Raw genomic sequence first — 72,089 nt, 5'->3', positions numbered from 1 at the left:
GTTGACGCAAGCAATTCTAGAATACAGTAATAATAGCTATCAACGAACAAACGCGTACCATCCGCAGACCAGTGGACTTAGGGAGAGCCTGAACAAAGCGATCGCGGACATGTTCGCCATGTACGTCGATGCTGAACGCAAGACATGGGACGCCATCTTACCGTACGTGATTTGCGCAATTAACAGGACCATCCAGGAGATAACTAGAGCAACCTCGTTCATGCTTGTGTACGGCAGGGAGCTCACGATGAAGCTCGACGCGATGCTGCCGCAATTGAGGAAAGACAAACCCGACGTCACCGCCTACCTGCAGTGCGCAGAGGAAGCCCGACTATTCGTCCGGCTGCGGATAAAACAGCGACAACACACGGACGCCTGGCCGTACAATTTGCGCCGACACGACGCAGAGTATAGGCCGAGAGACCAAGTGTTTGTTTGGAGGCCGCTACGCCGCCATGGCCGGAGTGAAAAGCTCTTGCGGCGGTACTTCGGCCCATACAAAGTCCTTCGGCGCATCAGACCGCTTAATTATGAAGTCATCCCCGTCGCCACGACCACATCTCAGCGGCGCAGTATGCGCCAAAAGATATTTCATGTTGTGCGCCTAAAGCCTTATTAAGCGCGCTAAATGCACTAGCTATTTTATTTCTCATATTTAATTTCCTTTTTTATTTGTGTTGTAAGCATTGAGACTATGCCTTTCTGAGGAGGGAGCAATGCTGCGAATCATTCGTATCTCTTCTTTTTAGACAGCAGCTGGCACGCAACCTTATCGCCGTGAGTCTAGCGCGCGTATCGATTATCTGTTTTTATGTTCATGCCTGTTGTCCTGAGATTATTATGTATCATTTTGTAGTTCAAGATGGATGGAGATGTTTCTCGAAGGTTCCGGCCACTGCCATGTATTTCTGTAATGTTGGAGGTTGTGTTAGTCATTGTTTGCGGCTTTATATCGACGTTTCTTTGTAGCCGTTAAATAGAGCGTTGACGGGTGCGACAGGCATTCTTTGGTCGACGACCGCTGAGCACGATTGCTGCTATCGCCGCCGCCGAATCGCTTATATTGCGTGCGCAAGTCAGCATAATAAAGGGTTTCTTCAGTGCACTCACCCACTCTTCATTTTGGTCATCGACCCTGTCACCACCGTGTGACAATATTGTAGCTGGTTAATGTTCGAGTAAATACATACCAAACTGAAAACATCGCGAAGACTTCTTGCTACTGAGTGAGCGCTCAGTGCAATTGGCTTATAGCGTATTGCTAGCAATGGGTTGATTTTTTGCCTGTTCCAGAGAAAAGCTGTTACAAACTAATAATACAAGCCCTGTTGTCACCTGCGTCTTGGCATACTGAATAGTAAATATTGCGAAGATAGTTAGAAACAGAGCAATCTTTCCTTATTTGGCGTGCTGTTAGTAGTGAAAATGCGAAATCACAATAATTTGGCCGAAGTTTTTTGAACATCGCATCAAATCTTAAAATAATTTAAAAAATACTTTCTCTGAGCTGGTAATTCACAAATCACCCTATAATGTTTGCTAGAATGATACACAAAGACAAACAATAAAGTGATGAATGAAGCAGTTTAGAATGCTCACTTTGGCTAGCTCAGAGTCTTGTTTAGTAATTCTTTAGATGATTGTTTTTTTCCACAGAATGCCTCCTCCTGCAGACATCATACACGGCAGCCAAACCTACTCCACCTCTCTGTGAGGAAGTTTTCCTTAACCATTGTCGTGGATTTTTTTTCGTTCTGTACCCCCCCAACTGCAAGGGCCTACTCAAGCGTCAACGACCGTACAGTGGATAGTGAGTTAAACCTAGGACCATTGTGACATAATACGCTGATAATAAAAGTGTGTTGTCAGAAATGTAGACTAGTATTCTCGATTTGCTTTTTTGTCCTATTTTAACATACCTCTACATACATCACAGTGGAGGCTGACGAAAAGGGTTCTACCTAAGTTGAGAATACCGCAGAGGGCTATGGAGCGAAAAATGATAGCTGTCACGTTAAGAGGAAGGAAGTACGCAGTGTGGGTCAGAGAAATTACTCGAGTTAAGGCCATTCTAGGGGAAATCAAGCAGAAATTGGCAAGTACAGGGCATGTAGTTGGTAGAGAGGAGAAATGATGGTTGGTTAGGGTAACAAAATACATTCCAAGGGAAAACAAATGTAGAAGGGGGAGGAAGAGAATTAGGTTAGCTAATGAGTTTAAGAAATTCGTAGATGTCAAGCGGATGCAACTAGCGCAGGACTTGGTTAATTGCAGAAGTATGGGAGGGCTAGCTAGGCCTTCACCCTGAAGTGGGTATATTCCAGCTGATGATGATGGTGACGATTTCGAAGGATAATGTTCAGTCATGAACCTCTGTTATGCTACATAAAGTAGGAACGGGTAACTAGTTTGCTGGCAAAACGAACTGTAAACGCGGAGCAGTAGCGATAATTACGAGGCTTTTCATCGTATAAAAATATGCCGCCCACTGGAACGCGTTGATATCCGGGCCCTGTGCACGATTACCAGCCGCACAAAAGTTTGTGCCTATCTTTTGTTGCCTGCCAAGATCCTGGTTTAATAGGCATTTTAAACCCGTGAAATGCCTTCCTCGAGCTGTAAGTGCAAATGTTAGGATTACCCTTTAAACTATCACACAAAAGTGGCGATATTAGTAGTAACTGTAATCAATTCAATCTTCCGCTGCAATGTTTAGCATAGTGAACCAGAGATTGTCTTCATGAAGGAATCCAGGAGTTTTCACCTTTTAATTGGTACTGCTGCGTAGGAAAGCCTCACTTTGTAGAAAGTAGCCTAAAGCTTTAAGCATCAACATATATGAATTGACGGTATGCTCTTACAGGATATCTTGCGTGGGACCGCGTTTAGGAGCCCGTGTCGTAGAAAATCCGGCGTCATCGTCGCTGGCAGCGTTGTTGTCCTAGAGAGAAAACGTTCGACGGAAGGAAGTTCACGTAATGATCACAAATGCTTCGGATTCACGCCACATTTCTCACGGAAGCTCCGTAACCAAAGAAATGTTATTTATTAGGCAATAAATATGGGTTAATTTGGGTGATTTCAAACTAAAATACAAGGCCTTCGCTTTGAGAGATGGGCACGCTATCCATAGGGGATTAATACTATTTTCCAGAGCACTGAAGCGACAGAACAATGACATGCCTATAGCTTTTGTTAACATGGCAGCATACCGCGACCCTCTCATACACCGTCACTACGGCATCATGCTCTCCCACTACCAGTCCGTAAAAATTGCGAGTTGCGCACACATGCATCGTGTAAAGTCAGCCAGAAAGGGGGTGGACCTTGCGCAGCACATAACTCGTGCCAAACCACATAGTATTTTGAACTTGATTTAGACGGTGATTTAGAACTACTGCAGAATCTGCACTGGAGAAATGCGAAAGCACGATGATTGTTGGTTCTTCGGTTGCGGTAAAAGACGCCTGGTCATTTCCTGTCCTTTACTGTGTTACTTTTTACTTTACTGTAGTTTTCCTAAATTGTTTTTTTTTTATTTTTTTTTGCTCTTTCCTATATGTGTTTGTTTACCTTCCTTAAAGCCATCCAGCTTCTGTAACCTACAAAATGAAGGCCCGACCAGAAAGGCATGTTTTTGCGTGAAGTCACACAAATGCGCGTAAATAAGTTTTAGCCAGAGTTGATTGTTTCGCCCCTGGGGCCGTGACAGCGTGTTTTGAGGAAGTTGTTACGTCATTCCGCATCCTGCATGTATGTTTCTCAGCACAATATTTCACCGATGTGAAACGAAAGAAAGAGTGAACTAGTTTTTATCCTGAAGCTGGTTCCTCTTACAGTCGTGGCCCAAGACAACATGTCTTTAAAAGCGGCAAAAAAATGGTACAAGAACCGTCCATAAAGTTATTTATTAACCTGCACTAAAACTCCGCCTCAGTAAAAACACGATTTCACAATGAAAGCGTTATCATCTCTGCATTCTGCATGCTTTAAAACAAACCCGAAACAATTGAATGCTGTTTTATATAATGTTGGGGCGTTATCGGAGACTGGAATGGCCTTCAAAGAGCATAAGAAGCGATTTTGCACACCCATTTTATGACATTCACCGGTCAAAATGATAGGTGTTGCCATACAGCTGAACCTGGTTGAGAGCCTCTATAGCATCCGGATGACGAATGCGGGTCACTTACGCCGATGAAACTGTTTGGTTTACGCCAGAAACTTTTAATGAGAGAGTGATATACGAGCGGGAAGTTAATGACTTCAAAACCAGTTTACTCAGCTTTCTATTCTTAGTGATATAACTTGATAGCTGATGCCGAGAAGCCCAAAACTCTGAGCTTGTTTGATAATTTGGTTTCATTGGAGGTGCTTTAGCGTAACACGATAACGTATGTTATTCTCGTGCTTTTGTTCATTTTTGATATTACTGATTGGCGTAGAATAGTACTTAGGGCACTCGAGTGGGAAACGAAAAAATGGTGGTTCGATTCATGACGTGGAGACGATTTTTTCTTTTTGTCAATTGATCAGGATTCTCGTTTGTGTCTCCCTTTGGTGACGCCCGGTGACAAGCTCTAATGCCACCACTAATGAGCGAATAAATGCTTTTGCATTATTAATATAAACTGAATTAATAACAATTGCATTCTAGGCAAGACTCCTGCAGTATAAGGCGTGATTTACATGTTTTGTTTCAAAATGCGGTGAGGAATGTGCCCTCTCATCCGAACAAAAAAAAACGCGGCATGAAGACAAAAGGCAAAGCAAGTTCAATAGTGTCTGTCTGCTGAAGCCTTGAATACCCCTCCCCCGGAAAACAAAAACATGGCATCAGGACAAAGCACAAATCAGGATCAGTAGTGTTCGTCAGTTGACGTAGGCAGCAGTGCAGGGCCTAGATAGAATTTAGGAATATTATAGGGAAAACTTAACATCCGCCTTTGAAGGTATGGCTAAGGTCATGATGTACAAGCGTAGGCTACCACCGGAGCGGTCATCCTGATCATAATATGAAGCTCCGCACTAACCAAGCTGTATGAAAGTGCCTGCGTTCTGCTATTTGTGGCGTGCTTGGTTTGGCACCAGAAATCCCTGGAAGTTTGAGTTTTTTTCCACGTTCCCATTCGATATGAGCCAAAACTCCATCTTTTCAGCTGTTCCCAACTTTCTGATATCGTGTAGTCTAATTAACTGGCACAAACGGTCGAAGCAGTTTCGAAGGATCAGTGCTTGGCCATGAAGTGCCAGCTACCAGTTGCCACTTCGCTGTGCTCATAATTTGCCGTAACAGCACCGACGCCGGGTTTTCTGCGTATCTCTCCATCTCACGCTATTGTTTCAAAAGGGCAGGGCAAGGACATTTGCCTTTACAGCGGATATGGTAATGTGCAGTGCAGCCTAGCAGGTCGGCGGAAGATAAGGTCGCAGTGAAGTCTTCAAGGATGAGAGTAGAGCGGTTTGCGTCAGTGATTCAATGAAGCGAGGTGGCGCAACAGGACGACGAAATATAACAAGAGAACTTGTTCGTCTAATTGGCAACTGATCATTTTAAATTTAAAGGTGCCAAACCCACACGCACACACACATACCCACATGAGAAGAAAAACTGGACAGAGCGCCACTCACAACTCAGGGAGGCAAAGTTTGTGTCGTGCCATAGGAGAAAACTTTACAGAGGGAGGGGGGGGGGGTAGATTTGAGCAATAAGATTTCAAGACGCACTACACCATCTACGAAGGCTGCTTAGTTTGCCATATAAATTCAAGATTGAAGTCACAGGCACGGTGAAGGGGGCCAGGATACTGTGACGGGCAACGTTGACATGAGCGGTACATAGCCTTTTGCGCCAGCGACCATTCGCTGCCCATAATTTGGAAGTTGCATGCGTCCATACTTTGCGTAGTCGACGTGACCCTGCGCACTACTGCCTGTGCGGAGTGACTTGACGTGAGGTGATACTGTGCACTACTGTAAGACCTTCCCAAGGCTCCTCAGAAGAAGAGTTCTCTTCTGTCTTCGAAAGCTAGCAAAACTGTGGGTAAAGCACATGCAGAGGCCTTTGACCTCCTCAAATCGGCGGTATTATTTGCTGATGCTGTCAACAGCAGTGCACCGTGATGTGGTCTACCGGCGAGCATGTGGAAAACATCGTCCCAGACTTCGAGCAAGTGGCCCACCTCATAGGCCACACTTTGCATGGAAGTGCGTGCCTGTATAATGCATGCAAGGCATGATGTATGCTGCTTTCATATATATATATATATATATATATATATATATATATATATATATATATATATATATATATATATATATATATACAGTCGAACCCGGATATATCGAACACGAAGGGGATCGCGAAATAGTTCGATATATCGATAATTGGATATACAGTGTCGTGACGCTAGGACTAAGTCAACCCGGCCTTCACTTGATAGCGTGCAGAGACTCCGGGTTGATGAAGGATTGAATCTTCGAAGTTGGTAAAATATATACAAGCAGGTTTAATGGCACTTTGAGAAAACTTATTTGCATGAAAAAAGGGTATATCAGCAAAATGGCAAGCGTTAAGAGTTCATAGCGAGAAGCGTCTGGATGAGCCGTTTACCCAGGACTCAGAGCCACATTCGTGCTCTGCAACGTCCTTAAAACATCCTATGTCCAGCCCCTCTCTGAAGATGCTGACCAACCAGTTCCAGGGCACGCCCCTCAGATATCGGCATCCAATCGGACACATCACTGCACTGATGGTCTGATGCACTGACTGGTCCGGTATTGTTTCGTCGGGCGTGGTCACTTGTTGGCGGGTAGAGCTTGGGAACCGCGAGGAGGTACATTTCTATTCTTCTGCAAAGATCCGATATGGTGGTTCCGGCAAGTGGATTTTCTTCTCAGAAACCCAAGTGTACGTGCGCGCCACGGATACTGCTCCCAGCATTGTCCCTTTCCGGCAATTGCAAATCTTTCCTGCATTCCCGGGAAATCCTCTGATGGCCGTATTCGTCATGCTTCTTTCTTCTGTAAGTCAGCGGACGTGTCATTCCGATCGTCTCCTTTGGACAATAGGCAATTTTCGACGGGAAGTGTGAACAGTTGAACAGAAGCCCTTTCGGCTATTTCGCACAGGGCGACATTTCTTTGTATTTTTATTGAAGTTCCCTTGACAGGGTCAATTTGGCAGTGGCAGGGTCTCGACAAAGCAAAGCAGGCTCACACAAAAAGATTCATGGAAACAGGCTCACTTAGAGCCCTTGCACCAACACCACATATCAAAACCATGCCCCTGGGCGAACAATAGGGCGCGCAAGCGCGGACCATGCACGGTCACAACAGAAATCCGCTTGGGACAGCACTTACGATGCGTAAAAACGATACCGCATTCGTCGCGTAATCTACTCACTGGCATAATGAACCCACCCTTTACTTTTGCACTCGAGAATTTGGAAAAAAAAGAGCGTTAAGGCCAGCTCGCTCGCATGCAAGCGATTAAGGATCTCAGCGAGCGAGGAGCCGCAGCGACAGAGCAAAAAAGCTCCAACTTGTTTGAACTTCGTCCCTCCGCCGTTCGAGCCAGCGCGCGGCAGCTCGAAACAAGGTTTCTGTGTCGCCGCGGCAGAAATCGCAAGCGTTTTCGCTTGCATGTCGCACTCCGTTTCGGTTGTTTCATCCACAGCTCATTTCTTAGCAGCGTGCCAAGATGCTGCGCAGCGATAACGTCGCGGCGTGTTTATCTTTTTATAGTTCCTGCGGCGGCGCGGAGCGAAATTGGCAGACTGCCCGTGATGGCTTGATTGCACAAGCCTGGTTCGATTTATCACGCCGTGCTTGGGGGGCGGGCGTAGTCCACTGCCATAAAATATCGGAAAGCGTGATACAGTATCTGCAAATGCTGTTTGAAGCGAAAAATGCTAAAAGCCGGTGTCATGATCGCAGCTGACCGCGTGCTTTCGTTAATTCATACATGCAAGAATAAACGACTCCCGCAAAAAAAGAAAAAAGCCGCTTCGTAACGCCATATCTTACGCTACGCCGCGCGTACAGCACCACGATAAAAATAGACGACTCGCGGAAAAAAAACAAAAAGATAGATTTGCCGCTTGTTAACTTCCACAGGCGCCATAGCCACGTCAGCCGCTGCGCGCAGAGGGTTCGCAACACACGCTTCCGACGTTCTGTCTGAAAACGGGCTGAGCTGGCTTGGCGCATGCGCAGCGCATGCTACTGCGAACGAAGGCCGGAAAAGAGAAAGGAGAGAGATAGGTCAGCAAAAGAATGGGCACACCTTTGCGCTTTGCTCTGTCGCGTTTTTCCCCACTCGTTCCCACCGGTTCTCCCTGGTTCATTCACCCACATGGCTTGCAAACGTCACGTGCTGGTGCGCGGGAAACGATAACCGCAGATGCGCGCGCCTTTGGGGAATGGGCGCGGCGCTGCCCTAGCCGAACTGTCCCCTCTCATTACTTCCGCGCGCGGCTTGAAACCGTCACGTGACAAACGGCCGAGGGTGATGCGATCATCTTTGGGAAAGGCACACTTTCCAGTGCGTGGTGCGGAGTTCGATATATCGAACGACCGGTGAAATTGAGTTCAATACATGACGCGGCTTTCCTATACTTTTACATGGGATTTTCGAGGGGATATTCCGTGAGTTCGATATAACCGAATTTCGATATATCGGAGTTCGACTGTATATATATATATATATAGTCATATTGTCAGGCATGCGCACAGAAGAGGACAAGGAAGTGTGAAAAAGATGCTATCCAGAATAGAGGTTAAAGTAGAAGCTCACTATCGCTTGGCTAGCTCACCAGGCTAAGGTGAAGAAGTGCTCTGTAAATAAACATTTAACAGTGCGGTGGAGGTGCTGCAACAATCACCACAGATTCTTCTCTACCTGGATCGAGCCGACGACTCGCTGTACTCCCTCTTTTAACCGTGACAATGATCAAAGAAGGCCCAGCGGCACCAGCTTGGTAGCATTAAAGTGAGCCGCTGACCTTTTCTGGCAAGGCTGGCGAAGATATGCATGAGTGGCTCACCAATTACTAGCGGATGAGCAAGTACAATAGTTGGGAAGCCACAGTCAAGTTGGCTAATGTTTTCTTGGACTCCACAGCACTGACATGGTTTGAGAACCATGAAGCGTCTTTAACTACCTGGGACCGCTTCGAAGAGGAGATTAACAGCTGTTTTGGTGATACCACGGCAAAAGAAAAGTGCGCTGAGCAGACCTTACTTCAGCGCGCGCAAGTGCCTGCATGATGTACATTGAAGAGATCCTAAGATTTGCGAAGCGGTGGATCCCCGCATGTCTGAGGGAGACAGCTCCTCTGAACTCCCTACTGACGCCAGTGGAATCGGCGTAGATGCTGTGCTAATACAACGGCATGGAGGAAATCTACACGTTTTCGCTTATGCAAGTCGCACCCTGAGCAAGTCTGAACGCAATTATACCGTGACGAAGCAAGAGTGCCTTGCCATCGTTTTCGGCATACAGCGGTTTCGCTCGTACCTTTATGGGCGTGCTTTCACAGTTATCACCGATCATCATTCGCTTTGATGGCTGGTGAATCGGCGCGACCACTGCGGTCGGTAGGCCCGCTGAGCATTACGCCTTGAGGAGTTCAACTTTACAGTGTCGTATAAAAGTGGTCGCCAATACGGCGACGCTGACTGCCTCTCGCGGCTACCTCTCGCAACTACCCTTTGTGATGACAACGTTTCCGTCCAATTTCCGGATCATCTCATATTCCAGCGAGAACAACGAAAAGATCAAGACTTGGTACCACTTTTTGAAAAAGCTCGTGATCCGGCATCTGAAAATCCTTTCTGCATTCGCTATGATTTGCTCTACCGCAAAAAATACTCGCCTGGAAGTGCACGCTTGCTCCTCTTTGTTCCGGTAGGCCTCTACTCCTCCGCTCTACACGCAATGCACGGTGACGTTACAGCTGGGCCCTTGGGATTTGCCAGCACTCTTTGCCGCATTAAGGAACGTTTCTACTGGCCAAATATGCGTCGAATGACTGAGCGTTGCGTGAAGGGCTGTGTGCAGTGCCTGCAGTTCAAGCTCCCCATAACCTTTCCGCCGGGTCGCTTACATCAGGTGACACCACCGACCACACCATATGAGCTAGTGGGTGTTGACCCCATAGTCCCGTTTCCCCGCTTGTCCAAAGGCAATCGTTGGGTCATTGTGTGAGTTGATCATCTAACGCGTTACTGTGAAACGGCCGCCATTCCTTCCTCCACCGCCGCTGACATCTCTTTTTTTCTTCACGCTGTCGTCCTCCGTTATGGGACGTCCGCTGTCGTCCTCCTCGTGTCATTATCAGTGACCGAGGCCGCAGTTTACGGCATATGTTTTGGAACAGCTTCCGCGCTATTGTACTTGCCAGTTGCGTCCCTCTACACCGTACCACCTCACGACAAGTGGCCTCGTTAAACGCACAAAGCGGACATTGACGAACATGCTCGCGATGTTTGTTGACTCGCAGCAAAAAAACTGGGATGGCGTGCTTCCATTCATTACTTACGCCTATAACACCTCGACGCATGAGAAAACTGCTTATAGTCCATATTTTCTCCTCTACGCCTCGACGTCCTCTCGACAGGAATTTGCCGTTCGCTCTCGACAGCGAACGTTCTGTTTCGAGCACCGTCTGCCGCGCTGAAGAGCCTCGTCACGTAGCTAGAGTACGCACTCTCGCCTCGCAGAACCGCTCTAAGCAGCGCTACGATTGTCGGCATCAGGATGTCTCCTACCTTCCCGGCGACTCAGTGTGGCTCTGGACAGCTCTCCGCAAGCGTGGGTTGTCCTAGAAGCTGCTGTCGTACTACGCTAGCCCATTCGTTGTGCTCACACGCATCAATGAGTTGAATTACGTCGTGTCTCGTCAATATTCCCAAGGCCACCCCTCTCGGAAAAAACAATTAGTCCACGTCGCACGAATGAAGCGCTATCATTCTCGTGACTCTGCATGACAGATCAGGGGCTTCGTCTGAGAAGGGGGAAATGTCAGGAAAGCGCACAGAGGAGGACAAGGAAGTGTGAAAAGGAGGGTATCCAGAATAGAGGTTGAGGACAAAGAAGTTCACCATTGGTTGACTAGCGCACCAGGCTAAAGTGAAGCAGTGCTCTGCAAATAAACCTTAACAGTGTATATATATATATATATATATATATATATATATATATATATATATATATATATATATATATATATATATATATATATATATATATCCCAGCTAAATTCACATCGCTGCAATCTCATATTAACATTCACAAACAACCCCTCCAATATCAACATAATTCTAAAGAAACGCTGTAATAGAGTGAGCGTCTCTCCAAACCTTTCTCAGCAGTCCCGCAAGTAACATACAGAACACCCAAAAATTTACAAAAACTCGTGGTCTATTCGACAGTCAAGTGGTCGCCGCCCAGAGTGTCTTGCGTATTAAGCCAGTCGGCGTGCTGAATATTACGGGTAAGATTTAAATCAGGGCATGTATCTCTAGTTACTTAGTTGGGGGTGGCGCAGCAGTTATGGCTCTCGACTACTGTTCCCAAGGATGCGGGATCGAATCCCAGCCTTGACGAGCCGCTTTTCGATGGAGGCGAAAAGTAAAGCCGCCCGTGTGCTGTGCGATGTCATTGCATGTCAAAAAACCCTAGGTGGTCAAAATTTCGGGAGGCCTCCACTACGGCGTCTTTTATAGCCTTAGTTACTTTGGGACATTAAAGCCAACAAACCAAACCAACAAATTTACCCGCATAAAATGCAGCCGCGGAAATGTTTCGCATAGCCTATTGCGGACGCCTAAAAATACAAAAAACTTTCAAAGTGTCATGGTTGCAGCAAAACAGTCAAAGAGAGAATATTGCAGAGCCTTCACGAGGCTGTATTGCGGACATCGGGCAGACAACGTACCGCCCAACATTTCAATGCGGTCACCTCTCTGGGCAAAAACCCAGTAGCGCGTTATTTTCATTGTTGGTGTTATCGACGAACACCGTCACCTATGAACAAGGAGTTGGCTTACGGCATCAATAAAGTACCTCCACGCCGCACCAGATTTCCCCCTTTCCTTTCAAAATTTGGATACACCCTTTCTCTGAAGCGTTCCATGGGGATGTCACACAACTTACTTCGCCATTTAACATGCATCTGTTTGTCATTATAAGGATTATTTCGCGATAGCAGCTGAAATGACAACATAAATGCTTCCAACTGTATCAATATTCACATCAGCAGACTCCGTTCCTACCCCAGTGGGAGCCTTTATAGGAGGACTGAGGGGATGCCGTCAGAAAAAAAAAGGATAAGTAGAAAGGCTGCCGTCAAAGGAACATAAAGATACAAGGCGCATCGCGCTATCTATCACGTGGGGGCGTGCGCCAAAGGAAGAATCGTGGCGGGCGGCCGTTTTATTAGCGCATCGCACAAAGTGTCGATCCACTAATACCGCTCGTGCCCTGCTGCGGTGGTGCAGTGGTAAGATGCCCGACTACTGTGCCGCAGTTCCCTGGCTCGATTCCGACTGCGGCGGCTGCGTTTCGATGGAGGCGAAACGAAACGGCGTCCGTGTGCAGTGCGATGTCAGCGCACGTTAAAGATCCCCACGTGGTCGAAATTACTCCGCAGCCCTCCACTACGGCTCCTCTTTCTCTTTTTCTATCTTCACTCTCACCTCCTCCCTTCCCTTACTGTGCGGTTCAGGTGTCCCCAGAGTAAATCGAACAGATACTGCGCCTTTCCTTCCTTTCAACCAATTTATATAATACTACCCAATGTATACTGTTTTCGAGCCACCACCACCAGCCAGCTTTCGCCTTCACGCACGTAGGCATTCTTAAATGCCTGATACTTTTTTTCTTCCCTAAACAAAAATTAGCGTACCGTCACCAATGCAACTGCGTACTGCCATTATATCCGGCTACAAATTATTTGACCTTGTGGCAGTTAGGCTTCGCTCGTTTCAGAGCCAATGTTGTCTCCAAATATAAGAATTAAAGCAAGACGTTTGCGTGGATTCTGCAAATATACAGCAGATTACTTCCGTTTTCTCATTAGGTCGAATTCGTGGGAGCGACATACGAAGAAACGAGCAATTTTTTTTTTGATGCTGTCAGTAGAATGAATAATTGGGCGTTTTATCGCCTCGTAAAATTTCCTCCACAACCAATAAATGTCCGCAAGTGTGCGTATCGAACGTTTCGCAACTTGCATGAAATGCTCGCTTGCCCACTTGCGGAGGATATATCCGGCATTTTAGAATGCATTCTGTTGCCGCGCCTCTTTGCGGTGGTCTGGTTCTTTATTTCAGAGGAGCGGTCGCTTCCTCAAGAGCGCCTATAGATTGCAGTGGCAAAGGCGCCATTTGATTATGCCTTGTTCGCGCATTTGTCTATGGGCCTCTTACGTAGCGGTTCGCATGGCACTCAGTGCCTTTTTACTTGCTCCAACCTGCACTGTTTCAGCTACTAACTTTGAAGACGACCCAAGATACTTCGAGCACCAGAGGATCATTACAGTGAGTGGAATAATCGATTATTTCGTATTAGACTTATTAGTCTCTAAAGGTTTGGTTTGGTTTGTGAGGTTTAACGTCCCAAAGCGTTTCAGGCTATGAGAGACGCTGTAGTGGAGGACTCCGGAAATTTCGACCACCTGGGGTTCTTTAACGTGCACTGGCATCGCGCAGCACACGGGCGCCTAGCTTTTCGCCTCCATCGACAAGCGGCCGCCGAGGCCGGGATTCGATCCCGCATCCTTGGGAACAGTAGTCGAGCGCTGTTTTATGTCGACTCATTTTGATAGCGGCACATCCGATCGGGCTACATATTTATTTTGCAATAACTATGTCAAAGATACTTTAAGGTTCGCAGTTTATTTTAAAGTCATAAGGATAGTGACTTCACCTTCGGTGGCATCAGGAGGATACTGCTGCAATAATGCCACGTTATTGCTATCAAGTCGAGATGTGTTATCTTCCGTGTTGAATTTCTATTGGTAGCCTAACGTTCTGAGACACCGTGATCTGACTCTAAAGAGCAGGTGCTGTCTCTTCAATAATTATACAGCAGTTAGTTCTTGAATGCCCTTTCCCATCGCATCTGTCCTTCGTTTATTATATCCTACTCACAACCTTTACGCTTTTCTTGCATATCGCCTAAAGCTTACCTCTGTCCCACAGTGATTTCTTGCATACTTTAGCTGTCGGTTTTTTTGTGCGTAGTGTTCAATGAATACTTTTTAGTCCAGCGTTTAAATAACTTAGCTGCCCATCCGTTATTGTTGAATTTCCTACGAGTTTCTTTACATACAGTTTTAATCTTAATATTATGGATTTGGATTTTAAGCAATGCAAATGGCCATATTCACTGGCTCATTTGCAACTTTTAAGCGATAGCTTATACATCTCGTTTGGTCGAAAAGCGGTCGGTATTGTAGTCATTGTAATAGTGGCAGCCGCGTGTCGGAAATAACTAGGAGTTGCGTAAAAATCGTATCATGGCAATTTATTGTTCTAATGATTCATGATTGCTTGGTGTATGATAGGCTGTGACGAAATAATGAAATCATTATAAATAATTAATTATTGGATGAGAGAAAGCAATAAAAAGATAAATAGCAAAATGTAATAAAAGCTGTCAAAATACTCGAGTGACTGCTTGATGATGCCAGATAAAAAACTTTAGAGTGTGTAATTGATCAATTAGTTATTTTATTACTTGAAAAAAGTGAAAAATGTGTTCATTGCTGTCAAACTGCTACGAATGGAAAGCGAATGTTTGCTGATGCTATGTATCTGGGCATATAAAGCTTTTAAATATAGAAAAGGGAAAAGCATTCCCTGAGTGTGAAACGCTATCGTCTCAAGCCCTTAATGGTGGAGCAGTTGCTCAAATTTTTTTTCCTTCGGCAAGTAGAGCTCATCTGCTAACCGTTCCTATTTATTAGCCTGGACTGAATCTCTGCCTTTAGAAAAAAAAATTGTTCAGCCACACTTCGCCTTCTTAATTAAGGATATGACGCTGCGTATTGTCAGCGCCTCTCCTTACCTATCGATTTGCACGTACTTTCATCTTTAACCGGCATGCTGTAAAGCCGCGCTTTCACGCATACCAATGGTAATATTTTTTTCCAGATATCTCACCGTTTCCTATATTTCTGCATAAGTAATTAATACTGCTGCAATGACACATACGATAGTTTTAACTGTAAATATTCTAAAACTTTGTATTGTGATGCATAATTTGGTTCCTAGATGGCCTTCCGTTTTAGCTGTTGTATCTCTAATCTCACATACATCTATCTCACATACGCCTGAGATGACCCAGAATGTTCCCAACGCTCGAACACAATGCGAAATCATCTCAATGACGCGACTTCATGGTGTCAACAATCATTATATACGGCCTACCAGACAACTTCTCAAGTTAAACTTACTTATATGACTTAATGACATCATCGATTTCTAGTTGCCAAATTCTACTCAACATTGCAAATCCTGTAGGTAAAGTTACTCTCTGCTTCCATGTAGCTCGAATGATGGGAGCGCTCGTTCGCCAGATCCTCACAAATACACATCCAATGTCCATGTGCCAGGTAGCTCCCCGTACCCCGGGCTCTACTCGGTAGGCCATGATTATGGCTCACAGTCGCGTCCCAAAAGAATCTCGACTACCTTCTTTCCGATCCCTCCAATGTCCTTACGTCTCGCTACAGGTCACGGTAATGTTTACGCAGCTTCCAAAATCGACAAACAACAGGCAACCGCCAACACGAGCAAGTACCTCTGTCAGCAGTCAAACACCACGCAGAGAGTTCAGTTCAGTTCAATCGTTCAGTCGTGTCCGACTCTTCGTGACCCTATGGACCATGTCACGCCAAGCTTTCCGGTCTCTCACTATCTTCCTAACATCACATAACTTCATCTGCAGTGCCTCGAGGATGCCATCTAAACATCGCGTTCGCTGCCTACCCCTTCTCCGACGACCCTCAACCTTTCCCAACATCAAATCTTTCTCCAGCGACTCCTCTCTTCTCATCAGATGACCAAAGTAGCTGAGCTTTAACTTTAGAATTTGACCCTCCAATGAGCACTCAGGGTTTATGGTCCACAATATCGGCTGATTTGATCTTCTGGCAGTCCAAGGAACTCTCAAGAGTCTTCGCCAGCACCACGATTCAAACGCGTCAATTCTTCGGCGGTCAGCCTTTTTCACAGTCCAACTCTCGCATCCATACATCACAACTGGAAGGACCATAGCACGAGTTATAAGGATCTTGGTTGGCAGACTAATGTATCTGCTCTTTACTAGGCGGTCAAGGCTAACCGTTGCTCTCTTTCCCAGAAGCAGGCGTCTCCTAATTTCATGGCTGCAGTCTCCTTCCGAGGTAATCTTGGAGCCCAAGAACAGAAAATCTGTCACAGCTTCCACTTCTTGTCCACTGATGCTCCAGGACTTGATAGGGCAAGACGCCATGATCTTTGTCTTTTTAATGTTCAGTTTAAGCCCAAACTTCTCACTCTCTTCTTGTACGCGCATCAGAAGTCTCTTGAGTTCCACTTCACTTTCTGCCATTAAAGTGGTATCATCCGCATATCTAAGGTTGTTGAAACGTTTTCCAGCAATCTTCACTCCAGCTGAAGACTCGTCCAGACCGGCCTTCCTCATGATGCACTCTGCATATAGGTTAAATAGGCAGGGCGACAGTATGCAGCCTTGCCTTACTCCTTTCTCAATCGGAAACCAATCAGTAAGACCATGCCCAGTTCTGACTTTGGCCTCTTGCCCTTCATACAGGCTCCTGAGGAGACAGATGAAGTGAATTGGAACTCCCATCTCTTGGAGAGCTTGCCACAATCTGCTGTAATCTACGCAGTCAAACGCTTTCGCATAATCAATAAAGCAGAAGTAGATGGGTTTCTGGAACTCTCTTGCTTTTTCCATGATCCAGCGAATTGGTCTCTAGTTCCTCTGCCCTTGCGAAACCAAGCTTGCACGTCCGGAAACTACCGATCCATATACTGCTGCAGCCTACCTTGAACGATTTTCAACATCACCTTGCTAGCATGCGAAATAAGCGCGATGGTGCGGTAGTTGGAACAATCTTTGGCACTGCCTTTCTTTGGAATGGGGATGTAAACTGACCTCCTCCAATCCTGTGGCCACTGCAGGGTTGTCCAAATCTTCTGACATAATGTATTCAGAATGTTAACAGCGTCATGGTTGAGGTTTTGAAGCAACTCAGCTGGAATGCCATCAATTCCGCTAGCTTTGTTCTTAGCAAGGCTGGCTAAGGCCCATTCAACTTCACTCTTCAGGATGCCCGGCTCGAGATCAGTAATCACAACCATCTTATGTTAAGTTTTCACATTCGGGTCCTTCTAGTACAGTTCTTCTGTGTATTCCTGCCACCTCTTCTTTATCTCTGAGGCTTCAGTGAGGTCCTTGCCTGGTTTGTCCTTTATCACGCCCGGCTCAGCACAGAAGCTTCCTTTGATATCTTTGATTGTCTTATACAGATCTCTTGTGTTCCTTAATTGGCTGTTGTCCTCAACTGCTTGGCACTGTATGTTCAGGAAGGCATTCTTATCTCTCCTTGCTATTTTCTGAAAATCCGCATTGAGAACCTTGTATCTTTCTCTTTCCCCCATAACTTTTGCCATCCTCCTTTCCTCAGCTATTTGCAAAGCCTCTACAGATAACCAGTTTGCTTTCTTGCATTTCTTTTGCTTTGGAACTACCTTAGTAGCAACTTCTTGCATTATATCACGAACATCAGTCCACATCTCTTCGGGCTCTCTGTCTTCTAGATCTAATTCTTGAAATCGATTCATCACTTCCACAGCATATTCTAATGGAATTTGATCCAGATCATACCTGAAAGGCCTTCTAGTTTTTTGCGTTTTCCTCAATCGAAGCTTAATTTTGGCAACAAGAAGCTGATGATCGGTGCCACAGAGAGTTACTTCACAGTAAATTAACTACACCGCTGTCCCCTTTTCTTCGCGCTCTAACAAGCGCAAAGTCTAGGATACAGTGCACAAGGTTCAAACAACAGTTTCTCACTATAAATAGAGTAGGAACAAATAATAATTAGCACTAATAATAAACATAGTTCCCTTGAAATTACTTGGACCATAAGCACATAATTGAGGAGGCAATAAAGTCATTTACTTTTGTCCCCAATCTGTCTACAGCTGGCGAGAAAATGCTCGTCGGTTGCGGCTAATATTAGAATGTACGACTAAAAGCGTCCGAGTTGTATTAGTTCCCTTCAATCAAACGGTAGAGTAGCTGTACAGAGGCGGCTTCCGCCTCTCCCCCTTCGATTGAAGCTCCGGCTCTCAGTTTCTCTGAAAGACCTTTACTTCCACATTGTGTTGTAGAAACGGACGAGCACGAGTTAGTCACTTTGCTCAACAAGCTATCCCATTCTTTACGCAATCCGCACCAGTCGAGCTTTTTCTCTGCACGGGCACTTTTTATGCCGTTGGTATAGTCGCTTCTTTTCCTTTGGTGATAGCGTGAGCTCTTTCTTCTTGCGATACCAGCACAACTTCTTGCGCCTGTCTTTCCGCTCTTTTATGTGTCCTCTTTTCTGTGCGACCACACTTTATGTGCTCGGTTTGTTTTCCGAAGCTCATGTCGCTTCTTTGAACTAGACCAAGGCCGCGACTTCCTCAGAACATCGTTAGCAATGACACTACAAACTGTAAGCATGAAGCACTGCCTAGCTAGCTGAATTCTACTTTCATTTCAGCGTCCTTATGCGCACTTTCATTCCGACCTTCTGGAGCTGGAATAACATCGACAACGTAAATGTCAAGTAGTCTCTTCTCTACACTCCCAACCAGCGCCTTGGTTTCTGAAGCCACAGAATAAAAAGTCTTCTCGACGAACATGAACTCTGTTTGTTTTGCTACTCTGTTTTGCTACAGTGCAACTCTGTTTTGTTTTGCTACTGCAATCAGCTGTTGTCGGCTGGCAGTAACCAGAGCGATTGTAGTGCCGCAGCCGGCGTCGTCCAAGTGCGGCGTTGCATCTGCATCGCTTCTAGTAGCATACGCCTCACTCCCAGGCATGTCCAAACAAGGCTCGCTCACGCCAGCCCCTCGAGCTAAGCATTTCCTGCGCCGGCCTGCCACTCAAGTTACTATGATCCGTCCGTGTGCCGCATCGCTCAGCGCTAACCGATGCGAGATCAAGTTCCGTCGACAGATGGGGCGCTTCGGATTGTGCGAGAGACATGTAAAGCACATTCGCGTTCGTAATAAGTCTGTTGTTTTCACGGATGCAAGTCAGCGCGCCTCTGTCTGCTCGCTCGCTGTCGACTTCAAACGTCTGGCTCGCTGCAGTCTCCGCGTAATCTTCGGTCTGCCTCCACTTTCCAAACTAGCGGATTGCGCAAGCGCCACTTTATTTTGGCGTGTCATGCTCAACGACAACGCTGATTTCGGAAATTGCAGTTTTGTAATTTTCGCGATTCTCTGCAACTTCTGCTTTTAACTCGGCAGGCCGCTCAATTTCTGCCAGTTACCCACTTTCGTTTTGTGGAATCAGAGCACTTACAGCTACGCGGATGTACGTGTAACTCATCTTGCCTGATGGTCGAAGCAGCCGGTACCAACCGCTTCAACTGCAGGTGACTCGACAAGGGTAGCCCGAGATATTCTATTAGAAGCTTTCTTGGCTCGCTGCTCCGGCCACGCTGCTTGACCGCTTCTCGAAGCTGTTTTTGCCTCTTTTGTCCAGGTGCTATTTGCTTTGAAACTTCCACATTGTTTAGCCCTTCAATTAGAGCAGCCTTCTACTGACGCGCAAAATCTAAGGACGATTTGGTGCATATTTTCCTGCCCCGATACCCTGTCTCCAAGCCTCTGAACTGACAACCGATGCCTTTTTAGTAACGATTCCTTCATTTCACGATAGTTTTGAAGTCGCCACCTTACACGCGCTCGATTTCCGCCAACGCTTCACCGAACAAAAGAGCTACCAATCTATGCCCCCCAATCTCGTTCAAGGTGCATCCTTCGGAAGACACCCCAGGTAGCACAGAATGTCGGGCCCCAGTAGGTCCTATGTAGGCAAGTGGGGCTGGGGCAACCATCATAAAACCTGCATCGGTCCCCGATGGTGCAAAAGTGGGCAAGCCCCACTTGGGCAAGCCCCATTTGGGCTTCACCCTGCTCCTCCTGCATGGGTCCCATAGCGGCGTTTCTTGGGCTAATGCGGAGCACATTCCTGCATCCAGACCACAAGGGTCACTTGCCGGATATTTGAGGGCAATCCAACCTAAATGTGGGCTTTTTATGGGAAAGCCCTCATAGATCCGAAGTAAGGCCGCCCCCATTAAATCTTTGTGTGACCAACATCGGCCGTAGTGGGGCAAGAACACGGACATACCCACATGCTGCCCCAATCGGCTCCTTGTAGAACACTTGAGGGCAGGTGAAACATAAATAAGGGCTCAATTTGGGCAAGCCCAAATGAGGCAGCCTTAGCTAAACCGCTTTAGGTCCCAGATAGGCTGTAATTGGGCTGGAAGGCGGGCGTGCCCGCATGGTACCAAAATTGGTCCTTTGTTGGGACTTTGAAGGCCCGTGCAACAGCAGGCGGGCTCTAGGTTCAAAAACAACGTCCAGCCCGATGGGGGCTGCCCACATAAAACTGCTTTATATCCAACATGGGCCGTAATGGGGCTGGTAGGCAGGAGGGCCTGCATGATACCAAAATTGGTCCCTTGTGGGGAATTTGAAGGCACGTGCAACAGCAAGTGGGCTTTAGGTTCAAAACCAACATACAGCCCAATTGGGGCTGCCCACACAAAACCGCGGTAGGTCCCCCATCGGCCGTAATGGGGCTAGAAGGCGTGCGTGCAATTGCGTAATCATTGTTTCCAACCTTTATTTGCATTAGATGTTGCCCTAAAGTACTATTATAGATCATTTGTCTAACAGTTGTTGCCATGTTTAATCGATTAGAAATTTACATGGCTTTAGTTCTCGCGCTCATGCAAATTGCGCTACAAATACTAAAACAAACTGACTGCTAGCTGTTGCCTCTTATGTGGTTGCTTTGGACAGCCTGCAACTCTCAGCACAATATTACTGTTCAGAACACACATCTCCATAGCCTGAACAAAATGTACATGAAGTCATTTAGGCTAGATGAATGTTATGAATTATGGTAAAATTTAATATTGTGGCTGTTTAGAAAGTACAGACATGTATAAAATAATTACTTATGTGTATAAATATTGATTGGGAAAACTTGGACTAGGGCTTTCCATCAATTACCTACGTCGGACCCCTATGAAAATGATGTGGGAAAGCCCAAGTGCGGCTAGCGCTATAGAACCCGCATTGGTCCTATGTCATTATCTGTGGGGCTAACTGAAATAAAAAAAAAACAATGTTCCTCCAAAGCGGCTGCCCAAATCGGTCCAAAATAGGACCATCGCGGGGAGTTGGCGGGATGTGCCCTTTTAACAATGCCGGAAAAATGTGGGCAGCCCCGCAAGGGCTGCCTGCATCGGCCCCTAGTGGGGCCCATTGGGGCTTTGTCGACAGCCCCTTTCGGGCCTACGTCGTCCCCTCTTGCAGCACCCACATTGAGCCCACCGGGGCTGTCCTGCATTGCTTACATCGGGCCCACTGGGGCCAACCCTTCAGAGCCCACTTTGTGCTACCTGGGACGCTCGACATCCTCGACAATGACAAACGGCTGCAAACCGCCTCGCTGTTTCGAACTGTTATCTTTAATGGCAATTATAGTGCTAGGCATTTACACACTTATTTCAAGTGCTGAAACCTCCAGCAGCATCAGCTGCGTTTCTCTCTCCTCACGCTATTGGCGTCCTAGCTTTTCGGCTTCTTCGCGCTCAAGGAGTGCTCGCCTTACACTCTCCAAGCGCTCTTGTATTTCTAGCCTTTCGGGCTCCTCGCGCTTTTGACATTGTAGCTTTTCTGGCGTAAGCAATACTACGCCAGGTTTCCGCCCGTCGCGAACCCAGCCGGTAGCCACGTTTGCCCTTTAGAGCAACCGCAGATAGGGCTTCTTTTCAAGTCTTCGGGTAAACCCGGTCGGTAGCCACGCCGCGCCGCAGAAGAAGAAGAACAGAGAGAGAAGCTATGTCGGCTTTGCTTACGTAACCTACCGTGTTTATTTAATTCAAAAGCACAGCTAATTTTTCCCTCTCCTCTCGCTCCTAGCGTTCTAGCCATTCGCGCTCTTCCCCCTTCGTTTTTCTCTCTTGAATATCATCACAGGCCTATTTGGCTTCCTCAGCCGTCATCTCCTTTGCATGCAATATTTGAAGGATTTCCTTTTCGTCTCTTTTCACTGAGCACAAATCTATGCCCAACTCTGTAGAAATTTGGAAAAACTCTCTGACCTTGTAACTCTGAATTTTTCGCACCTGCTTCTTGCAGGGTGCCCTTGTATAATATATTTTACGTTCGCTAACTCACTTTAGCAAAACACGCATTCCACAAACTGCCTTGTTTACCCCCTAGCATCCCTTGTATTTCAACCCATTTTTCACTAGCTTAACACATGCAACGTTAACGCAACGTTACACCAAACCTCTCCCTAATATATCATAACCTGGGTCAAAGAAAGTCCAGCGTTTCAGGGAAACTTTGGGTACTTACCACGCCGAGATGCGTCTGACGCTAGTCGATCCACTTGTTTCATCCAGCATTACGACTTCGCCGGTGCCAGCCAATTACACGTTCACGCCTGGAACACCCCACCACTGTCACCACTGTTGTGCCGGGGGGAGTATGGCCAGTTGCTCACGTCACACATTTCATGATAGAGAAATCCCTGCTCCCTCATCTCATCGACGCTGACGCGGCTTCATCACAATTTAGAAAGCATAATTTACAGCTAATAGGCATGTATGTGTAGGACAAGCTTGAATAACTGTAGTCGCACAGCGGCAACCGTGAGTCAACGACGCGTGCACTCCTAGAGAGTGGCACTGCACTCGACGAACGCTCGTGATGGTCTTGATCTGTTGTTGCCACACTAAGAAGAAAGAAAAGAAATTCACGGGCCTGCTACTCGCTCTAAGCTGAGCCACCTCCATTGCGTCGCGCAACAGAAGAGAAAATATAGAAGAAAGATAGAAAAAGAAGAGGGAGAGAGAAAGAAAGAAGCGCGTCGCAACAGCCGTCGTCCACCACCGAAGGGGTGGCTTGTGCAATGACGGCCTACAATAGGTGCAACCGCCGGTGGCAGGCAAGCCCCCTACCATTCCCAGCATATAGGACTAAGAGCAGCCGCCCTGCTATTGTCTTGCAAAGGGAGGGAGTGTGCACGCTTACATTGATGGAAAGCCAATGGCACTCAAATTGCCCAATCCTCAGGCAGCACGTGACGGCGGCCCGATAGGTCCAATCAGCGAGCACGCTAATCACCGCTTCAAATCTGCAGCGGCGCGAAGGCGATGCGCCGCTGTGGAGCTGACTTCGTTTCCTAGATTTTAGCGAACGTGTTTAAACACGTTACTCGCTGATGCTTCCCTGCAATGTGCCGTAGCCTTTCGGAGCAATCTCGGGGATTGCGAAGGGGTTGTAGCAGCAGAAGCTTGACGCTCGTTTGTGCGGAATCCCGGAGGCTCGCTCGGGCACAACACCCGTAAGCTCGACTTCTTTAGCAGAGCTTCCTAAACAAAGGTTAAAGGGAGAGAAAAAGACGCGCGTCGCAAAGGCCGCTGTCCACCACCGAAGTGATGGCGTGTGCAATGACTGCTTACGACAGGTTTAACATGCCAACCCAAGGTTAAGTCGGAATAAAGATCCGCGATTTGCCGAGTTCACCCCAGAGGGCGCAACAACCGGATGAACCCATAGCCTCCGCTTGAAGATCAACGTTGAACAGGAGATGATCTCAGAGGCCATGGTGAAACCTCCGCCAATAGACGCGGCGGTCTCAGATTACGCCGCATGTGCAACGTAAGCGGCAGCGCTCCATGGCCGTACCACCAGACGACCAGAAAGCTTGTACCAGGTAATAATCGCGTAAAAGGCAGCATTTACACCGAATTAATACCAGTAAGAGAAAAAATGTTTGTGATTTCGCACTATATTCTGGTAAACAAAAATAATGTCTGCCAATTTTTAGTTTGCTAACGATACTCACGCACTCTGAAACAGCCTGTCGAAATTACGTGAATGACAGGATATGTAGTGACGCGCTTCGTATACTCCTCGAAGCGACCGACAAGCCTTAAAACCACGAAGAATAAAACAATAAGACCGCACAAAATTATGTGGGTACCGGTGCAAATTGGGGTGGTAGGGAACCAAGAGGCCGACAGGATAGCACGATCATACACTACTCCATGTTCAAGCAGCAGCGCAAAAGGACAGAGACTAGTGGAAGGAGGTACAATAATAAAGACAGTTGTAAGTTCAGCGTCATCGTTGTGTACCTCCTTCCACTCGTCTCTGTCCTTTTGCGCTGCTTATACACTACTCTCCATCCATCCGCAAAGACGTCATGTAACTTTCGTCACCACCCACGAATGCGATATCCCCCACAGCACAGTACTGTCAACACAGCGCAAGCCGTCATTTGGAGACAGTTACAGACAGGTTCATACCCAAACCTACACATTCTAAACAAAATTTACCCTACCATACTTAGGGACAGATGTCCGTGGTCCGATGAAAAACACACACTATATCACGTTACATGGGCCTTTCAAAACATCGACGTGGTCTCGAAAATACGAACCTGACAGCGGAACATTGGTAGACAGTCTAGCGACGGCTGTGAAGACCAGCAAGGTCTGGTACAGTGAGCTAAACGGGTGACAGTGGCCAGCAGAGCCCCGGACGGTAGGCAACCGACCATTGGTTTACAAGTGGACGAGGCCGTGGCGGAGGCTCCTGGTAAGGTAACAAGGATACAACTCTGAAAACGATCTTAAAACCGCCAAATCATACGGCTAATAAAGTTTTATGCGAAGCATATTAACGTAGGTTTCGGGCCTTCGCGCGACGCCCGGCGGTGGCCACCATTGACCCTGAACTGGTTTCACGTGACATGACGCCACGTGATGACGTCACACCGGCTGCAGATGGGGCCTCATATCGCGCCGTCGGTCGCCTCCCGGCGGTGGCCACCATTGACCTTGAAGTGAGATGACATGATGTGACGTCACGTGATGACGTCACACCGGCTGCTGATGGAGCCTCATATCGCGCCGTCGGACGTCGCCCGGCGGAGGCCTCCACGCTTCGGTTCGCGCCGTCGCGCGTGACGCGGCGGCGGCGCCACCATTGCTGCATCACGTGATATGTGACATCACGCCAGGGATGAAGCGGCGCGCGCCCGCCGTCGCGTCAGTCTCTGTGCCCGCAACCGCGCCAGCGTTTTTGCGCCGGGCGTGTATGCGGTCAAGATGCCTCCAAACGCTAAGGACGTTAATAATAGGAATGCAAAACGAAGGCTGCAGCGTGCCAAGAGTCATGCATTTACGGACCATAAGAGTGTGTTTGTCGGGCTGCAAAGAATAAAGTACGACGATTAACCTAAAACCACGTCTCTGTTACTTAGCCCCATCCACACTGAGGCAGCTGCTTAACATACTTCGCATCCACTGGGCTTAACCTTGATAAGCCTCCAATTTTTTCTTTCCTTCCTTCAGCAAGTTTTCGTCATGGGAGACTGGCACTAAATTTGTCAAAATGGTAATTCTGTTTATATGATTTTGTTTTGGGGAAAATATTAATAATTGGTTTATGGGAAGGTAAAGGCGCAGTATCTCTCATACTTCCGAGGAATCCTGAACCATGCAGACATGAAGAGGAAGGTGGGAGTGAGCGCTGACAGAGAGAAAAGAGTGCCGTATTGGAGGGCGCTGTAGTAATTACGACCACCTGGCGATCTTTACCGTGCACTGACCTCACACAGCACACGCACGCTTGTTCATTTCTCCTCTATCGAAACGCAACTGCTGGCGATAGCATTCGAGTCCAGGTACTCCGTTCCAGTAGCCACGTGTCTTAAACAGAGAGCTACCGCGGCCTTGCGGTAAATTAAGCAAAGTGTCTCACATCTCGGTAGACAACTGCATTTAAAACGAAGGACAACAATTCGGGCCTTTTTAGGTTATCGGTTAGAATACATATCGCAAAGTAGCCTTGCCTACAAAATGTCTGTTAAGCCGGAAGCGAACAGATAAGACACCACGCCGAGGCCGCCCAAACAAAGGTTGCGTCGCAGCTTGTGCCTGAGAGGGCGTGGGTGTTTTTTCTTAGATGTTTTGCAGCGAATACTACACTAAGCTATCAGCGGTGCATTTTGGGTAAGCGTCGTTTCACTACTGCGCATGCGCCGTAGCAATAAAAACTAGTTGTTTTGAACCATAATAGCAGGAGACAATAAAAGCGAGGCGGAGCTGAAGAAGCCGGTCAAATGGAGCATGAAGATTCGGAATATGCCAACAATAAGAAGACAGAAGGGAAGAAGTAGAAGACGGGAAGAGTAGAGGGAGAAGACGCACAGAGGCGAGAAGAAAGAGAATAATAGGGGCAAATAAAAAAAGATTTGGAAGACGCTATAAAGGAAATCCGAATCGTCGATCCCACCATACAGTTCGCAGCCAGTGCATTGGCGACGAGAAAGTTCGAGTCAGGCTTTGTGAAGAATCCATTTGGTAGCTTCCGTTGTACATATCCAGGCTTAATCGAGTTGAGCCGTCACCAATTTTTAAGCCGTAGCCTTCAACTGCAATGCTTCAAACACCTGCGCTGAAGTACAGAAAATAAATGAAATAGAGAAATATGCCCATAGTGGCCACGCCAGAACTTCAACCACCATCCTTCGAACGTGCCGTAGCCAAGCGCTCAGACCTCCACTGTAGGTCTTGATATTTATTCAAAGTGGTATGGGAACAAATAGCTGTATAAACCGAATATTTACAAAGCTCTCCAGCCTTTTGAAACTACACAATTTCGCAGAGATTTTTTTTTATTCTTTATATTAATCGTCTTATGTGCAGAAAGAGTTATATAGAGACTATATAGAAAGCGTTTTAGCGTTTGTGAGCTGCACTATTTTCACAGACTGACCTTTAGTTGCAGAATAATTTGGCCAAAATAAATTCTAGGTGAAAAAACAGGTTCACCGTTTTGATTTAAAATGCACGTCTGCCAATAGCTATGGAATCCAATAAGAAAAATTGTATCAGAGACTTCGTCATACCATTAAGTAATTAAAACGTATTACATACTAAATGAATTAAGAACAAAGTAGTTCATATAGTTATTTGCAGCAAACCTTCAAAGACTTAAAGACAATTAGATTTTAGGAATTATTATGACAGTATTGAAATGTTGTAGCCCCATCGCTCACACACCGACGGACAAAAGATACAAAAATATTTTTTCTATGGAGCCATCTGCACACAGGTACTACTTCGGTGTGTAATTTGAAGTCGCGTTTTCTTCTGCAAAGCAATTAGCATATTGCTCACCATCACATCACGAATCTTTGAATCACATGGTGTGGGCCTGCCAGAAAAATACAAAAATAAAAGCTATAAAACACCCAACTAGGGAGAGCTGGGAGGCGGCCCTGTTCAGCTCGGACCAGGAGGCCCAGCGTGTCCTGGTCCAGAGAGCTCGGGCAGCGGCGGCACCCAATGGCGTCCCGGAATAGGGTCTGCCACTCAGCTCCACAACCAAACGCACCTTCCTTCCAAAATCAAATCATTGCAAATAAATGTTTTCTCCTCCTTCTTGGACCACAGCATAAATAATGGTACAATGGCTGCTGAAAGAGCATCTTCATCACTTTCTCTTTATAAGCTCTTTCTCGAAGAATATATAAGTACTCACACAAAAATAAGACTGCCAAAAATTGTCACCAAACAGTCGTCTTCTTGCACAAATTTCATTAAATATGGCGGACAGTAAAATTAGAAGAAACCACTAAGTTGGGAAGCAGTTTCATGAAGCTAAATTGTAAGAAGATTAATGCAATGCAAAAGCCACACAATAGAGGACACAGGCAACTGAGTCAATTATTCCACACGCAGAAACAGGTTTGAACATGCTATCACGTCCTATCGGATCAAGATTCTATTTTTTCACCTTGTAAATATGGTAAAAATTCGCGGAAAATGCTCGATATCAAGTCGAACGCAGTGTAAGACCTGGAGCACATGATGCGTTTGGTCACCAGAAGCAGGTTGCAGGCCCGAGTTTTTGAGAGAAGCTGAGCGAGCGGAACATGCTCTTTCCTTTATTGTGTAGTTGGCTTGAATGGAGGCAGTGGAACGCCCATATATTTAAAGGGCACACGACCATTTCGCAGCTCCATACAGAGGCCGTGTTAAGCCCTGTAAAACAAACCAAAGGACAGAATGTTCGAAGTAATTCACTGACCACCAGAGACGATGCCCAAATGTTTCATTTTAGATGCAACCTTGTCAGTACACAGAGCTTGTCAGTGCAGTGATCTTATTCCTAAGAACAGTGAAGCCATGGATATTACTAATATGTAGAACAATGAAACAAGGCGACATCACGTAAAGGGCAAAGAGCAGTGGAGACACTGGACAGCATTTTTTCACAGAAAAGCGGATTTCTGAGGGTATTAACAAATATCCATGCACAATTAGGGCGTCGAAACATTTCTGTGACAGCATTGCACTTCCTTGAGAACTATATGCCCATCATTCACACGTTTTAGAAGGGAACACAGGAATGAGTAGCGAAGACGGTCAAATTCTTTTAAGATGATTACTTGATGCATAGCAAGCTTGTCACGAAAGCAGCATGACTCAAAGATGGTACGCGCAATGTATACAATACTTTGAGTTGTGCGGTCCTTCAAGTGACACGTCCGGCGAGGGAAAATTCGAACCTACTTTGAGTACTACAGACGAAATTGATAAAGAGAAACTTTTCATCCTCATTTGCCAACCGGATGAGCCTCTAGTCTTTTACTTAGCGTAGCTACTCTTCAGCAGTACCCTGGAAGTAATAGGAGCGCGGCTATTTTGGAGCAATTAGGCGCTTGCTTGCTTTAAGGGCATAAGCCGCCGCTTTTCGCCAAACGTATCCAAAACCGCCACACATGTTGCGTTTCTCACGAAGGCATGTGTCCAGTTCCAATAGGAAACATCGCAGCAGTAGGCATTTCAGGATTTTCAACGCCGCTTTCAGTCACCACAACACTCGATGCCATGCTGCCTCATGTCACCTACCACCCCAATGACAACGTTGCGTACTTTTTGTAACATGCCGACGAAGCCCGCCAAGTCGCAAAGCTGCGCATCCGTGGCTAGCAGGTGCAGAGTGCACGACACTACAATATGTGGCACCGCGAGGTTGAATATCAGACGGGTGATCTTATCTGGGTTTGGTATCCAATCCGACGACGCGGACTCCAGTTCTGCGCCGCGTCGGCGCTCTCAACTTAGAACTTGTTACTCACAAGGCCCCACTATCAAATCGTTCCGTACGCCCAGAGAGAGTCCACGTGGTTCGCCTCAAACCATATCACACGAGGACGCCCTTCCTGTGAGTTCGTAAAGTGCCTCGAGAATCGGGTCTATGCTTCCGAACCGGGAGGCGTATTGCCATTCCATATCCCGTAGGCGGACTGGAACAGACGACACTTTCAGCGAGTTAAACGGCGATTGTTGCTGGAAGATGTCTCTGAACGCAACCTAAAGGTAACATACACTCACTGGGGCAGGAAATGATTGTGGGGAAGGTAATTGCTTAGTGTAACTGTTGTCATACCGATTCATACTTAAAGGTGTCTGTAAACGCAACCCAAAGGTAACATACACTCACTGAATGCTGGATATAATTACAGTGAAGGCTATTGGGAAAAAAATAATCAGAAAAAAAATAAGACGCAGAAGTCCAACGCATGTTTAGGAGGCATCAGTGAAAAGATGCGTGGTGTTAATCCATTTCGCCACAGAAACGACGGGAACGGTGGGCTTTAAATGTGTTCTTATTCGTTTAGACAATATATGCACTATTTGCCGCCTGGTGGCGCTGCTGAGAAGAATCACGCACCAGAGCGTCGTCTGCTCGAGGGCTCCTACGGGATATGGTTTGCTAATACGCAACCGGGCGAGCTAATGACTCTAGAGTGAAGCGGACAATGACGAGAAGCGAAAAACGAAGCGCCCGTATCGCGCTCGGGCCGGAGGCCCCTGAACAATGCCGACTCCGGCTGCCTGTGTTATCGGCTTTCTTACCATCACACATCTTTTCACTAACGTGACAATATAGGACACAGGAACGGGCCTCAACGTCAACACTAGCCACGAAGACGTTTAGCAGGATACGAGCGTGAACTGGTTAAAAAAGTTCTTAACATGCATACCAAGTTCTATGCATGTGCTCTGTGTAGGGCACGTGATCTCGCCTTCCGTCTGGGCTGCTAAAGAAGGGGGTGCATGTTTTAAGGAATTGGATGAACAGTGAATTAAAACGCGAGATAATATTATAATTCATATATTGCTAATAATAATTTGTTGAAGGAAGGTAAAGGCACAGTTTTTACCACACTTGTTGCGTGGACATCCGACCCGAGCCGTAAGGGAAGGTAGGAAGGTGGCATTGAAAACGGAAAGAGATAAAGAGGTGACGTAATGGAGGACCACGGGAGAAATTTCGACGTGCTGGGGATCTTTAACGTGCGCTGACATCGCACATCGCACTAATGGCTCTCCGTTTCGCCTCAATCGAAACGCAGCGCAGGAAGTCGGGATCGAACCAAGATACTCCGGCACAGTAGTGTGATATTTTAACCACTGCACCATTCCGGCGGGCAAGCAACATATCCAAATTTCTCAAACTGCGGCGCCATTAAAGATCATTGACTCCGTACTGTACGCCACTTCCTTAGCGAGAGCCCGTAATTGTCCTTATCGTTTGAAGTCAAGCTGAACAGCGATGCTGGGGAGCAGCTTCAATATGTCAGCGGTGGATGAGAGAGAGCTCTATTGATGGAGAAAATTTTCAACGGCGGCAGCACAATCACACCCCCTCGTGTACGTGGCGCGCGGGCTCTGAGCTGAATTCCGCATCGGTATGGGTAACGACTCGTGCTATGGTCTTTCCAGTTGTGATGTATGGACGCGATAGTTGGACTGTGAAAAAGGCTGACCGCCGAAGAATTGACGCGTTTGAATTGTGGTGCTGGCGAAGACTCTTGAGAGTTCCTTGCACTGCCAGAAGATCAAATCAGTCGATATTGTCAACCATAAACCCTGACTGCTCATTGGAGGGTCAAATTCTAAAGTTAAAACTCAGCTACTCTGGTCATCTGATGAGAAGAGAGGAGTCGCTGGAGAAAGATTTGATGTTGGGAAAGGTTGAGGGTCGCCGGAGAAGGGGTAGGCAGCAAACGCGATGGTTAGATAGCATCCTCGAGGCACTGCAGATGAAGTTATGTGATGTTAGGAAGATAGTGAGAGACCGGATAGCGTGGCGTGTCATGGTCCATAGAGTGACGAAGAGTCGGACACGACTGAACGACTGAACTGGACTGATGGGTAACGACACATCAGGCCCTAGTTGAGGGTGGGGTTGGCACGAAGTTTAGGCTAAGACGAAAGAGGCTAGGGTGGTACCAAATGTCGTTCACATCGTAACCGCCGTCGAGAAGTCTGGGTGCTGTATATGTTCTGTATATATGATGTATGCATTGCAGCAGCGTACAGGGAAAGTTGCATAATACAGAGCGTGAATAAAGTAAAAATGTTTAACGAAACGTACCACTAGGATTTTGCCTTCTCTCCTAGAAAATTATAAGCATCTCCTGCAATTTTTCTAAATTCTTTTTTATGGTGACTGCAACGAAGACGGGACTTTTCGAGAGTTACAGCTATTTTTTCTTCGCGTGCAATGCGGCATATAAAAAGAACAGGCTCGATTGAATGCTTTGGAAAATTGGAGCCTCTTGAAATTATACATAAACCAAAATGCTCCTGAACATTCGCTTGGTGTATATCTGGGAATGTTCAGGAGCATTTTAGTTTATGCACAATTTCAAGTGGCACCAGTCTACCAAAGCATTAAATTAAGCCTGTATTTTTTTATTTGCCGCCTTGCACGCGAAGAAAAAATAGCTCTTGCTGTCGAAAAGTCGCGTCTTTGTTGCAGTCGCCATAACAAGGAATTTAGAAAAATTGCAGGGGATGCTTATAATTTTCTAAGGGGCGAGGCAAAATCCTTGTTGTGTGTTTCGTTAAACATTTTGCATTTTATTCACGCTCTGTATTATGCAAATTTCTCTATACGCAGATGCAATAAATACAGCGCATATACAGCACCCCAACTTCTCGACAGCGGTTACGATGTGAACGGAATTTGGTTCCGCCCTAGCCTCTTTCGTCGTAGCGTAAACTTTATGAGCCACTGGAGTCAGTATACAGAGGAAATGATTACGTGCACCCACTGTACGACTATAACGCGCGTCGGCATATCTCATCTACTCTGGTATTGCGCTGCTTTTTCTACTGGACGCTCCGAGATCAAACCTTACAGCCTGAACGACCGTTCTCTTCTAGAAACTGATGCTAACGCACAGATGATATTTGTCAAGTATGGCTCCCTTAGTGGCCTTGTTAGAGCAATATGATTTGAGTGACGACCTAAACAATGAAGATTCTGTCTACTTCCCTTTTCCATGGCCATGAGCCTTCCCATTCAGTAAAGTACATTCAATCAATCAATCAATCACCTGAACATTCCAACATAATAAAAAAACTTTATAATAGGCAGTGAGTAACCTGAACGTGTAAGGAAATGCGCATAATTCGAACAGATGATGGAGTGGGCTCGGACAACCGGACTATAATAACTAGGAGAACAAGAATGGGGTTGTGTATATCTTTCTAGTAATCTAGAGGGATAAATAACAGTTTAATTTTTGAAGTTGGAAGTAAATATCTCCCGTATTTCAAAAAACTAACCTAGAGAGTGGAAACATGGAGGCTAAAGGCCCGTGCACACTAAGCTGACCCGACACCGACGCCGACTTCGGTGATTGGCCGGTCGACCAACCGATTCCATGGCTGATGCAGCGGTCGGTCCCACTAGGTCGACAACGACGCCAGCACGATCAACTAGCGCGCGTCGTCGTAGTGTGACACGTTTCCAGGCCAGCGACACCGACGAACGCATCGGCAGATGGTGACCCTATCAATCGTCGGCAGATCGGCGAGCGAGCGAAAATGAAACGCCGACGAATGACGTACAGTACATAGCTGCGCTTCCCTGTGTCATATACATGCCAAAATTAAACCGAGAAAGATGGCATTTGATATATTCTTCGACAAACGCCTGTGGTGCTTTTTCTATTAATATGCTTTGACGCCAGCCATTTCTAAGGCGAGTAGGCCTAGCGAGCCCACAGGATTCGTCTGTGTGATTTTGACGATCGTGGAGAGAGACAAATTTACATTTCCTAGCGAGTGCAAAAGCTCTTTCGGGGTAGTTTTGATCGTAGTGATCAGAGATTCACGTTTGCTTTTATCACTGGACGCAGGTACAGAAAGCGGTGAACGCCTTTGCGGCACTGGTCAGACAAATATAACGCTGTCTTAATTCATACCAACGGGAATCTAACATACTTCCGGTTAAACCAAATGAGAATCAAGTATTGATGGTATCAAAGCAAGCAAATGCAAGAAGCAGGAAGCGCCACTTTCATGCGATATCAACAACCGAAACCTAAACATTTTTCATGCAGTATGTCATTGATGTAGTATCATTGCAGTAGGATTGCAGCATGTTATTATGGGTCATTGATGCATGCACAGCTCGTGAGTCGTTTTCACATATTTAGGCGCAGTAAGCTGCTGATTGATAATCGAAACAAAAATGTCATTCGATCACAGAAAGTGCCCGAGATAGCTTAACGTACAGACTGCCTTTTCCTCGAAAATTGAATGCCAAAAGGAATAAAAACAGCCGCATCGAGGACAGGCGACCGAAGTGTCCAGGCGTTTGAAGACGCCGCAGATCGGAGCTCCCAAGCTTCTCAGGTAACATGAGCACCCACCATTCCTGTTTGCGCCGTGCTGCCTTGCGTTCGCTGCTCCGGCCCTTCGAAAATGTGGTGCTGCCTGAATACCTTGTTCTTTGATTGCGAAAGCATTTCGTGCATCATGAGTGGGATGACAATTAACTGTGGACAGAATGTGACTCCACGAGCTGTCCAGGTCTCTAACCACCACCCTTGCATGTCCCAGCCGAGCCCGCTAACCATTACTCTCCTTGGACTTCTGCCAGCGTCTCAATAATTCTTGTTGTCTACCGTATGGACGCTGGGTGGTATTGAGGGAAAGAAAAGGAAAGTAAGTAAATGAATAATGCAATAATAAATATAAACGTACTGAGAAATTGGCCGCGGCTTAGCTCAGCTAGGCCAGGATATTCGTAGCGAAATCATGTATGCCGGACGCTGGGCTGCCTACTCCTCTCCAGTCTAGCCCAATCCCATCCAATTCTGTGTAATCCAATCCGGACGTCCGAATCCCATCAAAATCAATCCAGTCAAATCATATCCACTCCAATCAAAATTAGATTTCATTCCAGTCAAATACATATTGATGAGAAGACCGGCCCAGCATAAAATTAGCATGGCTTAGCTCGGCTATGCCATTTAACCCTTGATTGCAAGTCCAGGTATTTCTGGTTCCTTTTAGGTAAGTTGTTGTTGCATTAGAGAAGAGGCATGTTCTTCTTCTGGTTGCTTCTTGATTGCTAGATGACATGCCGAGCGCTTGGCGTCCGCGGCAACTGCTCTGTGCCTCCCGCCGCGCGAAACCCCTCGTTGGTGTCCAATGTAGATTTATCTACATATTAAACACAAAAGCAAAAAGAACAGTAGTAATAAAAAATAAAAGTAGATAAGAATAAAAAAATAAGCAAAGGCCGATAAATTCAAAAATGGTAGTAAATGTGAGGTACGTAGAGGGAATGTAAAAGAGTATATATCGTAAGAAGCTACGAAACGCTTATCAAACTAATAAAAGACTAAGTCGGGAACCCGCAATGCTTTTACAATTCCGCACTTAAGTAGACTTCAGTGCACCTGTGTAAGTTTTAAGAATGTATCGTCAATATACAAATTGGGCGTGTTGTTTTGGCGCGGCGCGGGCAACGTGCCTCGCCGTACTACAGTTTTACGAGTGCCGATTCATGGCTGACAAGTGCCGACAAGACGTTTCGCTTCAGTTGACAAAGACAGTAAATTTGCGCGCTAAAAAGCTAGAATGAAGCAGGACATAGAGAGAGCAGTGGGCGTTTGTTGTAGCAAACCGTTTGTGTATCCAACGGAGTGGTGTGCGAGGCGCTTCATGTAACAATCAAATCACTCCGATGGCGAGTTTTCTCATCTATCACAGCCAAAACAACCAAACCTCCCCAGCAGTGTGCTGAGCCAAGGAAAAAAATGTGGTGATTTATCTGGTAAAAACATGCTCTCCGAGCGTAAGTTCTATTAGATATGGTTACACATCAGCCTAACGCCTGCGCCGAAGCATTGACGCACTAATACTGGCACACATTTTATTTCGTTCATGAGGGCACTGGGCAAACCGATTGCAGGTGAAGTTGTTAAACCTCCGAGCGAGCTCCTGCAGCGTTCCCCAGCACCGTTATATCGTGTTGAGTGATGTCACTGACCGCGCCTTCCTTCCGGAGACTCACGATCAAAGACGCCGAGCGAATCATATTGAAATTTACAGTGCGACAAGCAAATCTAACCCTAACCTTCTAAAAACGGCAATGCGCTTACCCTCACCGCACAGCTCATTTTGAGTCCGTACCCCCCACGACACCAGCTAGGATGGCGCCCTGTCAGCCTTCTGCTATATCCCAAGCAGCACACCAGCATTGGTCCAACAATGGTTCATCACTGGAAAAGAATGGCATCAATATTGAACTGATATTGGCATTTGGGCATTTTACTACATTCTCCATTCTTGGCCCATCTTTCGTTCCAAGATTGGTCCAGTGTTCAACCAAGCTGGAGCCACCAATGTAGGCACAATATTAGACTTTCCATTCATGCACCATGATACTTGCCAATACTGTCCAGCATTATACCATCATTGTATTACCAATATTTGTTTAATACCAGCTATTCCATTGATGGCCCATTGTCAATGCCAATATCATACCAATGGTTAGCCATTGCAGGTGCACTGGCTACTCCATTCATGCCGCATATTGTCGATACCAATATTAATCCAATGGTTTATGGGTACACCGGATACTCCATTCATGTGCCATTGATGATGTCAAGATTACACATTTTGTGGCACTGCCTGTGCAGGCCATAAAATGCAGCCTTTTTCATTCTAGCCATATTCGTGACAGCACATCGAACTTGCTGGGACAATAATGGCCTTTCAAATAGGAGTGGCCATATAAATTCAAATTGTTGCTCATGAGCAACCAGTAGATATTCACAAAACAAGGGCATGGTTCACAAAAGATAATATTTATTGCAATTGTTACTATAGACGGCAGTTGTTACTAGCCAGCGCTGAGGGCACACACAGCAGCAGTTAGCGGGGCAGTGGCAGGGTTGGTCAGGGCAGGGCGGGCTCTCGGGAAGTGGAAGGGGTCAGGGAGCTGGAGGGCACACTCATAGGCGTAGTGAGGGGGCTGACCCTGCAATTGCATTCACAGGTGGCATGCCTGGTTCGCCAGGGGAGGTTTCAGCATAACGCCTTTTTCTTCCACCCCCCCTGTCACAGGAACCAGGCAGCCACCTGCGAATAAATGCGTGTGCCTCAAATCGTCCACCCCAACTTTTTCGCAAATGGCACCTGCACAAAAACAATGAGGAAACAAAATTTACAACACTATTACGAGGCATATAAAATCGCGCGCATTATTTTAGGAAGATGTAGAAAATTCCAGGATTCATGTACCGAAATTTATGGTCAATGAGAAACACTATACTGATGAGTTCCAGACTAGTTTCAGCTGCCTTGGGTTTATTAGGATGAAAGACGCACATACATTGCATAGCATGTGCCCTGTTGCATTTTGATCTCCTCCACAGCAATACGGCTGAGACAGCCAGTGTTTCATCCCACACTAGAATTAGTGCTTGATTATCGACTGTCTCCGCATATGACTGGCGCGCTAGTTTTTTGCCGCTCCTACGCTTTCTGCGATGTGCAAACAGTTTATACTAATAATCGTTACCAAGAGAATGTTCGGCGACCATTTTCATTTTTTTTTAAATGGCTAGATATAATATACACAAGCGATCTAAGCCCACGACTGCTGCACTGGCCGCTGGTTAGCTGATATACGCTTTTGACTGGTTTTGTGGGTAGTTCACTTAAACGGGAGCTCACTTAAACGGGTAGCTCACAGGTGCATCATTTTTACACATATACTGCTTGTCCAAGCAAATTTGATCCAAGGGATAAAAAAAAAAACATTTCGGAGGCAGGCAAAGGAAACCAGATATATATTGCTGGAAGCTATCTTGAGCGCCACAGAAAAGGTTTTGTTTGGAATCCTTATTGACATTATTTACCTATATTACCGATTAATGACTTACACAATAAAAGGTGTTGCTACTTTGAAGAGTACCGGCACAATCCACGTTTGATTATTTGTGATAAAGAACCCTCACGAATGCATTTTGAACGCCAGATACAATAGGAAACCACGAAAATACAGAAATCTGATTCCCGGACAATACAATTGAGGCCTTGGCTTGGCTCGACAGCCCTGTGTAGCGTTAGACCTACAAGTTGCCTATGGTTTCTTCGTCCGCGCCAGCACATCGTCCAACAAGACTGTATTTGTATTTCACAGCTGAAAAATACTGTTAAACTCATTTATATCCTTACCGCTTTGTAGTCATTATCCGCATTGCAAAGTTCGGCGCGCTCATTGTAACTCGAGCCTTCATGTGCGCCAAAGGGCCGACGCGAAGCAACCATCGCCAGCATATCACCCTTACTCATGCATGGGGCTAGCAATCTTAGCGGCAGGTTGTTTTGTCCGCTCAAAATCATGTTGTGAGCAGCACGGTTGAGGTGCGCGAATGGGCTGGTAACGGTTTCGGTATCTACATAACCCGGAATTTATCTACAGCTGGAAAAAAAGGTACACATGAGGTTTCTAACCGCAAATATTGAAACAGGGGTTTCCGAACGTGCTCACCGACTCTGTAAGTCCTATTTATTGTCTAAAGTGAACATTTAGTACTTGAAGCGAATAACCTCACTTCCCCACGTACAAAATAAAAATTTTCTGCGCTGTCCTAAGTGGCTGCCAGCAATGCACCACCGGTTTCCATCGTCTGTTTCTAATGGTTTATTTATAACCCTTGGCTCAAGCTATGGGGCTCAGCAGGTGTAATGTAGCTTGAATAAAACCTGCAAGAGATCATATATATGGGTAGATTTGTAAGGTTTACAGATTTCACTTACAAATTCTACAGGAATCGCGTCACTGCGGCCTTTCTTTAAAATTGACACGTAATAGCGCTATATTCGTGGTTAAAATAAAGTAATCAACGCATTAATTCAGCTTAGCAAATGCAGCTGTAACAGAAAGTGAGGGCTGGCTACACCTAAGGTGTGCCTAGCTTTCTAGTTTTCTTAGATGGCACAACCGTGCGAAATATGGAATATTAAAAAAAGCCCTGATATTGGCTTTCTCACAGCGTATTATGGGTGCCTTAGATAAGAAACATAATCGAGGTCCCATGGCCATCTTTCGTTTCCAATTAAATTCTTATATGTGGTGGGCAAGTATCTAGACACAAAAGAATTAATCTTAGTTTTTCAAGATACGCGTAGTTTCCTCGAAAAAAAACAATTGTATGGTATATCTCTAGAGGTAGAAAACGCTGTTTTTGCCATTTCAAAATGTTGCAAGTTTGGATACCATGATTTTGTCATCTGCTCTTTTTTACTCACTAAATATATGCAGGTTTTATATTTACAAACACTATTAGAAACCTATTTTGTTTTTGCAGTTGTGTTATTAAAAAATCGCAAACTTTTCTTCAGGAGCGATACTCTGCAAAAATATTCATTTTTAACCTTATGTACTGGCATATGATGCATTAGGTTGGTTGCACTAAATATGTTTTCACTTCCTGACGCATGTTCTTAATTCCAGGCAGTATCTGGAGCTCCAGACCACTAGGTGTGTTCTCCACAACGCATCAAAATTGCTCAGAATTCGAAAACAGCAGTAAAGGGCAAATTTGCTGCAATTAAAAAAAAGATCATCCTCGATTTTCATTCAAATCCCTCTCAAAAATCTTCAGTACCTCAAAAATATCACGGACTAAAAAGTGTTGCGTTATACTGTTTAAAAATATAACATTAAATATTAAACCGAGTGCTTGTGCGGATAATGGCCAAACTCAGCCTGCATTCTTGCAAGATCCAATAATATCTTGGCACAGAAACTATTTTTCTACATTATCTAGGTTCCATTCTTTATTTCTGAAAAAATTTGAAGCTCTAGATTTGTGTGTGTATCTGCATATTATTTTGAAATTGGTCAAAAGTAAGAAAATGGTAAAATAAGGAAAACTGATTAGAATTGAAGAAACGGCCGCAACATCAATTTTTATCAAAATCTGTGGAAACAATGCAAAATACTTTGTTAATTTGAGTCAGTAAATATATTGAATTCTGCAAAATGTAATATTAGAAATATAAAAATGCTTGTTTTTGTTCTATAGATGTGCTTATATGGCTCCCCCTTATGGAATAGGCATCAAAACTTCAATTTAGTATTTGCTTAATTTAGTTACATTTTACCTTAAGTAAAATTTAAAAAATTGTCAGCGCTTAACACCGTTTTTCTGCTTCTGGGACAAATACTTAATATAGCTTAAGATGGTATTAATTCACTATTTCTGTCAATTTCATGGCAGAACGCAAGTGAAGGCTGAACTTTTTCTCTGTCCTGCATTCTTTTTTATTGCTAGGTGCAATAGTATTCAGTCTAGGTTATTAATATATTATTCCATTTGTAAGCTTTGACCACCACTAACAATACTATATTTTTGAAGACGATTTTTCAATGTGTAATTTTTATAATTACAATCTTAAGCAAATCGCTTTCCAGCATAATACTTTTGGTGGCGTTACAGAGAACACACATGGCAGCTTAGAGCTCCAAATTCTGCCTTAAATTAACAATATGACCTGCGTAATAAACACAGAATATTTTAGTGCAAACAACGCAATGCGTCACGCCAGTATGTAAGGTTGAACATTAACATTTTTGTAGCGCGTTGTTCTTGAAGCAAAGTTTGCGATTTTGTACTAAATCAACTGCATCAATGAAACACACTTTTAATACTTCTTATACAAGTAAACGTTACCCAAATGCGGTGAGTAAAAAACAGTGGATGACAAAATTTTACGCAACCAGCCGGCCTCCAAACGTGCAACTTTTTGAAACGACAAAAACGGCGTTTTCCAGCTTTAGTGACAGGCGTTTTTTTTTTGTTTTTTTTTCGAGAATACTACGCCGCATCTGGCAAACCTAAGGGTCATTCCTTTGTGTCGAGACATTAGCCCACGACATATGAAAATTTAATTAAAAAAATGGTCATGGCACCACGATTACTGTTCCTGTCCGAAGACATCCATATTTGTTTTCATTTCGTCTCTTCAACAGGCTGGTTTAGCCAATGCGGTGAATAAAAATATCATCGCATATATTAAAGATTTTCGCGCTATATGTTATACCTAAAGCTACCTATATTGTCACAACTGTCATACATTATTTGTAGCTGAAACATCACAAAAGGGATTCGATTGCAAATTGTTCGCTAGGTAAATAGACGTACGAGATGACACACGTATACTTTGTAGAATACGATTTAGGAAAGAGCAGATACAAACTACAGGCGAATAATGCTATGACATGGAGCATATGTATTACTCCGGTTAACAGTAAAAAAATCAACTTTTAACATATTAATATATTCGACAAACTATTGCATGCTCACATAGGAACACAATTAATGAGCTCATCCACGCATCTAATGTCTATGGGCATTAGACGTGTGGATGACTTCGTTTTATTCCAATTCGTGCGTCACTCAAAATAATTGAACGAGAAAAAAGTTAATGTCTACACAATTTTCAGTGAGTATACCACAAATTATACTAAGGTGCTTCATATATTTCACATCACCTAGCAAGTGAAATGGGATAACAGAAGTAATCAGACTCTAACCCTGATCAGCATTTCGCTTTCGCGCCATCGTTGTAAGTTTTTAGGCAGGCTTTTTCACTGATTATCCTCTTCTTTATACCCCTGCCACCCACAAGACACAAATCTTCTGGGGGTACCGAACTGTTGGTTTTCGCACCAGTGATACAACTTAATCGATCCATTTATACGTAGAAAACACTCTCGATGCGCACCTAAAAAAATGAAAGCATGTATGTGTAGGCGAAATCATTCACCGGCGATTTAATAATATGATTTGAACAATAAAATCAAAGGATCACACTCGAAGTAACAAAAAAGTGGTGGAGAGATAGGAATTGAAGCAATGAAAGGCGGTTGCTTTCTGCAAGAAGCCAATAGTAAGAGGTCCACCGTCTATAAGAATAGGCAATAAAAATAAGGCATATTTAAAAGTGCATGCAGCAGTTACAGTGATGCAGTGCTACCTTTTTTTAGGCAGGCTTTTCCGCTGATTTTCTTCTTCTTTATTGCCCTTCCAACCACAGGACACATATCTTCTGGGGGTTGTCGGTTTTCGCACCAGTGATACAACTCAATCGATCCACTTCTACGTAGAAAACGCTCCCGATGCGCATCTAAAAAAATGAAAGCATGTATGTGCAGGCTAAATCATTCACACATAATAAAACAATATGATTTGAACAATGAAATCAAATGATCACACCCAGAGCAACAAGAAAGTGGTGGAGAGATAGAAATTGAAGCAATGAAAGGCGGTTGCTTACTGAACAAAGCCTATAGTAAGAGGTCCTGCGTCTATAAGAATAGGCAATAAATTAAGGCACGTTTATAGGTGCATGCAGCAGTTAAAGTGATGCAGTGTTACCTTTCGGTTTCACTGCAGTGATTGGTATAAATATTACAGCAATTGCTAGGCATCTCAGGTAACCCTATTGAAAACTTCATCCAAGGTACCGAGGAGCAGTGGCGTGTTATTTGCAGCTGTTAACGGAAAGACAGGCTGTCCTATGAGTGCATGCTCATTTCCTCCTTTTTGTATACTTGAATAAAAGCGACTGAACAGTGAGTGTTGTAAGAGGTGCAGCGTCCCTAGGAATGGGGAACAAAATTAAGTTTTAGTAAACAAAGGTACAAAAAGAAGCAAATATGCCTGCAATAATAGCATGATGGCCTACCTTTTGATCAACAGCTGTAAACAACCTGTCACTGCCAGTCGGTTCTTTAGATAGGCTTATCAATGCCAGAGCTTAAAGCTAAGAGCAATATGAGTAATGTTTATTGCGGTCACGGCCGTAAACAATTCTAGCGGAACACTCCATTACTGTAACTATTCAACCGTCCATTTATACATATCGTTCATTAAAGAACCATGCACATCATATTAAGTTGCTCTTTTCTACTCCCAAATGATTTCCTATAGAATTAGAATACGTGGATCGCTGCTTCGGTTTCAACATTCTTGCACGATGGCTATGGCGTGCACTTCATGCATACGGTACGGCACGTGAGGTACAAAGAGCTGTAATTGCCGAACAGGCGGACCTGACGTCCTGTCCCATTTCGCATGAAAGTGCGCGCCGTCATCGAGCGCTTCGCGAGCAATATATTTCGGACGATATGGTTGCCTCATACCGGCCGTCAATGTTTTGTACATTGTGTCCCGCGTGCACGTTGTTTACTTTGCAGTGACAGGGACGCAGTGCACACACGGCTGATGTGCCTTTTTGCTTGTATTGTTATTTTCCCCCGCCCTCGAAGCGCGTCTGCGAAATCGCTCTCCTATTGTCGCCGCTTTCTGATAACGCCCTCACCTGAAGGCACGTGCTCAGAAGGGGGGCGTCGATTAAGAAAATTTTGAAAAGGGGCTCACTTTCGCTGTTCACGGCTTTCAATTCCTCAATATGATATTAACCATTATAAAAGTGGAGGTTCATTATGACTTAATTATAGCCTAGTCATCAAGCGGCATCACGCACATGTCTGCCCCACTGTAAAATTCGCTTGCACAGACGGCACGAACAGTTTTCAAAACTTCGTCTGTACATCTGAAAACAAAAAACTGCCCTTAACTCTTAACAAAATCCAAAAACTGTGTGAACATGGCTTCCTGCGCGCAGAAGAGAGGCTGTCCAAAATATATGTACAAAGCCGGGCGCATAGTATCTGGTTACTAATTGATTGCGGCGCGCTGCACAGTCAAAAAACTGCGCAAATGGCTGCCTGCAGTGTTCTGTCACGTGTTGGTGGCATACACACCTGTTACGCACGGCTCCTCTATTTTCGGAGCAAATGCTATTCATATCGCAGCCAGCAAATAAGTCCACGCACTTGCTTGCATGTAACCCGGACGAAAATTCCCTTAGTTCTTGAAGTCATGCTTCGCGCAGTTGTTTCGAGGAGAATAAGGAAAGAGAACATTTGGGACTGGTAGGAGATTATATAGAACCAATTATGAAGCAATGGCATGCTGCAAAGATATATACTCACGGTCTAAGATGACGGCGTTCACTGAGTCCGATAATGCCGATGGTATCCCGCCGTTGCTGTAATCCGTACTCCGGCGACATTTCACAGCTCAGCTATTCACTGATATGTAGCAAGCACCAACCGGAGCACATGGACATGTATAGGCGCAAGAGAAAATTATGCACAGCAAAATGAAAAAGAAAATAATGAGGGAAGAAATTAAAGAAAGGTTTAAGAAGCTGTCACAAGTCTTGTAGCGTCCCCAACAAGCTCTGAAATGAACGCTTCGGGAGGAGGCCGCACAGCAGCGCAGCTGGGGATGCTGTCTGTTGTGTCTTGCACGTAGACGCGTAGGCGAGGGGGAACAACGACCCGCTCAACCAGCGCGTGATTCCCGCGGCGGTGTTGTGTTCGCAAAGGCTGCGCGTGGGAACGAAGGACCAACGACCCTCTCAACATTCCATTCCTCCTTTACCCAGCCCTCTTCTGCTTGCACCGGCCGGCCGTGACTTCGGACCGTGCCGATGAGCGGCCGCCAGCGCGCACCGCTCGAGTCGAGTTCTAATAAATAGTTTTGTTTTGTGTGTTCGCAAACGCATTGTTTCTTCAAGCCAACCACGGACAAACATTTTCTAAAAAAATAAAAAGCCTCCCCATCTACCATCCACATTCTTGTGTAAATCCATACAGCTGGTGCATCGACAAATGCGCGCGTCCCCTCCCTTTCGCCACCTATGATCGAACAAAGGATGGTCGTTCGACCTTTTATATTTACTTCAAAATATTAATACTGTTGCGTGATGACTGATTAATAATGTCAAAGAGGCGGAGTTCCGAGCTTCTCTTCTATTCTGGCCAACTTTGGTTATAGATTATACAAATTATGCTCAAGTTAGCTAGCTGAAAATTATCCGACTAAATATATACATGTTTGTATTTGTATTCAGTTAATGTTCGCTTTTCGGGTATGAGTAGATGTTTTTATAAAAATTCTAAACATCGGCCCAGGAAACGAAAATTTTCCTAATTTGCAGGCCTTTATTTCAGAAAAGGTTCATGGTAGAGCAGCAATAATTCCACAATAATTTCTCAGCATAATTATCCGCAAACAGCTAAAGCTCATATTTTTATGACATTTGGATACAGAGATACGATCGCGCTAATTTACAGAAAACAGCGAACATTGAAAATTTTTAGGAAAACAAAAACAGTTTTCACATTGTTTAAACTTTTTCCACCTATTCTACACTACCTCAGCTTTCAAAACCATTAAAACACCTTGCATAATTTTGGTGCGCAAGTAATTATGGCCACATCGATAAAGCCTTTGTCCAATTATAGCGCACCGCGCTGTTCTGAACATTCTACGGAATTTCTGAATTGTTCAAGGTTTTTAAATTTTGGCATATAATTTTGTAACAGGGAGAAATATATTTACAAAAGAGGATTAAAGATATATACATTGAGGAACAGCCAAGGAGCCAGGCTACGAGGGCCGCCCATTCGACGCACTTCTTTTTCTTAATCTTCCACAAACGAGCGCGCCACTTCGTCCTCATCATTCTCCAGCTGTAACAATATTTCTTCGCTCATGTTTTGTCTCGACTTCGCAAATCGACGGTGACAGACACAGCAATGAATGATTCAGAATCAATTTTGTGCGCGTCGAGGTCCTGAAGCGCTGTGGCATCAGGCAATAAATACACAGACGTTTTTCGCAATCACCTTCACCTTAACGCGGATTGCACAAAAAGACGATAACGTTCAATGAGCAAGCAACGTATTCCAAATCATTTTAGTAGAATGAAAGAATTGGAAAGGGCATGGAAAACTGCCTCATTAAAGCAGTGTTTGTTACCTGTATTCGTTTTTTCGAATGACTCGACAGCGCACATTATTTTCATTCCTGTACAGTTCTTTTTTATTCCTTTGCCACCACCTAGCGCGGTTGGAATGGTCAAACTCTAAACTAATAGGCGGAAAAAACTATTTTTTTGTTTATTGGCGATATATATGTTGTGCGCCATATAAATGTACCGGGGCCTTCATGCTCGCAGTCTGCACGAAAAACTGTCATTTTTTTTTACCACCGTGTGAATGCCCAAAACTAAAATGGTAACCTCGCGAGTCTTCCGGCTTTTCATTTTCCAGTGATTGCGTCTAGAAAGTACACACATCGTATTCGGTCCTTTCTCCAGGTAAACAGACGATGCTGCGCGTAGTTCCTTGTGGATAATACAAAAGCACTAGAACAAAAACATCGCTGAGAAAATGGTCATTTGTTCCTTCAACTTGAGGCAATGTTTTCCTTCTCGGCAATGAAAAAGCTACCTTCTAATCACTAATTTAATGTCACACACGATTTCGTTTTTATGCGCGTTCTCACTGACAACTGGATTTGTACTATAGGTTACGTATAGATGCAGGGATGTAATCGGCGTCCAATACAGGCATATTGGGTCGTGAGTGCTAACCGGTCTGGGGTATACATATGTGGTCGCACGGTCGTGCTATCATTAGATATAATTGTGCGACAAACATATGCGCCTGCGACGAAATCTGCATGCATGCCAATAGGCTAAAACCATAAACACATATAGCTGACCCCCAAAGGTGCGCCGCATATGAGCGCACCGAAAAGAAGAATCCAGACAGTTGCAGCGGTACGTGCTTGAATGCGTCATAGTAATTATCGTCCCGTACGTGGTACTTGGTGAGGTCCGAACGATCGGCTGAAATGTTGTCGGAATTAAATGCTGCGGTTTGGCGTCCAGCGCACGTGTATTCAACCATAAAAATGGAGAATTTGTTTTGATTGAATGGTCAACGGAAAATATTCACTTCGGCAGCCCATTAAAGCTGCGTTTTTAGGATGGCAATGACATTTGCGAGATCGGGGGAAAAAGTGGTCCATCGTGCAGTTTTCATACAGGGATAGCTAATACTGGAAAAACACAAGACAAATTGCAATGGTCCATTACAGCCAGTTTAAAACAACGGAACGGTCAACGTCGGAAGAACACAGGACACCTTGGTCCATTGTAGCCAGTTTTAAAAACTGAACGGGCAACGCCGGAAGAACACTGGACAACATGGTCCGTTGTAGCCAGTTTTAAAAAAGGAACGGCCAACGACGGCGGAACACAGGACAACTTGGTCCATTGTAGCCATCTTTAAAAAACTGAACATCCAATCCTGGAAGAACATAGGATAACATTGTCCATTGTAGCCATGTTTAAAAACCGGAACATCCAATGCCGGAAGAACACAGGACAACTTGGTCCATTGTAGCCAGTTTTAAAAAACGGAAAACCCAATGACGGAGGAAGGCAGGACAGCTTGGCCCATTATAGCCAGTTTTAAAACCCGTGCGACCATTATTGGAGGAACAACGGCAATCTCGGTCCAACATAGACATTCTGTATGTACGGCAGTGCCAATATCGGGAACTCAATGTACATCTTGGCCCATGCTAGCCAGTGTTGGCTACTGGCAGCGCCAACACTGGGAGAGCACTGGCTAGACTGGGCCATTGTTGGACATTGTGTTGACTGGCATGTCCTATGTTGAGAGCATGCTGGTTAGGCTGGCCCAATGTAGGGCCACTGCTTGCCGTCGTACTTACAACATTGGCCCAATGCTTTGTGCTGCCGGGATCACTTTAAAACTTGCAGGTCCCTGCAGAAACTGCATTAGGAGAATGCGAAAGCATTAGCGCAGCCACAACGTTTTACCAAGCTATCTATGCTAACTATATATCAATTATTATCTGCAATTAATAATGCGAAAGCCTTCGCTATGTTCACATATTTCTGTCCGCAGACCGTATCCGCACGCCGTGTCCAAAAAATCGTTTCCGCAGCAGTTGTAATTGAGAAGTTGTAGAGGCTAACAAGCGGTGCCAATCGATAGAGGATGACGTAATGTTGTACCCGAAAAAATAATTCGGCCATTAAGTTATTTATGTAAATAATTGAAGTAACTGCTTCACAGGAAAGGAAAGGCGCTGTATCTACCACACTTGTTCTGTGGACACCTCAGCCGCGCCGTAAGGGAAGAGAGGAAAATGTGAGTGAAAGCGGAAAGAGAGACAGGGGTGCCGCTGTAGATATGATGTCAAGGATGTGACGTCACGCAACCGGAAGTATAGGCGAAAAAAAAGGGCATAGGAATGGATTGCCGCGCAATTTGAAAGTACCAAAAACTAAAATGGATAAAGAAGACGTGAATTAATGCAAGGTAGAGGATGTGACAGCGCGCAACCGGAAGTAGAGTGGAAAAAGGGCATATGAAGGGATTGGCGCGCAATTTGAAAGTACCAAAGACAAGGCGAACAAGAAGTTAAGGACTTTGGATTCTCCGCTAGGGGGCCAACAGAGGCGTGTGTGCTTCGTGTGGGCTCCGCGTTTCGAGCACCTGCTACAAGGGAAAACACCCGGATACGTCGGCTGCGACACACGGATAAGAACCGTGAGTGTACAAGGCACCTTTCAAGACCTTATTTGCGCAAATCGGAGCTCGGGAGACCGAGCTCCGACTGTCTAAATCCAGCGTCGCTCCGGCGCCCTTGCTTACCCGGACGCCAGGCTTAGTGCGGCGCGAACGCCACGGCGGCAGTCATGGAGTACGCCGTAGTTGGGACGAACGCTTCCCCAGCCGAATTCGAAGCACCAGACTGGAAGACAATTGTTTCTTACCGTACCAAGAACCCCAAAGCTGAGTCATTAACACCTCAGAAGAAAAATGAGCAGTCCGAGAAACCGAACGCGAAACCTCTCCCTCCGCTACATCCCAAGAAACCGCTACCCCGACTCCTGGAGAGGGACTATAAAATCATCTACAGACCAACGGGTGGCGTAGACATCGCGCGCTACACCAAAAAGTCTATCAGACAAGCGATCGCAACAGCGAGCGGCGTCACCGCGTCCGCAGCCGAAAACGACCAATCTAGAAGCAACTCTGCAAAAAAATGTGATCACCATATCGACGCCGGTGCAGGCAAACGCACTACGCTACGTCGCAGTCAAGCAAATCAAAGTAGAAGGCAAAGACATTGTTATGACGTCGTACATCGCCCCTCCGGACAGGGCCCTGCAGGGCATTATCTATAGGGCTTACGATGGCGAAACGCACCAAGAAATGATGACCGAATTCCGAAAAAGAAACCCTGACATCGTTCAAGCACGCACCATGTGAAGAACATCAAAGTCCCTCCTGCTTCACTTCGACGCGGACGAACTCCCAGATAGCATCGTCTACTTCGGAGTCCTGTACCCAGTTTACCCCTTCATTCCTAAAGTAGAGGCGTGCGCGAACTGCAGAAGAGTAGGCCACAGAAGAGATGTATGTCCGGAGCCACCGCAACAACGGTGCCCGTACTGCGGCAACCAACACCTGAAAGAAGTCTGCGACCCGGTCTGCATTATCTGCGGAGGAGGGCACCGCACAGGCGATAACAGCTGCAAGAAGCGATTTCAACGACACCAAACGAAAAAGTCGGAGCACCAATCAAGACCCAAATCACGGACATGTGACGACCCAACATCTACCGAAAGGAAGGACCGCTCGAGCTCCTTCCCGTCCTTGGACAGCGGACGCAGCAGCAGCCGTAGCGGACGGAGCAGCAGCGGCGGACACAATGGAAGCAGCAGCAATGGAGGAGGCGCCAGCACTAGCAGCCGGACTCAGAGCCCCGGACCGAAACAGGTGAGCTGGGCTGGAGTGGCCTCTCATGGGAAGGGGATGGAGCTGCAGATATTACAGTCTAAACTAGATCAGGCACTCCACCACATTCAAATTCTCACGGATCGAATCAAAACTTGGAGGAGGAAAATAGTAAACTAAAAGCACCCGCCATATCTAAGAACCCACCTCCGAAACCACTCCCATTGCCGGAAGTCACAGAAATGGAAACTACTGTGACCGCCTGAGTCGAAACCCCAGTAAGCGTAGTTAGCAAGGAAGAAACACCTCGCAAAAAACGAGCAGTAGCAGCTGACGTAAGAAATACCTCAGTGGAGGATAGAGCCCCAAAACTCGAACAAAAAGTGGAGGAGCACAGCCACAAACTCGATAGTCTAACCCAAAGAGTTGATAATTTAACACAAAGACTCGAACAACACACACAGGATGTAAATCACAAGTTTGGAGTAATTGACACCGTTTTACAGGAAATTTTACACCGGCTTCCCCCTTCAGCTCAAGGGGCGCCAATCGATCTACCCCAGCAAAATGGCCAATCCTACAACCGTAACAATTTGGCAGTGGAACTGCAGGTCTATGCGCAACAAAAAAAAAACAAATCTGCAGTTACACGTTCAATCGCAATCCGAAAAACCTTACGTTATAGCGATTAAAGAACCCAGAATGTCTCGACTAAAACTGCCAGGGTACCGGGTGGTTCTGCCATGTCACATCAAAGAACAGCCTTTAACCACTACGTTGGCACATAGAAATCTTACCGTGGTTAACCACGAGATTGAAAACGTAGAGCTCGATTGTATATTAATTGAAATTCTGCCTAGCAGAAGTAACTCATCTCCTCTGTTCGTACTAAACGCATACAGCCACCCCAGGGCACCGGCTGGACCAGCGAAAGCCGCTATACTCAAAACCCTCCAAATCGCAGGCCAAAACCCAACCCTAATTGTGGACGACTTCAACGCTCAACACGTGCAATGGGGACACGCAACCATATCCAGGAAAGGAACGGCCCTAATGGATTTTATCCAGCAAAGAGGGCTCACCCAATACACGGACCCCATGCAACCTACTAGGATAGGGAACAGCGCGACCAGGGACACGTGCCCGGACCTAACGATGGGCAAAAATCTCCCATACTTAAGCTGGAGCAACACCAGACAAAATCTGGGAAGTGACCACTATATCATAATGTCTAAAATCACCATTGCCAATCTCAAACCCCAACCCAGAAAAAACAAAATTACCGACTGGGACAAACTTAGGACTATCCGCGACCAAAATAACGAACCAATCATAGACTTAGAACACTGGACACAGACCCTCCTATCGGATGTGGAAAGGGCCACTAAGGAACTAGTACATGACTTAGGCGTAAATACGGTTGACAGCCGACTTACGCACATGTGGGAGGCAAAAAATATAACAAAAAGCTTAGAAACAGGATCGTCACACTCACGAAAGAAATGCAACACCACGCCGCAGAACTAGCGAGACAGCAGTGGAACCATATCTGTGAAAATGTGAATGGCAGTCTAGGCACGAGGGAGACGTGGAATCTTCTGCGGCATCTCCTTGATCCGGAATCCAACAAAGCTACCACTCAAAAGGAAATCACCAAAATTTTAAACATAGACCCAGGCACGGATCAAGATATTATAGACACGCTACAGCAGAAATACTTCTGCACAACCCGTGAGACGAAGTCCCTGCCCGATTATAACGGAGAGCCTAACTCCATCCTGGATGCTGACATAACAATGGCGGAAATAAGAGCAGCCCTCTTTAAGGTACGTACAACATCCGCCCCAGGAGAGGACGGCATTAACAATAAGACACTCAGAAATCTAGACGACGCTTCTATCACAGCCCTCGCGGACTTTGCGAACTAGTGTTGGAGGGAGGGAAAACTCCCAGCGTCTTGGAAACGTGCCATCGTTAAATTCATCCCAAAACCTGGCAGAAAGCTCGCGCTCGAAAACCTCAGACCTATTTCGCTTACTTCTTGCATAGGAAAACTGATAGAGCACGTCATACTAGACAGACTCCAGTCCCACATGCAAAAAGAGAATTTATATCCAAACACTATGGTCGGCTTTAGACCACATTTATCAACACAAGATACGATGCTAAGACTAGCAAACGAAGTCCTATCTCATGAGCAAGAAAGGAGTACCAGGGCAATCCCAGCCCTAGATTTAACCAAAGCCTTTGATAATGTTAAACACAAAGCAATCCTAGCATCTCTTTCACTGCTGAATGTAGGCGCAAGAACGTTTAACTACATCAAGGACTTCCTCTCCGATAGGACGGCTAAAATTCAAATTGGGACTATCAAATCTGACACCTTCACTTTAGGAGATAGAGGAACTCCGCAAGGATCGGTCCTCTCCCCCTTTTTATTCAGTATAACCCTAATCAAAATGGCACACGAACTCGCAAGAATCCCAGACCTAGAACACTCTTTGTACGCGGACGATATCACCCTTTGGACCACCAAGGGGAGTATTGGCACGATACAAGATACGCTACAACAAGCGGTAGACGTAGTCGTAGAGGAGGCGCAAGCCGCGGGACTCGCGTGTTCCCCCCAGAAATCTGAATTACTCATTCTACACCCAAAGCGTCAAAGAAAGAATAAAGCGCCTGCGATCAAACTCTACGCGGAAGGTGCAGCCATCCAAGAAGTGGAAACACTAGGAATCTTGGGAATGCTCATACAGTCAAACCAAAAAAACGACACACTAATTAAGAAACTGAAAAACACCGTCAACCAAATTTCCCTCCTCCTCAGACGAATCGCGAATAGGAGTGGAGGAGTTAAAGAAGCTGAGACCAGGAAACTAGTAGAAGCCTTCGTTCTTAGCAGAGTTATCTACTCTACACCATACGTCACCCTCACAGTTAGAGAAAGAGACGACCAGGATTCACTAATTAGGCAGTCCTATAAAATTGCGCTTAACCTCCCTCGCAATACCCCAAATGAAACACTACTAAAGTTAGGAATTCATAACACCTTAGCGGAAATGATGGAAGCACACCTCACCGCACAATACGAATGACTATCAAGCACTGAAACGGGATATTTCATCCTAAAATAAACAGGAATACAATATGAAGGGACCCGGGCCCACACTTTGCCGATTCCAAGACACGTGCGCGAGCAATTAATAGTCCGTCCTCTGCCTAAAAACATGCATCCAGAATACGATACGGACAGAAGGGCTAGGGCACAAAAATTACACGAAAGATTTTCAGTACAGAAAGACACGCGCACGTGGACGTGGCAGAACATGCAGACAGAGATTCCTTTTCCCTGGCAGTTGTTGATCATCGAGGTTCTCCCCTGGCATCGGCGACAATCAATAAAACACAATTTCTGGAGGAGGTCGAAGAGGCTGCCATAGCTTTAGCCATTACCTCCACCACTGCCAAATACATCCTTAGCGACTCTAAAACCGCAATTAGAAATTTTGTAAGAGGAAGGGCCCACTCCGCAGCCATCAAACGCTTACAAAAAATCTCCCATACCCGCCTTAAAACATTGATCTGGGTCCCTGCCCATTCGGACCATCCTGGGAACGAGGCAGCGCACCAATTTGCCCGAGGATTCGAAGTTAACCGGGAGGTGCGCTGCCCTGAGCTCAGGTCGGCCAGGGAGCGGATGACAATCTACAAAGAAATTACTACCCACTTCAAGAAAGAAAGACGAATCTTCCCAGAACCACATCGATCTCGAAGTAAAACACAAGTCACCTGGCGGCAGCTTCAAACAGACACTTTCTTTAATCCGTACATGTACTCCATATGGTTCCCAGAGCAGTTCAGTCCTGTCTGTTTTCTCTGTGGACATCAAAAGGCAGACAAACCACACATCCTATACTCATGTAATCAGGACAAGCCATCACAGAGTCTGCAGCTCTCTGCCCAATCTCAGTGGGAAGCCACGCTGCTCAGCTCCGACCCGGAGGTTCAACTCCGAGTCACGGAGCGGGCTGAAGAGGTCGACGAACGACATCGTCGGTCGGCCACCTGTCGTCCGGCCTAGAAGAGGAGCCCAGTGCGGGGACGGGAACGTCAACCCACCCCTCGTCTACGACCTCTTCTTTAAATAAAGTTTACCTCCTCCTCCAAGAAGTTAAGCAACTAGAAGCAACTACAGCAGCATCCAGGCTTTCGCATTACTCCAATGTAGATTCTGCAGTGCTCTTTAATTTTCATATTACTATTTATTACCGTATTGATAATTATCAATATTAATTATCTTATCAATAGTTATCAATATTTTAAAACATCGATTTATATAATAATATAATATTATTAATTGGTTCAAAGGAGAGGAAAGGCGCTGTACCTGTCATGCTTGTTCTGTGGACAGCTAACCCATTCCGTATGGGAAAGAAGGAAGGAACGAAGATGAAAATGAAATAGGAAATAGAGAAAGGGGTGCCGATAGTGGAGGGCTCCGGGGTAATTCGACCACCTTGGGATCTTTAACTTGCCCTGACATCGGACAGCACACGGACGCCTATTCGTTTTGCCTCCATTGAAACGCAGCCGCCACCGGTCGGGATCGAATCCGGTTACTCAGGCACAGTAGTCGGAAATCTTTATCAATAATTATCTCTCAGGCTACCTTATCACTAACTGTCTATATTAGTAACTACATTTCATCCCCGTCGATGTGATGCAGCGGTTAGGATGTTCGACTACTGTGCCCAAGCATGCGGGATCGAATCCCGTTCGCGGCGATCGCTTTTAGATGGAGGCGAAAAGTAAGGTGCACGTGTGCTATGCGATGTCCGTGCACGTTAAACTCCAGCTGGTCTAAATTTTCGGAGCCCTCTACTACGGCGTCTCTCATGGCATGAGCCGCTTTCGGCCGTTATGAACCCTAGAAAACAAACACTACTATTCACTAATTATCAGCAATTATTATCGAATAATTATAATTAGTTATCACCATCGAATTATGATGAAAAACGTCACAAATAATTATTACCCATCATTAGTCATCTCTTATCGCTGTGTTACCGCTAGTAACCATTACAGTGTTTCTCGTATCCTTGTGTCATAATGGTTTGGTTTGGTTTGTGGGGTTTAACGTCCCAAAGCAACTCAGGCTATGAGAGACGCCGTAGTGGGGGACTCCGGAAATTTCGACCACCTGGGGTTCTTTAACGTGCACTGACATTGCACAGCACACGGGCACCTTGCTTGTCGCCTCCATCGAAAAGTGGCCGCCGAGGCCGGGATTCGATCCCGCGTCCTTGGGAACAGTAGGCGAGTGCCGTAACCCCTGCACCACCCCGGTGGGTACCTTGTGTCATAATTTTAATATCAGTAATCATTTCTACTTATGGTAAATTATGATGTGACATCGTTCACATCTGACGACACAGTTTGACGACAAGTTTATTGACGACAGATTTAGCAAACACAACACCCTAGTAAAGCTTTCGCCTTAATAAAGTCATTCTAGCTGTGTGCGTAGAACAAGGGCTAATGAACAAACTAGAGTTATTTATACCCCGCTTAAAAGAATGAAATATGGTCCGCGGAAGGGCATGCACTGCAAACGCAAGACAGCTGACTTTTCTTTAAAATAACGCAAGGTATTTTCACGGGGATATGGATGGCCGAGTTGGCACAGCACAGGGTTAGCTTTAGGAATATGGGGGTGCCTTTTGTCGTGCTGCCGACGTAGAGGTCTGATGATAATGGCTAAGCCGGTCACTTCTTTTAATGTATTCGGCTGTAAAATACCTAAACGTTTATGCCAAAAGAGCATGTCACGAGACGAAGCATACACTGAGTGATAGCAGCCAAAGATTGCTTTCAGTTTCTCACAAAGTCGCTGTAGTTTTTTTTACTTTACCATTTGTAGCGACCACTGGTGTTGTGTTATTTGTTTAGATCTTCATGAGAGCACAATCAGTTGGGTGGTGGTTAGCGGAGTTGGAACAGTTTCTGCCTTCAGCTCAATAACTTGGTGGTCTATTATAGTAGGGCACGTGCTTTATGTGGTGCAATTCACATTCGATTTTTTTTCTATTTTAACGACATTCCAGTGGTATTATTAGACTTTCTTTCTGCGGATAATAAATTTGCCTTTTCTGGCCATGTTTTATACTAGTCATTTTTTCTTATTGGTCTTCTAGTCCTACGTCGCTCATGAGGCTCCCGCAAAATCAGTTCTTCGCATTTAAAAGGGGTGCATATAATCTTACCGCTGCAAATGATGCGAAAATGTAGCTGTTTTGAATGTGTCTGTGAGGAAGTACCTACAGAACAAATTCCTAAATTGCTTGTGATATGGTCCCACAGGGATGACAATACCCAAAACAATAAAGGAGCATACCGGCGTGGCAATAAAATGAAATCTTATTGAGCTGACTTAAACCCTAACCAAATCAACTTCGTCGACAGCAACAAGGTGCTCGGCTGTCGTCGAAGAACAGCTTGTCGGCCGGTCTCAGCAGCCTAGAAAGTAAAGATGCAAAGTTTAAAATAGGAGACAAAGCGCCAGACGCAAATTCAATGATTTAAAATGTTGTGAAAGAACTTGCTGCTCGCGAAGATCATTGAAGTTAATTCTTGGAGAATCATATGTGAAACCTGAACCACGGTTTTAATTAATTATTGCTGGCGATTGCTTCTCATTTGACAGAAAGACAGGGGGAATGCATTATCAAATACGTCCACAGTTTCTTTGGATGAGATTGCGTCGGAGATTATACTAATGTCGTTAGCCCACATTGAGCGATTAAAGGAAGACGATATACCTCCCTGCACCGCTTCCCGCGCCATGTACCGTCTTTGCCAAAAGTAACCAGACAGCATGGTTTGCTTCTCGCCCGTATTCTAACGCCACCATAAATTTCCAAAGAATCACAACTAGTTGAGAAGTGAAGACCGGAGGTCGCCTTTACTTTGCACCAGTTTATAGTTCTAGAACTGGTAAGACTGCTGTACTGCCCGACTGAGAAGCAGAACATGCAGCCTGGTTACTTTTGGCAAAGGCGGTACATCAATGCCATTTATGATGTTCTTTTTAGCATTACGACAGCACTGAGTGACAAGTAAATGCAGGAGATAGCATACAAGTTTGACTGTTTTAGCAGCTACCTGTATGTTAAAGCAGGATATAGACTCCAAATTGTGCTAGTACATTTCTTCTTAAATATTCATAAGTCATCATTGTACATACATTAATGCGTTGTTCTCGCTTACAACTGCAAAATGATTATAATTACGATTTCTTTCTAATCTCTTTTTATTTGGTTGCTGCAGCCTTGCGATATCTATTACGGGTAAGTCTGAGCACAAAGTAATAGCGGCTTAGCGAGGACAGAACCACAAAAAGAAAGAACACAAGTGTACGCTCTTAACAGCAAGGAACAAAACATCTGCCTTGACCCTAAAGCATATCACGCACAGCAATCTCGCAAACCCCTTTAACGACCAGCGTATAAGGGTAAACAGCGATGAAATTATTTCCTTCCAAAATAAAAATTCTCTATTTTAGTAAAAGCCGTCTCTAATAAACAAGCAGTCTAAGTCAAATATGTTCAGATATAGCAGTCAGAAGGCTTAACAACTAAACACAAAGCAAAAATAAACAAAGCTGCCACACAAACGAAAATTTATAAAACTATTCAAGAATAGATATTACACTTCTGTAACTATTTACGCGTCACTACTGTATGTGGATTGGTTCACAGCTTTTAACACCCCAAAGCGACTCAGGCTATGGAGAATGCTGTAATGGATGTTTCCAGAAACTTTGACCACCTGGGGTTCTATAACTTGCACTGAAGTCGCACACCACACTGGCGCCTTGTATTCCGCCTCCATCGAACAGCGAGCCGCTTCGGCAGGGACTAAATCTTGCGTCATTGTGCCCAGCAGTCGAACACCTTAATCACTAAGCCTTTGCGGCGTGGCCTACACATATGCTGCCTTTCTTTTTTTTATCAACCAAGCCCCTGGAATTTCACGCGCCATATGATCCCGACACCCCGGATGTAAGTGTGAGTCGCAGCATTGTGTCATCACTAACATCACGCAGCAGTGTTCTCGGCAGGATTCGAGACCAGGTGGTGCGTAAAATTCGGGAGGCTTCTTTGCTAAATCTTTTTGCTGGTGGTTTAGCCTCAGTTAAAGCTAGTGTGTACGGGATAGCTTAATTCGCTTCTCTCTCCTCGGGCTCCATGCTGCAGGAATGCCCTGGCTCCAGGTTTTATACTAAATCACAGCCGACCATATGCCCACGTCATAGTTCATCGCTTTGATATTCGGGCTTTGTTACCATACGGTGCGACACCACAGCGACAGCTCAAGTGTTTCGTGGTTTCACCTCTGACTCCCTTGAAGTTTATTTCCTGTGCGTGGAGACCATCGCTTTACGTCGCATTTTCAATCTATCCCTTCAAAGAACAGTATTGTCTAACCAACACGTCACTAGGTGTTCGCAAAAATCAAATTCCTTCCTTGATGTCTTTTTATGAATTGTTTGGAAGTTACTGCGGTAGCCTTGCTTGATTCGCTCTTTGTTTAGGTGTTAGAGTTTATGGCTTTTTTCTTCAGCGTGTGATTCTGCTTCTTCCTACAATGTTTGACTTTGCTTTTGCTACGTGGTGGGTTTGTTTCGTTGGGTGGACACTGGTTTGGCTAAGCTACTTGTTAACTTCGCTTTTTGAAAGAAAGAAATTCTTTGTTTATTGTTCAATGCACCGGTGATAAAAGCGTTTTGCGAGATTATGGTTTGTCTTGATTGATTCTGGAGAGAGGAGGTGGCTGCTTTTTTCATAACATTTCATAGAGTGAGCTTGTGTTTTCTCTTTGAGCTGTCGTCGTAGCGCCGCTTATCGTGTCTGTCATGCACTAACTAGCCCCCCAATGTTATTTTAAGGTCAAGGACTTTTGAAGGATGTAAACGTGTTGTGCTTGCTTTTTCTTCTTTCGTTATGAGTCCTATACTCTTGAAGCTTGCGTGCTTTAGCACTGCAGAGAATTCAAGCGATCAAAATAGAGACTATATCGCAGTTTCCCTTCTTTCCTGCGACCAAGACTTAACTGCTATGTCAAAGAGCAGTCGCGCTGGTGACATCGAAACAGGCGACGCCGATTGTTTATTACTTATTTAGGAGTCATGACCAAACAGCAATTCTAGTGATACGTGTAATGCAATGTCTTTTGCAAAATTGAAAATCATGAGACACGCAAATACAAATTTCTTGTATTTATTTATTTGTTTGGTTACTATCAAGGCCGTTAAGGCGTTACAGATAGGAGTGGTTTAACTACTTATACAAACATTAGAACTAAGAATTTTTTAACATAGGTGATGAAGGAGCGCAGATTTGAACGCTTCGGGTTCGGAAATGGAGACGATGCAGGCGAGCAGGTGGTTCCAGTCTGAGCTGGTCTTGGGGAGGAAAGAGCAGAAATACTGGTTAGTGCTGCAGTTTGGAACATTAACTTTAAAACGATGGTCAATGCGGGATGATATGTAACTCGGAGCAGTGAAAAAACTTTGTTTCAAGGATTCATTTCTGTAATATATTTCGTGGAATGTGGAAAGTCGAGAAAAATGACGCCGCACCGAAAGTTCAGGGAGATCTAGAGATCTCTTCATGAGTGTGACACTAGATGAACGGGAGTAGTTATTCAAAATAAAACGAGCTGAACGATTCTGGACAGTTTCTAAGATATTAATAAGAGTCTTGATGTTAGGATCCCACACAGAAGACGCGTATTCCATCTTACTACGAACGACCGTTTTGTAGAGAAGTAGCTTTAAAGAAACCGGAGCAAGTGAAAAGTTACGACGAAGGAAGCCAAGCATGCGATTAGCGTTGTTACTTACATGTTCGATATGCGTTTTCCATAAGAGGTCACTGCTTATGTGTACGCCAAAATACTTATATACTGGAACAAAGTCTAAAGAAGAGCCATAAAGAACGTACGAATGTGGGTTAGCCTTGTTAGGAAGTCGTGTTACTTTCATTGCTTTACATTTGGATACGTTAATCATCAGCGAAGTTTCACACCATGCAGAAATGTTAATAATATCACGCTGCAAAACAACAGTATCAGATGGGTTAGAAATTTCCCTATATATCACACAGTCACGATAGAACAGCCGGATAGATGATGCTACAAGATCAGGAAGGTCATTAATATAGATTAGAAAGAGGACAGGTCCTAGTACTGATCGTTGAGGAACGCCCGATGTTACCGATGAAAGATTGGAGTTATGGTCATTAGCTGTCACGTATTGTGTGCGGCCCTCCAAAAAAACATTCAATACAGTGTAACGCGTCACTATCTATGTTAAGTTTACTAAGTTTTAGGAGTAGAAGAGAATGAGACACGGTGTCAAAGGCGTTGATTGCATCTATGAAAATGCAATCAACGACCGATGAATGATCGAAAGCTGCAGAAAGATCATCACTAAAAGCTATTAATTGGGTTTCACAGGAATGATTACGTTGAAAATCATGTTGATCGGCTTTAAAACAGGAATTGGACTTAACATGTTTGACAAGGGCAGAATAGATAACGTGTTCAAGTAATTTGCATAGTATTGATGTTATTGATATTGGTCTGTAATTGAAAGGGCATTGAACATCACCAGACTTGTGCACCGGAACCACCTTGCCCACCTTCCAGTCGTCAAGGAGTGTGCCGGACTGCAATGATTGAGTAAAAAGTTCTGACAACGTAAGTGAAGAATAATTGACGGTGTTTTTCAATAACTTGTTGCTTATACCGTCAACGCCTGCAGATGATGACACTTTAGCATTATCAATAAGTTTAGAAATGCCCTCCCACTCAATGGTGATAGCATCCATCAATGGCAAGCGTGAGGAAGATACGGTAGGAAGGTTAACCGGCGTAGCTTTCATGAAACATGAAGAAAACCTATGATTAAATAACGTGTAACGTTGGTTCGATGGGACCAGATCACCTCGGGTATTTTTCAGTACAATAGTTTTTTTCGGATTCACGTCAAGAACAGTCCAGAACTTACGCGGTTTAGTAATGCGTTTTCCGTGTTCAGGAGTCGTTTCAATGAAATGTTGAACCATGCTGAACATTTAGTGCACGTTATTCTGCGAAGAGGGATGTACTTTTCACTAAGGGCTTTTAGTTTATCTTTAAAAGGAGACCAGTTATCATGCAGTGAACGTTCCCAAAATCTGGGGAAAACCATGTCTTCTTAATTTTCTTTAACAATTAGGCCTCTTATGTTTGCCATTTTTATATTTTAGCACGAGCAGCGTTTCTGTTCGGTAAGGAAGGTATATTTCAACCAATGCTTCTTTACACCCCTCTGCCGACAGTTTCATAATTCGAACATTTATTTATTTATTTTATTTACGAATTGTATTACCCATGATATTGGGACTCTGAAGTGAACTAGTACAGTCTAAATCTTCAATCACAGCCGGATGTTTGCGTTCAGTCATATTCAAATGGATACCATCGTGCGTAAACATTCTTTATACTACGACGCATAATAAGTTCTTTCGCAAAAAGAACTGCAAACAAATACATTAGACAGCTTACAATAAATCATTTCATAGAGTATTAAAAAACCCAATGAAATAAATTCGCTGGAGGCAATGTCTGTTCTCTAATATTTTCATAATAACTGTTTCAGTTGACCAGGGTAGAGTCCTTGCTTTACGTCACATACAGAAACTTTCCTTCTGACACGATCATGCCCTGCCAAGCAATAAGACAAGAGCGACGCCTTGGACGCACTGGCTTTCAATATATGGTGTATACGGCACTGGACAATCAACAGACGGAATAGTGAGTATGTACAATGGATCCGGCGCCCTATTTTATTTATTTATTGCTCAATGGCAACACATTCGACCAACCGTTTTCAGCGGCACTTTTAATATATGATTTCGTCTTTTTACGCAGCACTCTATTTCCTACACCACTGACGATCACATTGACCAGCCCGCACCATACGTACAATGCGGCCCAATTTAGAATTGAGCTCGGTAAGTGCCCTAGAGCATCAAAAAAAAAAAACCACCGTGCAAGATAGTACGAACTCATGCTTAGTGGCTTGAGTGTGTTGTAGGTGAAGAAGGATAATTTGCGGCATTCCCCCAAACATTGAATCCAAAGGTAGTCGTTTAAATTCACGAAAATCTTTCTATTACGATCAGGTTGACAGTTTTATCAGCTAATATAGTCACCGACAATTCTGGCTAGCAGGATAACAGCCCAGCTGGTCTTTCTAATGAAGTGAAGTTCGAGAGACGAAGACGATGGTCGCCCGGCAACCAACCTTAATGGGTAAAAACATTCATTGCTGACGCAGGCAAAGCAAAATTCGTAGCTACGCGGAAACCCACCTGCCATCTTAAATATCGGTGCGAAGATTGCTATACACTTTTATCGTATGCGGCCATATCAAATCCTCTTTTAAATAGGCACTTGATGCGACGGTATTTTAAGGCAGCCACATATCTGTCTGGTGCCCTTAACGGTGGCTAATCCCTAAAGCAATCAATTCGTTTGAGTTATTTTCTGCTGGAAAGCTTCGGCTCCCTTTTTGCGATGAGGAAATACAAAAAAGTATTACAAAAATTATGATCTTTCACTGCAAGAGGTTATCCATAGCCTATATCCATAGCCTATATATAGTTATCCATAACCTTAAGAAGACAATGGCTGCAGAATAGCTTGGTTACCCTAAGTGTAGAATGAGAGAAAAAAGATGGCTACACAATATCAAAGAGCACTAAACAAGTTGTTGGCCTCAGTTCGCACGCCGAGCAAAAAGTTTTGACAAAAGCGCTCGTCTTCGTCTGTGCATCGCGATGATGACTAGCGGTGGTTTAAATGCGCGTTTTCTTCCGCTGGAGGAAAAGGCAGGGAAGGGTGAGGGATGATGGTGGGGCAGAAAGTGGGGGGAGGGGGTGGGGGCAAGGAGTAAAGAATATTTCTTTGGTATGCACTTCTTCAGCCCTAACGTTCTGATGGCAAAATGTTGAAAGCGTCTGCGGTGCAATTAGCACTAGCAAAGAAGCATAAAAAATGGTTGCAAGAGCTCACAATTCGTCTCAGAATATGTAGCGGCGCCACAAAAGAGTGTCTTGAATTTTATGAAAGCTGGAAACACCCACTAACATACCCATATTATTACCTGAGAAATACCAGATACAGACGTTTCTTAATTAAACCGCACGGATGTCCTTCTAATAAATCGCCCGCCCTAGCTTCTCTCTGCTGCATTCCAAGAAGGAAATTGAGGGCATAATCTATATTATGACTGATGAGGATGGCACTGCAACAAAGAATGGATGCATAAAAGCGGTTGATGGGTTAGCTGAACTAGCCAAAACATTATGATATGCTACACTGATCTCGCTTGATATCATGTACACAGGGCAACACAATTGTCTAAACTCTCCAGCTGCGTGCACCGCATTGCGAACGTAGCTATAAAAAACCACACCGTACAACCAGGCGCGAAATGGCATCCAGATTTTGATCTTAATTGAGCATGATTACAAGTGTGCAGTCCTTGACTATTCTTTAAAGCTAGATATCGAGTGCTGACTCCAAAAAGCGTCAAGAGTTTGCAGCGCGAGCGTTATAAAAAAGCGTCGTGCCCTCTACGTGAGATCTTCCGTCGAAGCCGTCAACTAAAATATGTCAAGCTAGTAGCTGGCGACAATCATCCTGTCCCATGCAACAGAAAAAAAAAATATTGGGCTGCTTTTCTGACGGAATTCGCACGATTCATAAGTCACCAAATGTCTAGCCAGCAACACAGACCAACCACATATTTTAGGATCTGTGGCTGTCGTAATCACCGTAATGCTTACTGGTGGCTGATGTAGATACGCAGTAAGTTATTTATGTATTCCTGCCCAACAAAGGGGATTTAAAATACGCTGCCCCCCCATACTCTTTTAAATACACTACAAAGAGCACCCCAGCATCAACACTCTTGTGATATAGGCTTAGACCAATCCTGGAATCTCCCCTGAATCGCGCAGAACCAGTTTCTAGGATGATTTTGCTACCTGTGTTGCCTTTTAAAATTGTCGCCATGATTTTTCTTCTAAAATATTTTTGAAGTGTTTTGCATAGTAACCTTCGTGTAATCTCTGCAACTGTTGCACTTGTCGAAACAGTTTTCGCCATGAAATATTTGGGGGGCAAAAAGTGTATATCAGTTGTATCCTATCAGTACTCACCTACAGGGCTGAAATAGGTAGGTTAACGAAAGGATTCTATTTAAGTTGGCGAAAACGCGGAGGGATATGGAACGGAAAATGGTAGATAAAACTTTATAAATAGGCAGCATGCAGAGTGACTCAGAGAAATGACTCACCTAACTGGCATTCTAGTCGAATTTACGAAGAAATGGGCGTCGTCAGGATATGTAGGGCATAGACAAGACAACCGATGGTCGCTTAGGGTAACAAATCAGATTCGAAGGGAAGCATAGCAGAGGGCGGCAGGAGGTTAGCTGGGCAGATGAGTTTAATATGATCGCCGGGATCAAGTGGATGCAGCTAGATTAGTACAGGGTAATTGGATGAAAATGGGAGATGCTTTCGCTCTGAAGGGGGTATACCCCGGCTGATGATGTTGATGTACTGGGGTCATGCGTGCTTCTGAAACAAAATGTTCTGCTTAGAAAATTGAATATCAGCCTTATTTCTTATGCTCAGGATATTATTCTGCGTAATTTAAATGCCGTTTTCGTGCCGCTAATCATGCCAGGTGGCGAGATGAGCCTTTGGAAGCTTCTGTACGCAGATGACAGTGACAGCTGCTTTATTCTGGTTCGAATCCGTCACAACGGGGCAAGAGGTGAGTGCGGAATTTTTAACACAGCTGAATAAACTCTATAGCAGTATTTGTCCACCATCATCAAAGAATCGAATAGATCGGATTTCGTGGCATGCATTTCTGCAATATGTAACTCGCTGCTGCTGGAAACTTTGAATACGTTTTGCCGCTTGGTTAAAGCCTTATGCAATACCACTCACCTTTGTTGGCAATTACCACCACTATGCTATTTATAATTGGCGTACTTCTTGTCATGTTCAAAGCAATAAGTTCGTACGTCCTTAGTACCTGTTATGCGGCCCATTCCGTCTCAACTCTTGAGTATTATTTGATGTGTTTTTTATTTCATGAGGGCGCTAGTCGTTGCCTGTTTGATGAATTGCCAGAATTACACCATCACCTCGGTTGCACCGCTTTCAACTCACTCGAAATCAGGCTCAGAGCCTCGGAGGGTGCTCAAGTTCATTTTTCCTGAGGTGCCTTATTAAAAAGAACTAGAGATATCCCAGCTGAACAATATGCAAGGATCAAAGAAGAATGGGCCTGATTAGAAATCCTTATTATATTATTCTGTTTTTACACAATTCTAGGCTAGTCATGCTTTGCACCTTTAATTGTGACGACTGTTTTCCCACAGAGTGCCTGCTCCTACAGACAGCCTACACGGCAGCTAAGCCTATCCCGATGCATTGTGAGGTCAATTTCGTCAACCATTGCCGTGGATGGTATTTCCCTCTTTACCACCCGATCTGTAAGTCCCTATTGAGGCGTAGTCGGCCACCAAGCGGATAGTACGGTCAACCACTTTTGCAAGCTGACGTGCCCACTCGATCATAAATGTGCGTGTTATAATAAATGTACCGGTGCAATAATGATGCGTTTCATTGGCATTTTACTTCAAATGTTAGCGTAATATTACGCTTCAGCAAAAAGCTAAGGCGTGTCAATTTGACCTTAGTAATAGAAGAAACATTATCATATATAGGCCTACAGATAAATAAAATAAAACGTTGAGGAGATGAACCTGCGGTGACATATCCGCAGGCCTCTTATAAGCATACAATATGCAACTTAATGGGTGGTATAATAATACAAACATGAAAAGTATTGTTTAGAGTGCCCGTTTTTCTTACCTCGGATGAAGCGATCGGTAGCGAAACGACTGTGCTCCAGGAAATCACGAGGAAAGAGGCAGTAAATTATCAGAAAAAAAAGGAATATCTGGAAACTGAAATCAAGAGCTATTTAAAATCACCTGCAACAGAAATGTCGAAAGCAATCACCACTTCATCAGTGACAGAAGCCCTGTACAACCGCGTCAAACGTGGCCAACTAGATGATGCCTTCGAAAACCACATTTAGGCTTTATGTTATCGCAGCTATTTGCTGTATACAACAAGCCACCTACTACGTTAATAAACGTCTTTGAATATCGTACACTGATGAGCAGGTTTGATTTGGTTCACCGGTGTTTAACGTACCAAAGAGGCGTTGGATATAAGAGCTGTCGCAGTGAAAGGCTCCGGAAATATCGACCACACACTGTTCTTTAACGTGCACTGACATCGCGCACGCACGCCTGGCTTCTAGACTCCATCCAAAAGGGGTCGTGGCACCTGGGATTAGATTTCGCATCCTTGTGCACACTAGTCGAGCGCCTTAACCACTCCACCACCTCGGCGGTGCCATGGACAGACAAGACTTGATTCCACATTTCTTCAGTTTTTTTTTTCGTTTTTTAGAGCACAAATTTGTATCAGTTAGTAACCTTAAATTAAATGCAGGGACCAGAACGTCTTATACTGAAACCTCTTAAAAATAATACAGAATAACTATTCTTTCCTGGCCAACTAGAAAATTATTGTAATGTATCAGTATTGAGTTCGCTATATCATCATCATCAGCCGAACTATATTAATTTCAGGGCGAAGCCCACTCCTATATTCTTCCAATTAACCCGATCCTATGCTAGCTGCATCTACTTCACCCCTGCGTACTTCTTAACCTCATCCGCCCACCTACCTTTCTGCCGTCTCCTGCTACGCTTTCCTTCCCTGGGAGTCCAGTTTGTTACACTAAGCGAGCATTGGTTATCCTCTCTTCGCACTAAATGTCCTACCCATGCCCATTTCTTTATGATTTTCACTAGATGTCAGTAACTTGAGTTATTTCTCTGACCAACTCTGCAGGCTTCATATCTTTTAATGTTACCCCTACCATTTTTCGTTCCATAGCCCTCCGCGTTGTCTTCAACTTACGTAGTTAGCCTCCACGTTTCAGCGCCATAGGTGAGTACAGGTACGATGCAACTGTTGTATACTTTACTCTTGAGCGATACCGGTAACATGCTAGTCATAATCTGCAAGTGCTTGCCAAATGCGCTCCATCCCAATCTTATTCTTCTTGTTATTTCCTTTTCATAGTCCGGATCTGCGGTTACTACCTGTCCTAAGTAGACATATTCGCCTACTACTTCCAGTGCTTCGCTACCTAACGTAATTTGCTGTTCGTTCCAGAGGCTGTTGGACATTGCCGTCTTCTGCATAATGATTTTCAAGCCCACCTTACTGCTTTAATGTGTCTAGGTCAATTACACCTTGTAGTTCATCCCCTGAGTTACTTAGCAAGGCAATGTTATCAGCAAATCGCAGATTGGTGGGGTATTCTCTATCTACTCTTATTCCTAACTGCTCCCATTCCAATATCTGCATACCTCCTCTAAGCAAGCTATGAATAGTATTGAGAAGATCTGACTCCTTTATAACGCCTTTCTTATAGGAATTTTCGTGATTTGCAGAACTATTATTTTTGTGCAGCCACTACATATATCTTTCAGTAGTTTCACGTACAGCTCGTCTACATTTTGATTTCGTAATGCCTGCTTGACCGCCGATGTTTCTACTCGCCCAAATGCTTTTTCGTAATCAATCTCTGCTATGCATAAGGCCTGGTTATATCGGATCATGTTTCTGTCACCTGATTGATGGTATGGATACGATCGATAGCAGAGTACCCTTCCCGAAAACATGTTCGATCTTTAGCTTGATTGCAGTCTAAAGTCGTCCAGATTCTATTGGCTATTACCATAGTAAATACCTTATAGATTGATTCGTAACTACAGAGCAACTACAGAGAGGAGCACCGATAAGCCACAGCAAGCGCAACGCCGCCACACAGCCGCGCGCTTGCTCCGGCAGCCTTCGGAGCAGCCTGGTTACTTTTGAGAAAGACGGTACATGCTGCCTTTGCAACGGACGAAGGTGGAGCTAATGTAAAAACACAAACCTCCATGAAGCTACCAACTGAAATTCATGCACGCATTATTAAAAGCCAGTTGATCATTATCCGCAGTGCTACAGTCTTGCACACACCTTGTAAGTCCGTCCTGATAGAATAAGTCCTTCATGTCGATTTTTATTGCATAGCACCTACCCGGATTTCGGTCCATAAGAACCTCGAGCACCATAGAAGAACTCGGCATCGAAAACGAGTCCTGAACTTCCAACGTCTTTAGATGCTTTTGTAAAGATCCCTAAATCTCGTACTGCCAGATTCGCCGTTCCGAAACAATGGTCTTGAAAAGAATGTCCGTCTTGTGCGTCTTCGCCTGAAGAAAACATCCAAGTGGGCTTCTGTAGCTGCCTTGATTCTCGAACTTAAAGCCTTCAGGTTATCATCTAGCAATGCAATGGCCTGCGTCCTGTAAGATGACGGCATTGCTTTCACCTTCTTAAAGTTCTTGGCAATAGCAGCTGAGGCATTTTCAGAGAAACAACCGTTGGGTACAACGAAAAAGAAGCATTCCTTATCAGATACCAGCAAATGCAATCGGTTGTCAACCAGGACGTCACACTCGAGTTTCAGTTCGTACCGTGGCTTCCGCTCACGTTTCCGTGTCGCAGTTATGTACAGTCGTGAGCAAAGTGGTATACAACACTCAGCCGGTGACGGAGCTTGGAAAAACTGCATCGAGATATCATCTAGCGACAGCGTCACAGTCAGTGATAGCGACACGTGCATGTGGATAAAATGGGGCACCGCCACTATTGCCTCAATATCATATAGGTATTCAGAGATGAACTTGGATGGCAGGTTTCCGGAGCTCCGCCACCCGCTGAGTGTTGTATACCACTTTTGCTCACGACTGTATGTCCGTGGCTTCACTCAAAAACAGACTCTTCTCATCTTCCGAAACATGACGAGAAATATTAAAGATCAACTGGGCTTACAACGTGTTGCAGACAAAACTTCGGCCCAGGCTCCAAGATACGCCTGTGCTTTAAATCAAACTCATTGTCTTCTAGGATCAACAGTTTACCCTACTCAATTGCGTGCCTCTTGTTAGAAGGCAACGTGAGGCGAACAGTCTTCCACATGAATTCCGTTAGTCCGTCAGCCGTCTTGCCCCAGTCAGCTAGCTGTCCTCCCCGTTGCAAGGTATGACGTTGGTGTTGTATTCACAGCCAAAAACAAGATAAGAGACTTGTGCGCCAGCTTTAGAAGGAGGCTCGACAATACAGCTCGTGATAGTTTCCGTTGCACAGCGTCATATAAGAAAAGGCTCACCACCTGCAGAAAAAATGTGGTTTATCGCATTTCGCTCAACTGTGTCCGGTGCTAGTACGGGCGGACAGGCAGACGTCTAAATCTGCGCCTGACGGAGCACTCTAACTCTCTAGGAGGGAAGGCAAATTGTAATCTGGCGCTATATGTGCAATCTCCGGAGTGTAAATCGGAGGACGACCCGTCTCTCTGCACGCCTGATTGCAGGAACACGGGTAGTTTACAGGAATGAAAAACAAATCTATCTGGAGATAGTTGAGGCATTTTACATTGCCAAGGCTAAGGACACGTGTGTGGCTAAGGCATCAGTAAACCTTCATAGTAAGAAATTCGCTCTGTTAGGCAAATCGGTAGTTAGGCCATGAAAATATTTCTGCCATTTCACTGGTTTTAGTTTGTGCGCGCGCATCTCAGTGCGAATCTTCGTTGTCTTCTTTCCCTCAATAAATATTCAGTTGTTATTCCAGTCTTGTCTTGTTCGCTTCTTTTCTCTGTCCCGTCTTTTGGCTGGTTTAAAAATGATTCATTACTGACTCGCCCAGTCGTCAACCTTGTTGAGCTTCATAAAGTGTCGCGCCATCTAAACACATTTCGGAAACATGCTGGCCTCCACGTCGTCTTTTCAGGGCGCAGCTGGTTATCCAGCCTTATCATGGAAGTAATATCAGAGAACAACGAATAAGGTAACTGCTTGATAAATCGCGCAAAACAATTTGTGCCTTGCAAAGACTGGTGGTCAATTCACTGGAAATGTATTTCGGTAAGCGGTACATCTGCCAAACTGACCGCTATGTTAACGATAGACTAAAGGAGCATGAGTATATAGTGTCTCACGTATAGCGCTGTCACTGGCCACGTGACATAACACTGCAGGCACTGCAAAAATAATGAAGCTACCGATGATACCGATGTCTGTGCGCCAGAGTATAAGGAATGCACAGTGATGGGAAAGAACCGTCACTCACTAGTTAGGGGGACAATAGAGGCTCACTTGATAGGAAGGTTCTCGGAAGAGTTGGTCAGTGCTTCATTTCTTGCGTTGTCACGAAACGAAGGACGGTACCTTGATTGTGAAAGTGGAGAAGTGCCCGCTCACTGATCATATCTTAGTCACACGCATGTCAGTTGCGTATTTACACGTGCCCGGTTTACAAGTGGTATGTAATTCACGCATGCAGAGTGTGCACTGTATTCTTTCCGGCCGCCAGGGAGGTATTTATACCTGCTGGCATCAAATAAAAGTTATAGTTGTGAGTCGGCGCTGTGTGGTGTCCCTGCTGCATCTTTGCCTCGTCTTTTGCGTTGTATTTATGGGTAAGCGAAAACACCAACTCGCCCAAACTGCTTTTGTCAAACTTTATACGTAACAGACAGTAAGGTGATTGGTGTGTAATTTTTCAAGTTGTTAGCGTCCGCTTTCTTGTGGGTTAAAATCATGTTTGCGTTCTTTAATGGTTCCTGTACCATCAATGGTTTAGTTTGTCGCGTTTAACGTTCCAAAGCAACTCAGGCTATGAGAGACGCCGTAGTGGAGGACTACGGAAATTTAGACCACCTGGGGTTCTTTAACGTGCACTGACATCGCACAGCACACGGGCTTCTTGCTGTTCGCCGACACCGAAAAGCGGCCGCCGAGGCAGGGATTCAATACCGTGTACCACCAATGACGCCAGGCACTGCGTATGCAGGGTTCCTAGGTTTTCTAGCACAATATTCCCCCGTCCTTCCACAAATCTACAGTTCTCTGATCTTCCCCATGAACCTCGTGCTTCCTCACTGGTGAAACATCTGACTGCTTTCCCCTACTGGCAAACTCAAAAATGTCCTGACTACTTTGGCTACTGTAGAGATCACTATAGACCTCCTCGGCTGCTTTGACTTCTTGTTCATATTCCTGATGACGCTGCCCGCCTTGTCCCTTCGCGCATACATCTTAATTTTCCCTCTGCCCAATTTCTTCTTCACCGCTTTGTGGCTTCCCCGTTCTTTACATCATGCTCCATTTTCTCCATGTTGTACTTCCTTATATCAGCCACTTTGCGCGTATTGCTTTGCTTTGATATCTCTGCCAGTACTATCTGGTCTTTTGGATTGGAAGCTTTCACACTTTGGAGTTTCTTAATCAAATCTTTCGTCTCCTTAGCTTACTGATATCTTCTCTAACTATCCTACCGCCGACTTCTACAGCGCACGAACTGATGTAACCGTAGTCTTCTTTATAATTTACGATTGTCAAAAATCTATGAGCTCCCATTCTGTATTCACACTAGGTTACTGTACTTCACAAACTGGGGGTCTAAAACGATGTTCCTCGGATATTTCTCAGGCGCACAGATTCCGCTGTAGCGAAATGCATTTGGTGTCGATCTGCTGACACGAAATCGCTGGATCGATTCGAGCCGCGCAGCCGTATTTCGATCATGATGAGATACGATAGCGGCATTGGGCTGTTTCAAAGTGAGTTTACATCAAAGAAGGTCAGGCGACTGAAAATATACCGTAGATTTGGCATGCCTTGTGGTCGGTGCTGGCTTCGGGGATCTAAAGGTCTCAATTTAAAGTTTACGGTCTCAACCTAGCTGTGGTGCAAAAGTATTCTTAGTACTTCCGTGTGTGAGAAATAAAACCGCGGTTACCATTACCTCCTGTACCATTCAGGGACCAATTCCTCGCTAACTTGAATAGCTTCACTATAACATTTAGCAATAGTTTAACCTAACCAATTAGACCATGCCAAAAAACCAGTCTTTGGGATATTTTGGCATAGCGCATTTGACTCAGTAGAAATATCGGCGGTGATGCAGGCATTGCAAAATCAGGGGGTAGACGAGCCGTACGTGAAACTGCTGGAAGATATATATTGTCACGTTACAGACGATGAGGAAGGATTGTGCTGGCCTGGCAGATGAAGAGGAGGAGGAGTTGGTGCCTGGGGGATAGTAGGCTTCACCTTGTCCCACTGCCATATCACTGTAAATAAACACCCCCTTTGTTATTTCACCGCAATAATTTGGTGAAGGTGCTGGAACCCTATCGCCATGCTCACAAATGTTGTTTTCAAACTCAAATGGCTATGACTGGGTTCGAGAATAACGAGGAGAATTTGACAACTTGGGAACGGTTTGCCACCGAGATAAAACAGCGTTTTGGTGACTCTGTACCGAGCAAAAAGCGGGCTGAGCAGACTCTTGCTCAAAGAGCTAAATTGCCAGATGAAACTTGTACCACTTATACAGAAGAGATCGTCAGATTGTGCAAATGTGTCAATT

The 72,089-nt window shown here is 45.0% G+C and overlaps 2 protein-coding genes and 1 long non-coding RNA gene across 4 annotated transcripts in view; 2 read left to right on the top strand and 1 right to left on the bottom strand.

Moving 5' to 3' along the window:
- LOC146195020 (uncharacterized) overlaps nucleotides 1-1,867 on the top strand; it is an 18,496-nt gene extending 16,629 nt beyond the window's left edge. The window contains exon 5 of the mRNA XM_084596181.1: nucleotides 1,657-1,867. Coding sequence (XP_084452307.1) covers nucleotides 1,657-1,811 — 155 coding nt within the window. The 3' untranslated portion in view covers nucleotides 1,812-1,867. The remainder of the gene's footprint in view (nucleotides 1-1,656) is intronic.
- An 11,379-nt stretch (nucleotides 1,868-13,246) lies between these two features.
- Nucleotides 13,247-65,118, top strand: LOC146195018 (uncharacterized). 2 transcript variants are annotated; one of them, XM_084596179.1, is made up of 5 exons: nucleotides 13,247-13,545; nucleotides 61,088-61,242; nucleotides 61,360-61,442; nucleotides 64,189-64,278; nucleotides 64,895-65,118. In XM_084596179.1, the coding sequence occupies exons 1-5, from the start codon at nucleotides 13,399-13,401 to the stop codon at nucleotides 65,047-65,049; spliced, it is 630 nt and encodes a 209-aa protein (XP_084452305.1). In that variant the 5' UTR covers nucleotides 13,247-13,398; the 3' UTR covers nucleotides 65,050-65,118. The 2 variants fall into 2 exon arrangements, with proteins under 2 accessions (XP_084452305.1, XP_084452306.1); XM_084596180.1 differs by lacking the exon at nucleotides 13,247-13,545 and adding an exon at nucleotides 60,041-60,144.
- Nucleotides 36,523-43,893, bottom strand: LOC146195019 (uncharacterized). The gene is made up of 3 exons (XR_014705521.1): nucleotides 43,738-43,893; nucleotides 41,715-41,864; nucleotides 36,523-36,860 (listed from the first exon to the last, which is right to left on the bottom strand). It is a non-coding gene; the product is annotated as an uncharacterized LOC146195019 (long non-coding RNA).
- Nucleotides 65,119-72,089: the final 6,971 nt, after the last annotated feature.

The sequence above is a fragment of the Amblyomma maculatum genome, chromosome 3 (assembly GCF_055883805.1).
Source record: "Amblyomma maculatum isolate TAMU_Amacu chromosome 3, ASM5588380v1, whole genome shotgun sequence".
In the NCBI taxonomy this organism is placed as follows: Eukaryota; Metazoa; Arthropoda; class Arachnida; order Ixodida; family Ixodidae; genus Amblyomma; species Amblyomma maculatum.
Note: the sequence above shows the minus strand (reverse complement) of the source record. Positions and strands in the feature narration are given on the sequence as shown.

What these genes read in the sequence shown, in the direction of transcription:
- LOC146195018 (XM_084596179.1), top strand. Translation starts at nt 13,399, where the DNA reads ATGCCTTGTTCGCGCATTTGTCTATGGGCCTCTTACGTAGCGGTTCGC. An exon ending in GACAATCAACAGACGGAATA is followed by an intron (nt 61,243 to 61,359) that starts GTGAGTATGTAC and finishes CTTTTTACGCAG; the next exon opens with CACTCTATTTCCTACACCAC. An exon ending in CCAATTTAGAATTGAGCTCG is followed by an intron (nt 61,443 to 64,188) that starts GTAAGTGCCCTA and finishes TAATCATGCCAG; the next exon opens with GTGGCGAGATGAGCCTTTGG.